Consider the following 72,089-nt stretch of genomic DNA (forward strand, 5'->3'; position numbering starts at 1 on the left):
GTGGGCAGGTGGAAGTGGGAGTCAATATTGGCGTAGTGAGTTGTGTTGGAGGCCGGGGTGTTTTTGAATGCTGGCTTCTAAAAGGTCAGACCAGAAACTGAAACAAAATTGAAACTGGATAAATTCTATTAACAGAAATTGGTAAAATTTCTATTCAGCAGAATGTAAATTGCTCTGATCACCACATTGGCAGGAAGTGCTTTGGGCCACATGATAATGTTTGTGTAGGTGTTTAGTTTCCATGTGCACTGTTTACCTGCTGCACAGCCAGTCAGACAGGATCAAGTTTTTCCATATTCTCACCTTCACGTATCAACTCATGCATTCAATATTCAAAGGAAACAGAAGCAAATGCTTTCTACGGACATGTACAATCGGTCACATGCGAGCTTTACTGAAGGTTAAAAGGCCACCACATTTGTTTAGAAATGTAAAAATTGCCACCCAATAAATGTTATGAAATGCGATAGCATCATTGCCTCTCTCTTCTTTCTGTTGTTGTGGTTTACAGTCTACTTTCATCATGAGAAAAAGTGCTTGCCAAACTCAAAACCAGAAAATGTTGCAAATGTACAGATCAGCTGGTTTGAAGGGTCCAACTCGATATATATTCAGATGCAGATGGACCTTCTGTGCATTCATAGGATTTTCAAATTCTGGGTAGGCCACATTTCTGTATACCTCTTCTTTCTCATCTGGGTTAACAAAGGCTCCAGTACGAACATACAGGGTTTTGAGCTGAAATATTGAACGCCAGAAAAGAGGCATTTTGATAATCGTAGAGGTTACCAGAAAAATATGTTGATGGTTGTGAGAAATAGTGACTGTAGGAAATTCTTTCTATTAGAGTCATAGAGCACAGAAAAAGCCCTTCGGCCCATTGAGTTTGCGCTGGTCAAAAACAATCATTTAACCATTCTAATTTTATTTCCCAGCACTTGACCCATAGCCTTAGACCATAAAACATAGGAACAGAATTAGGCCACTCAACCCATCGCATCTGCTCCGCCATTCAATCATGGCTGATATTTTTCTCATCCCCATTCTCCTGCCTTCTCCCCATAGCCCCTGATCCCCTTATTGATCAAGAACCTATCTATCTCTGCCTTAAAGACACTCAATGATTTGGCCTTGGCATCGCAAGTGCATATCTAACTACTTCTTAAATGATATGAACATTATGATCGGGCTCAACTTACAGGATAATTACAATTTTCAGGATAACGTAAAACCGTTACCTTTACAGTTAGGGTACCTATGGTTTGCACAACCTAGTACAGGGGAATGTGAGGACGGTACTCTCTGGATTAACCCCGATATAGGCTTCCCATTTGGGTGTAACAATCAAAGGGCAATATACAAAAGGCCCAACGGGACCACATCTGAATGCTACATCAGCACAACCGGAAAAGGGGATTGGCGGGAACTCATGAATGGAGGGTGTCCCAGAATTGGATGTTTAAGGAGAAGCCCAGGAAAAGGATTGGGAATTGGAAAAAATTGCCCCGGGACTAAGGGTAACTTGGCCTTGTACAAAATCAGGATAGGTCATAAGCCAACCCCATACACCATCACCCGACAAACCAAGACCACCAACAGTGAGGATACCACCCAACAACTGTTAGAGATCGAGACCAAAACCCCCACAAATTGGAAGCCCCTCTCCTACATAGTCGAGGCTCTCCTCCGGATTGCGGTAATATATATTGTCCTCCTCACATTCCAGCTCCGCAAATGGAAGGCAAAAGCCACCCACCCTCCGATATACACGGTCCTAGCTCCCCTTTTTAGAATTCAATAAGAAGGTACCCTGAGAATGTAGACCTCATGAACAAATGTAATCAACCGCTGCTAAAATGAGCTATTTGTACCTTTGCATTAATATGAAGGATAAGTGAACGGAATAGGATGCTGCTGGTTTAAAACTCTGTGTTGTAACTAAGTAAGTTCTTTAATGGATGAGAAAGCAGCATGAGAGTAGGTAAGCTTAGAAATTAACTGTCTTTAAAATGATTGTAATTTCAAAATGAAATGAATTCATTTTATAAACTATGTATGTAATATTTAAATTGTGCAATGCATTAAGGATAGAGTGGAGTAGGATATGAACTGACCGACAGGTGACTGAGGAAGGCAGGGCAGGTATTGGCTCGAGTCTGCAAAATGTGCTCCGACGCCATTTTTTCGCGTTTTTCGCGGATTTCAGGGATTTTTCTTTCCCACCAGGACTGGATTTCTAAAAGTTGTAAGTAATCTTCTCTTCCCGATCTGGACAGGGTTTCAGCATTTTGGCTTTGTGAGAAATTCTTGTTATTTCTTCTTTTTGATCTGTACTTTTCATTCGCGATTTCTTGTTCTTTTCGTGATTTTTTAAGTTTTGCATCACTCAGTCTCTGTGCAGTTTGGACTCTGAGCATGCCTTGCTGTTCAAATTTCTCACAGTACTCTTCAAATTTGTTTAGTAACGTTTGTAAGCTGTTTCTGTCTTCATCTTTTGAGTATTTAAATCCATTATACACTTTCCTATTTACAGGCCCTGCGGTGAGAATTGCTATTTTAATGTTGTCTGAGGCTTCTTGTACATCATTAGCTGTGAGATAAATATCAAACATTTGTTTAAACCTTTACCAGACATTTCTTACAACGCCAGTCTGGTCCAGCTGATCTGGGTATCCATACCACATCCTCGAATTAGCGATGTCTTCCCAAGTCAAATGTCCAGTAGGAGATTTCCATGCCATTTTGAGCTTTCTGTATCTGCCATTGAGTTGTCCTGTAGTAAGCGTCTGAAGCCACTCCTGGGTACCATGTGTTGTTTCTCGTGTCTTAATAAAGCTCGTAGTCTCAAATGTGGAGAAGATGCTTTATTGTGAGTTTGTTCTCTCTTCAGAGCTGTTACCTAAGGCTACCTTCAGTGCTCCTAGCTGGCGTGTGTGTCCTGCTCCAAGTTCTGCCCTCTGTGAAGTGTGTCCTCACTTCCTGTCCCCGTCTATTTATATGGCTCTCCCGTGCCCCCTCTAGTGTTTGCTCAGTTGTATTGCATCTAGTTAACTTGTGATCACCACACCACGCTTCGCATTCAGGATCAAGAGGATGGATATGTGGCCATCTAAAATGGCCACCCGGAAAGAATGATGGGAATTGTGGTCAGGTTTTGGACACAGACAAGCTGCAACTTGTACCTTTGCAAACGACAGCCCAGAAGTATGTAGGAATTCACACCTGCAAATGGGCCATTCAAGGCGATTAAAGTAATAGTGGGACCATCAGGTCCATCTCATCATCTTCCAGACTAGACAGTACCGAACTCCTGCTCGGAACCCTCCCAGGATTGGCCACTGAGTGTCCACCCCAAAAGTGATGTGGCAGCCCCTGATTGGACGTGACAAATCAGAGGGTGGAGCCCTGAGGAATTGATTGACAGTGACCCAAAAAATGCCCTCAAAAGGGGCGGGGAAAACTCAAGCCAATTAAAAGACAATGCAGCCATGATTTCTGTCTCTTTTGGGACTGACCTCTGCCCCACCAACTGCAGCACATCGACCAGCCAAGTTCAAGGACCCGCGATCGCTATCTGAAGGACGAGCCGCAGCCTAGACGTACCTGACAACTTCCAGCCGCCATACATGGGGATTCGGAAAAAGGCCTTATCTAACCTGCACAGAGCCGGTCACTTGAAAGTTAAGCAAAGGCCATTTCGGCTGTTAGGTATAGTTTAATGTGTAGCCGCATGTAGATTATTACGCATAGAACCATGCCTGTGTTTAATAATAAACAATAATTGAACTAATATACTGGTTGTGTGGTCATTTGTCCAATACATGGAACGTACTCGTGCCTTCTGGTTCTTATTAATAAAGATAAAAGAGCAACATAGTTATGCCCAGTAGTGCTCCTGGCATGCCCTCCTGCACTCTGTTGAACCCGGGATCATCCCCTGGCTTAGTGGTAATGATAGAGTGGAGGATATGTTGGACCATGACGTTACATCCTAAAATAAAACCCCAAACAATTGTTATTTTACCACTCCTGGTACACATGTTACATTACTCTTTGCTAATATCTCGTTACTCTTTGCTTTATATATCCAGTATGGTCTGATGGTGTGATTCTCAAGGGACTACCAATCTTCAGGATGGCCAGTTTTATAACCTTTCGTCCCAGGAGCACAGAGGAATTCAGTGCGGCACAGAAGTTCCAACCTTGTGAGGGCTGAGTTTCGGACAGCCTGTGTTGCCATAGCAACGGTGACCAACAGCCGTTGTGTTTTTAAGTGTAAATAGCATGTTGGAACAACCCAAAGGGGTTTGAAAAGAAAGGGTTGAAGAGGCAAAGGTTTAGAGTCTGGAGCACTGTGGCTTCATCACCCCAAGGCCACAGGTTCGATTCCCGCTTGGGTCACTGTCTGTGCGGAGTCTGCACATTCTCCCCGTGTCTGCGTGGGTTTCCTCCGGGTGCTCCGGTTTCCTCCCACAAGTCCCGAAAGATGTGCTTGTTAGGTGAATTGGACATTCTGAATTTTTTACTCTGTGAACCCAAACAAGCGCCTGAATATGGGCGATGAGAGGCTTTTCACAGTAAATTAATTGCAGTGTTAATGTAAGCTTACTTGTGACAATAAAGATAATAAAGAGAATAATAATAATTGCGCCCGGAGTGTCAACATAATTGGGCTACAACACAGGACTGCTTTTGTGCCAAACAGCATAGGGTGGCATGGTAGCACAGTGGTTAGCATTGTTGCTTCACAGCGCCGGGGACCCGGGTTCGATTCCCGGCTTGGGTCACTATCTATGCACGTTCTCTCTGTGTCTCCATGGGTTTCCTCGGTGCTCTGGTTTCTTCCTACAATCCAAAGATGTGCACGTTAGGTGGATTGGCCATGCTAAATTACCCTTAGTGTCTAAAAATGTTTAGGTGGGGTTACTGGCTGACGGGGTTAGGGTGGAGGTGTGGGGTTAAGTAGGGTGCTCTTTACATGGGTTGGTGCAGACTAGATAGGCTGAATGACCTCCTTTTGCACTGTAAATTCTATGATTTCATGATAATGTCTTGGTCAGACCACTTTCAGCTGCTCCATCAATGACCTTCCTTCCATTACAAAGTCAGAAGTGGGATTGTAGAGACATCAGTGAACAATGTTCAGCACCATTCGCAATTCCCCAGATACTGAAGCAGTCCATGTACAAATGCAGAAAGAATTGGACAAAATCAAGGCTTGGGCTGACAAGTAACCTTTGTGTGAACCAAGTGCCAGGGAATGACCAGCTCCAACAAGAGACAATCTAACCATCGCCCCTTGAGATTTACATAGAATTTACAGTGCAGGAGGAGGCCATTCGGCCCATCGAGTCTGCACCGGCTCCTGGAAAGAGCACCCTACCCAAGGTTAACACCTCCACCCTATCCCCATAACCCAGTAACCCCACCCAACGCTAAGGGCAATTTTGGACACTAAGGGCAATTTATCATGGCCAATCCACCTAACCTGCACATCTTTGGACTGTGGGAGGAAACCGGAGCACCCGGAGGAAACCCACGCAAACACGGGGAGGATGTGCAGACTCCGCACAGACAGTGACCCAAGCCGGAATCGAACCTGGGACCCTGGAGCTGTGAAGCGATTGTGCTATCCACAATGCTACCGTGCTGCCCACGGTATGTCCCACAGATTCAAGGACATTATCCCACTATCAGCATCCTGGATGATGCTATTGACCAGAAACTGAACTGGATTAGATATAAATATCCTGGCTACAAGAGCAGGTCAGATGCCATTGATAAGATGGACTGTGGGAAGTTATCAAGGTTCCTTCGAACCAAACCCATGACTGCTGTCGTCTAGAAGGACAAGTGCAGCGGATACATGGGAACACAACAACTTGGAGGTTTCCCTCCGAGTGACTTGGAAATATATCGCCGTTCCTTCACTGTCGCTGCGTCAAAATCCTGGATCTTCCTCCCTAACAGCACAGTGGATACACCTACACTTCATAATCTGCAACAGTTCAAAAAGGCAGCTCAACACCACCTTCTTAAGGGCAATAAATGCTGGCCTGGCCAATGAAGCCCACATCCTATGAATGAATTTAAATAAAAATGTTTGTCTCTCTCTGCTGCCTGGTAGAAGGGGTCAACAATGTTTTCAGATGGACTGAACCCTGAGCCTTCCCTGCGTAGGTCAGCAATGGGCAGCTGTTTTACTTGTGAAATATTTAACTCTCCGTTAACAGTCGAATATTTCACCCATCGGTGACAGACGGATATTTGACTCCCAAATCCACAATATGCTGTTTTGCTCTCCACCTCCTGTCTAACCATCCATATGAAAGAAACTTACAACCTGAAATGTCACAGAACATCAGGTGCACCTTCACAATAGCAGATAATTCCTGATACAATTAACAACAAACATTGCAATCTACATAATATCTTCCAATACCTAAACTGATGGATGAAAGCCTGTAAATGGCGGGTCCCTCGACATGACAGTGGCTGGGGGGTGGAGAGAGTGGGGGGCTCTGATTGAGCCTGTCCTGCCAACAACTTAGGTTTTAAGTTTAGCCGCTGCTTTTAAAGGTTGCCCTGATGTAAAAGAATGAAAATAGAAACCCCACCCCATGCAACCCTCCCCCCACCCCCACTCACCATGGAACCCACCACATGGGCACTCCCCCTATAGGACACAGGCCTGAACAACACCATGGAGATTCCTCACGCAAATGACCCACCCCCCCCCCCCCCATTTCACGGAACACCCCACCACAGAGTCTGGGCTGTGTCAGGGTATTGACCGGGCATGGCCCTGTCCCCTGCACCCTCTCCCCTGGGTGCTGTACTCAGCTGTGCACCTCTGGCAGGTTCTGCAGGTACTTGTCATGGGGAACGTGTTGAGTTTCACATCAGCATGACACTTTAACGTGGGGGGCTTTTTAAAAAAAATCTCTCATTGGATGTGGGCGTCGCTGGCTGGGCCAGCATTTACTGCCCCTCCCTGGGTACTTAAGAGTCAACCACATTGCTGTGGGTCTGGAGTCGCGTGTAGGCCAGACCAGGTAAGGACGGCAGATTTCCTTCTCTAAAGGACATTAGTGAACCAGATGAGTTTTTACGACAATCGACAATGGTTTAACGGTCACCTTTTCGACTTTTAACCAGATTTTTAGTGAATTCAAACTTCACTCTCTGCTATGGCGGGTCCCCTGACCATGACTCTGGGGGTCTCTGGATTACTAGTCCAGCAAAAACCCCACTACCCCACTGCCTCCCCTATCCGGTGTACAGGCCTGATAGTTACATCTAAACCTCTGCAAATGGGGATCCCAGTTTAAAGTTGGGATTCCCATTATGTCATTGGCGGGGGTTCGGGACAACCCATCAGGGAAATTACACCGGCGTAAAAGTCGGAAGCCATTTTGGGACTCCCGTGGGATTCTCCGCCCCCTCCGCTAATCCCACTCCAATCCCTCCAATCACTATTTGTCAATGTACTCTGTAGATTATTCTTCTGTCTACTATGTACATACTGTGTACGTTCCCTTGGCCGCAGAAAAATACTTTTCACTGTACTTCGGGACATGTGACAATAAATCAATCAATCGATCAATCCCCAAAATCAGGAGAGGGAAATTTCTTCGATCTCTGTCAATATGAGTCTGCATTGACTGACAGACTTCCATCAGTGTGGCCACCTTACAGGATCCCCCACTGCACATTATATAATTAAACAGGCCAGTTAGTCTCCTCTCAGAGAGCTGGGGCTGCAGATATTGTGAGCACAATGCTCCTTGCCATTATTGCATGCGCAGCAGAATGTTATTTGATCGACGTTGTGCTGTGCAATATATTAGCCACAAACAGAGTGATGCAGTGGTTACAAAATCTCTGTTTCCCTTTTATAGTGTTAAAAAAATTACATCCATGAACAATGTTATTAAAACATCAGGCAATGAATCTTTGTACAAACGTGTTCGCCTAAATGTCAGCAACATTGTAAGGATCAATTGTGACCAGAATGCATAAATCTGCTTTTGTTTTCTACCAGAGTTCAGAAAATTTTGCAATTGTGGAGAAGCGGATTTACTGATGTTGTAAGTTGCTGGCGTCAGCAAACATTTTAATGCATGAAACGCTGGTCTTGATACTAACTCCCCAGGAAGGACACATTTAGGCGAACACAGTTTGGGACACCTATCCCAAACCGGTGGGTCCTCTTTAAATATGCGGATCTGACTCTGATGATGTAATTGTAAGGGACTGGGTTTTGCGATTTTTAACCTGAAAGTGGGGAAAGATTGGTGATTTTCCCACCAGGTCAAACCTGCTGGGGGCACCAGTCAAACGTCAAAGGAGACCCAGCAAGATTGGTTATTTTAATTTCCTCATGCATCACTGACAGCACTGTGGGTGCACCTACAGCACATGGACTGCAGCAGGTTCAAGAAGGCAGCTCACCACCATCTTCTCGAGGGCAATTAGGGATGGGCAACAAATGCTGGCATCGTCAGCAAAGCCCACATCTCTTGAATGAATGAAAAAAGGAGAACAACTCCTTTGCGGAGCAGTGGGGGAGGGCCGACGCTGTCCATGTTACCGGATGGCTGATCGCTGGTCAAAGGCAGACTATCTCAAGGTAGGTCCGTCAAACCCGAGCATGACTCACTGGTACCATGATGTGTTGGGTAAGCTGGGTCTGCGAGGACTGCGTTTACTGCAGCAGTGAGAGAGACAGGCTTCCAACACTTGAAGAAATGCAACTCGATTTTTATTGAACTCTTAACACTCATACATACTTTAACTGTGGGTTGACACTATGCTGAGTTGACTGGAGACCTGAGGCTAACCTGACCAGACTATCTTACTGCCACATGGTGTATGTTCTAGTTGTTGCTCACGGGCTCTGACTGTCTCAGAGGCTGCATCCCGAGAGAGCGGGAAAACTAGTGCCCTCTGGCTTTATAGTGGCCGTGTCCTGTCTGGTGATTGGCTGCTGTGTTCTGTGTGTTCATTGGTCATCCTGTGTGTCAATCACTGCCTGTCAGTGCACCAACATATACTCGTGTGTATATTATGACAGCTTCTTTGCACGCCGCAATGATATTCAGGATGATATTAATTGGAGTTTAGGAGAGTAAGAGGGGATCTGACAGAAACCTATAAAAATCTAACGGGAATGTTATCACCATAATCTGTAGAGTACTGTGGCCTATGGCCAGGGAATGGTAATATGATATCCTTTCCATGTATTGTACTGGAACCCTGGTGGGCTCTGCCTCTGGCTCCCCCCCTCCCCACCCCGGACGGTATATAGACCGGCCGCCTGGGGGCAGCGCTCAGTTGTTACAGCGATCTCAGGCAGGCAAGTTCTTGTGTAATAAAGCCTATGTCCTCTCGCTCTCATCGTCTAGCAGTGAACTAATGGTACATCAACAGGGTAGATTCAGAAAGAATGTTCCAGATGGTGAGGGAGTCCAGAACTAGGTTTGAGGAGAAGGAGTAAATCTTTTAGGACTGAGGTGAGGAGATATATCTTCACCCGGAGACTCTGTGGGATTCACTACCACAGAAAGTAGTTGAGGCCATAACTTGTGTGATTTAAAGAAGAAATTATATATAGCTCTTGGGGTTAAAGGGATCAAGGGACTAAGGGGGCGGGAAGGAGGGATCAAGGTATTAATTTAATGGTAAGCCAGGGTCATAATGAATGGCGGAGCAGGCTCGAAAGGCCGAATGGCCTCCTCCTGCTTTTACTTTCCATGTATGAAACTGTGGACCCTATTCTGCGCTAGAATTCTGAGCAATCACCCACACCACCTCCCCCCTGCCCATCCCAACCCCAGTCTATCTACTGACCTTAATGCCAGAGGTCCCCTGGCCTCTGATAGGCCTAATATTAATGGCCAAGCAGCCATCTTGCTTGGGAGGTCAACAAGCGACATGTAAACAAGGCCCAGCCATTAAAACTGACCATTCCTGCTGGCTGGGCATCTCAAAAGTGCTCATTGCTTGTCTGTGTTTCTGGCCAGGAATTAAAACCAAAATCAGCAACATTAAATTTAAATAATTTAGTCACAAACATAATTGAATTTTCCTATTTCCATAGTCAGAATACATTATTGACAGTAAGTAATGTGCTATCTGACAGAGCATTGAGATTGCTCTGATTGATGATCGAATGTAACACTGCACAGCTTCCCACTCAGATGCACCCAAGGTACCGCAGCATTGCTAATGAATTATTTAAATGCGTATGCTGTTTTCTAAACAAAAGACGAACTTCTTTTGTGAAGGATGTTTCCAAAGGGGTTATTTTCTGGGGGTAGTTTCCAGGTAAAGTCACTTATGTGACGACATCAGAACAACAGCATCAGTCCAGAATGTCAGCGTGCAAAATGAGTGAAAATGTTCACACCGCTGGTGGAACTCACTTCCAGACAGTATGTGCCATCTCCTGATGGTGTGTAGAAGCCAGAGTACTTGGCTAACCATTACCTGCTGGATTATATAGAATTTACATAGAATTTACAGTGCAGAAGGAGGCCATTCGGCCCATCGAGTCTGCACCGGCTCTTGGAAAGAGCACCCTACCCAAGCCCATACCTCCACCCTCTCCCCATAACCCAGTAACCCCACCCAACACTAAGGGCAATTTGGACCCTGAGGGCAATTTAGCCTGGCCAATTCACCTAACCACATCTTTGGACTGTGGGAGGAAACCGGAGCACCCGGAGGAAACCCACGCACACACGGGGAGAATGTGCAGACTCCACACAGACAGTGACCCAAGCCGGGATTCGAACCTGGGACCCTGGAGCTGTGAAGCATTTGTGCTAACCGCTATGCTACCGTGCTGCCCAAAATTATGTATTTAAAAATTGTACGATTGAAGTTTTCGTCCAGACATTGTCAAGACTGAGCTCAAACTTTGTGGAACACCTGACCCTATCGCAAGTGCCCTTGTTTCCTTAACTCCAGCACACTGCTGCTCTGCCGCTGTCTGCAAGCATCTCAGAAGCACTACAAGCACTTCCAAATGAACACAAGGAACACAAATAAAGCAAACTGTCGAAGTTGATGCTCCAGAATGTCAAGCTACAACTGTCAGAGAAGATTGTGGAAGCAATGTACCCTGTCTGGTGTCCACCAATTATGTCAGGTTGATGATCAGTACCATGTCCCTGTCACTGTCTAAGCAATATAAAAAACCTTTTCTTTCTTTCCATCATCACCTTGGTTCAGTGAGGAGCCTGTGGGCCAGAAGGACAAGTATTCAAGCACCATGCCAGAACTTGAGTCCGTAATCTCGACTGGCACTGCAGTTCCTTGAGCAAGTTCCTTGAGCTCAAATGTTGATCTGCAGGGCACATCTACTTGTTCAAATGGATGTCAAGGGTCCCGTGGCACCACTGTCCTGGCAAATGTTTTTCTATCAACCCCTGCCACGGAAAGCAGATTAACCGGCCCATCTGAAGTTCCCAGTCTCATTCAAGGAGCGCCATCCCTAGAAAAACTGCAGCAGTTCAAAGGTTCACCAGCACCTTCCCGTGGCACTAGGGATGAGTAATAAATGTCAGCCTTGTCCATATTCTGAGAGAAAACCTTTTTAAAAATACTCCTTAGGTACTGGTGGATCTTATTGTTCAAAATGGTGCCCGTGGTTAACTACATAACAACTGTGTTTGCACTTGAGAGCAGTTTGCTGTACATGGAGTGCTTCAGAATGTCCTGAAAGACAAAATGAGGTTTAGATAGATACGCGTTCCTTCCTGACCGTAGACAGAGAAGTGCTCATGCCCCTACCTTTCCAGGAAAACCTTGTTAACTTGTGGCAATGTTTTATTCAATCCCTTCTAAGCTTGATAATTATTACCAATCGAGATCTTCCTGCATTGTGAAGGAACTCAAATATGTTACATTATGTGTCTGTGAAACATGTGAGAGCCAGTCAGGTTCCAGCTCATAAAATAAAGTCGCCATAGTCCCAGATGACCATTGGCTGCTTTCCCCTTTTGAGGGGGAGGGTTGACTGGTGGCAATTTAAAAAATATATACATTTTTATTCTCCTTTTTCACATTTTCTCCCAAATTTACACCTACCAACAATAGACAATAATCAATAACAAATATGTCAATCCCCATATCAATAACAACGATCCCATCCTCCCACCAAACCCCAATCATTAGCCCGCATGGTCACATAAACAAATGACAAAAAGGATTCAGGAATCACCCAGAGTTGCCATTAACACATACAGCCCCTCCCCCCCCTCCCCGCCCCCCCCCCCCCCCCCCCCCCCCCCCCCCCCCCCCCGTTGAGAAGGCGGGCCCTTCATGAAATATGCGTGGAAGGTGATCATTCGAAATTCTTGCCGTGACATCATTTCATTGGATTCGCAGATAAATAATATGACTACAAATCCTAAACATGTTCCTGTCTACAGCTAATAATGCATTTTTTCTATTGAGTAAATCATGTTAACTCTAAGTACCTTTTTGGCCTGGATTACACATTTCACGGGTTTTACAGTCTGAGTTTTATGTGTGAAGCTTGTTTGATTTTTTTTTACAGCGCCGATGAACCACATTAACCCAACAGTAATGAGGAGGCAAAACCACACCATCCTAATGGATGCGAAACCAGGCTGGGCTCCATTACATGTATGCAATCCTCTGCACCCAACTTTCCTTTGATAGAGCACTCAAGGCAACTCGTTGCTCCCAAACATAATAAGAAGAAAAATCTGTCTTATTGTCTTTGCCAGTGAAATAAATCCAACAAGTTCTACAAATCTCCAGGTGTAAAGTGCTCCAGGTCGCTGAATCAGTGATGGAGTCAAGCCATTTATGTGTTCAGAAGTACTGCATTAATATTTTAAAAAAATAACATTCTGATATTTTACCAGATTAAAATACTTGGAAGCATTTCACGCAATTAATTACCTTATTGAATTGAAATGATAATTGTGGAGGTGAAAGATCATCGTTCTAAACTAGCAAGATCCAGAGCTTTCATATTGAGGCTGAAGGAGGAACATTCCTCCAAACACCTTCCTCTTATTCATACAGTGCTGATTCAATCTCAAAACATACAAACAATGACAAACAGGGGACGGTTTTGGCCGATCCTGTCTGTCCACACACAACAGCGTTAATTTCAAGCATCACAATACCTACCCCATCCGAGGCTATGTGATCTCCCGGGAGAAGTGAAAAATCAGATAAAATGCCAGGTAAATTTTGAGGGAAGAAACATCCTGGGAAGTTTCTCTTGGGTCCACTTGGATGATTGAAATTAGCCCTGGAGATTTGCCCTGAGAGCTCTGTGCAGTTGCCTGGCTTGTGTCTGAGCTGACCTCTGCAGCAAGAAACAAGGCCAGCTCTCACCAGTGAATCAGTGTCCACTGGACGTGTTGGTCATCTGGTCTTGAAGCACTTAGCTGCATCAGAGAGCAGACAGACAACGGCCTTGAGGACCACTAAGGCACAGCTTTCCTGCTTTGTTTTCTGACCACCCATTTCCAAACACAATAAGAAGAAAATCTGCCTGTATTATAATTACGTTGAACTGTCATTTCCAAAGTATTAACAGTCAAAGGGAGTTAGCTCAGCATTTTGTCCTGTGATCACAACATGATCAGCTGCGGTTAGGAATTATCCATTAAGATAGGGGCAGTATCTCATTTCCAGATCATCATCTGGCTACCCTTTTGGGCTACGATGCACCATTCATTCCCCATCTCACCCATTTGCCAATGTTCCACAAGAAGGGTGTGGAGATGCTGCCGGCGTTGGGCTGGGGTGAGCACAGTAAGAAGTCTAACAACACTAGGTTAAAGTTCAACAGGTCTGTTTGGAATCAAACAGGACACCATGAAGGAGCTGCGCTCCGAAAGCTAGTGATTCCAAACAAACCTGTTGGACTTTAACCTGGTGGTGTCAGACTTCTTACTGTGCCCAGAAGAAGGAGCCGTGCCTGAAGAACAGTGAATGTCTGAAATTGTGATCCTGACAGTATTGGTTAAAAACGCATGTGTAAAATAATTGTCCCTTCTTTTTCACTGAGTACCCTATCATGGGGTCACAGTTCACAACTTAACCCGCATACTGAAAACAGCAAAATCCTGAGTAAAGTAACAGGTTTTGTTACACCCAAAATGTAGCAACGCAAAATATTACACCAGCAGCTTCAGATGAACTACAGACAATTACAAATGGAAAATATATCAGTGGCAAATTCAATTGGTAGCTTCATCAAATAAATTATTGATTTGTACATTCAATCTGTGTACTTTCCTCCATCTATAAACCTGGTAAAATGTAAGTGGTGTTAACTAGCTAATGCATATAACATAACATATAACAAAAATCAGCTTTAAACCAGCCAATAGTTTATTCAAGCAAGAGGATCATAGAATCATAGAATTTACAGTTCAGAAGGAGGCTATTCGGCCCATCGAGTCTGCACCGGCTCCTGGAAAGAGCACCCTACCCAAGGTTAACACCTCCACCCTATCTCCATAACCCAGTAACCCCACCCAACACTAAGGGCAATTTTGGACACTAAGGGCACTTTATCCTGGCCAATCCACCTAACCTGCACATCTTTGGACTGTGGGAGGAAACCGGAGCACCCGGAGGAAACCCACACACACACGGGGAGGATGTGCAGACTCCACACAGACAGTGACCCAATCCGGAATCGAACCTGGGACCCTGGAGCTGTGAAGCGATTGTGCTATCTACAATGCTACCGTGCTGCCACCGTGCTGGAATCACACAAATAAATACAAAATATGTTACAAAATCCATTATACTTTTGACGATGATTTTGTGATGTTTTGCACATTTGTCTTATTTCTTTGTCTGTTCAATCATTCCTGATTAAGTGACTGTAGTCTAGAAGCTGATGTAATATTTTGGTTGCTACATTTTGGGGATAGCAAAAGCTGTTACTTTACTGGGGATTTTGTTTCCCAGTTTGAGGGTTAAATTGTGAACTGTGATCCCGTGATGGGAGGGAACTCAGTGAAAAGGAAGGACCAATTGTTTCAAACATGCATGTTTGTAAGATAGAAAGCCAGCAGTGCTTTTCACAACCTCAGGATATCTCCTCACAGATAATTAATTACATTTGAAGTGCAGTCACTGCTGCAATGAGAGAAACATGACAGCCAATTTGAGCACAGAGTGATCCCATTGGGGCCGGGATTCTCCACTTGGGAGACTAAGGGCAGGATTCGCCTTTGCTCGACGGCGATATAGTAATCGGCGATCGGGCGCAGAATCCCTTCCAACGCCCAAAATGGGGGGCGGAGGCGGCTTGGTGCTGGTTTTTTATCCTCCGATCCTCTGAAATGGCGTAATCGCGTCGCACGGTGCACACCGGAGGTACGCCATTGGCGTGTTACCTGGCGGCCCTCCCCTGATGCTCCGCCCCCAATGGCTTGACTTCCCGACCGCGCGGTGGACATGTGGTCTCAACGGTCGGGAACCCGGCGTGGCGGCTCCGGATTGTGTGGGGAGTGGCCAGAGTGTGGCTAGGGGATGGCCAGGGGGCAATATTTGGCACGTTGGGTCCACGCATGTCCGCCGCCATGTTGTATGGCGCGACTGCTGCTGGTCGTCGCCGTGTGCATGCGCGGACACAAACCCGGACATTCTCCGGCTGTTTTTGATGTGGGTGCCGGAGTTTTACCCTGCACCGCTGCTGGCCCCTCACTGGTCCCGGAATCGATGAGGGTTCGGTGCTGATTTTGGAGTCGTAAAACGCCACAGTTCCCACGCCGGCGTCAGCACTTAGTCGCAAAATCGGAGAATCAAGCCCTATGTTCTTCCACTGAGGTGAATTGGAACTGATTTGCTCTCCCGCTGGGAACGCAAACGAGGAAGCAATTCAGCATCCCTCGCCATTCAAATTTATGCATGGCGAGGAATACGAGGGTTCCCAAGGGAATCCCACTATCGGACCGCCGGGATCCCACACGGCCAGCCACCTCCCTCCTAGCATTGCAAAGCAGCTCCTCACCTCCCCCCTGCTCACATTGCGATTCATTCCCCCCCACTCCTGGATTTTCTGGGTGACCCCCTTCCCCCAAGTAAGGGAGTGATCCGTGCCCATGTGATTCCTGGCTCGGAGGACAGGAGAATCGCAAGGATCCGGATACTCTGGTGCCGGCCCCGCTAAATGGATATAAGTGGGTCATGCATGGGCTCGAATCCCGCTCCCGCTGCTAGCGGAGATCCTGGAGCATAGCAGTCGGTTCGGCGCCCGGCGCGAACCTTTATTTTGGCAGGATGCCTGATTCTCCGCCCGATCACGATCCGCGTTGTCGGCGCCGTGGTGCGGAGAATCCAGCCCGAGACCACGATCAGATTATCTGTTGTTGCTCTTGTTGGTAAGGCGATAAATATTGAATAAGACGATGGGGAGAGAGCTGCTTTTCTCTTATCAGTGGTTAAACACCTGAAATGCCTTCCCCATACATACACCTGTACTCCTGTTCTTCTAGATGGCGGAGGTTGCAGGTTGGAAGAAGCCGTTGAAGCTTGGAGAGCCCCTGCTGTGCATCTTATAGATGGTACACACTGCAGTCAAGGGGAGCCAGTGATGGAGGGAGTGAAGGTCTAACATCGTAGATGAAGTGCCGATCATGTAGGCTGTTGAGCCCATGGCGTGTGACCCAGTGCTGGATTTAAAGGTGTTCTGGTTGTGATATTAGGTTAACAATCCACAGATCATGATTTGAATCAATTGAAATTTGTGGGTCAGCATTACAATAAAAACGCCAGATTATTACAAAAAGCCAACTGATTAACGAATGTGCTGCAGGGACCAGCAATGTCCAACCTTATTGTTTCTGAAATGCAAGACTGGATAATGACACATCTCCCCTTACAGCAATAAAATGGACAATTAGCATTGAGTTATTCAGGATGAATGGTAAATTCAGTTAATGGTTATATCAACCGTCAGGAAGCAATCATTTCTCAAAGCAGATGACTAAAGTGGACGAAACATGCAAGAGAGCAACTGAAATTTCATGCTGACAAGTACAGCACATTGGAAGGAAAAATGGATCGTCTAGTGCGGAAACCAGGGGCTGGTTTAGCACACTGGACTAAATCGCTGGCTTTTAAAGCGGACCAAGCAGGCCAGCAGCACGGCTCAATTCCCGTACCAGCCTCCCCGGACAGGTGCCGGAATGTGGCGTCTAGGGGCTTATCACAGTAACTCTATTGAAGCCTACTCCTGACAATAAGCGATTTTCATTTCATTTCATTTCATGGTGCTAAAAAACCTAAGGATGAAGTTTCGAAAAAAAAGACGATTAGCGTATCCAGTACTCTGCAGGTTCAGTTGTTGCACAGTGGCAATTAATAGTGACTATAGAATGTGCAATCCAGAACTCTCCCCTCCAAAACATGGCTGATGCTGGGGGGCAATTGGAACTTTCAAGACTGGGATTGATGATCTTTTGTCGTGTGAGTGTATGAAGGTAAATGGCGCGACGGCAGGGAGATGGAGTTCAGGTACAGATCAGCTTTGATCTAATAGATTAGCAGAGTGGACTCAAGGGGCTGAATGGTCTACTTTTATGTTTATGTTCCTATTGAACAAAATAGCCAAAATCATAGATTACAAGAAGGCATCCTAAACAAACTATCATTTACATTGGTCATAGGATGTTCTGAGTGCTGTGTCCATTTGTGGTCACCAGTGCTCAAGGGAGATAGTTATTCATGTGTTGGATGCAATGCAAAGAACTGCAAACTGTTCCTTCGGCTGGAATTTTCCATCCCCCCCCACGTCGAGTTTTCCCATGGTGAACGTATTGACCACCAGTGGCATCTTCTGGTCCCTCGAAAGTCTACAGACGTTTGTGTGGCCCACCCACTGTGCCAGCGGGGAACCCATCACAAGGGATTGACTTCGGTGGAACAGGAAAATCCTGTTGGTGGGGGAGGGCTCGGAAAATCTTACCCCTCGTTATTCGAAGGTCGGGTAACTTCTTACAGATTTGGCAGGAAAAACAATGGAGACATCTGAGAGGTGTGTGGAAAAAATAAATCCGAATGATTACTTCCAGTTAATTTCTAAAGATGCGCACCCTTCACACTCACTTTGCAGCCAGTGAAGTACTTTTGAAGCAGTCACTTGTCGGTAAGAAACCCAGCAATCAATGTGAGCACACCAGCCCCCATAACCAGCAATGTGGTAACAACCAGTTTAATGGATTTTAATGTTGCTGATTGAGGGATAAATATTGATCGAATATAAATATTCCCTACTTTCCTTCCAAATGCAGTCATGGGATGTTTACCATCCACATGAGGGGGTAGACAGGGTCCAATTTTAATATCTTATCCAAAAGACAACAACTTCAACAGTGCAGCGCTCACTCAGTACTGCATTGCAGGGTCAGAACAACAACTTCAACAGTGCAGCGCTCACTCAGTACTGCACTGCAGGGTCAGAACAACAACTTCAACAGTGCAGCGCTCACTCAGTACTGCACTGCAGGGTCAGAACAACAACTTCAACAGTGCAGCACTCACTCAGTACTGCACTGCAGGGTCAGAACAACAACTTCAACAGTGCAGCACTCACTCAATACTGCATTGCAGGGTCAGAACAACAACTTCAACAGTGCAGCACTCACTCAGTACTGCATTGCAGAGTCAGAACAACAACTTCAACAGTGCAGCGCTCACTCAGTACTGCACTGCAGTCAGAACAACAACTTCAACAGTGCAGCACTCACTCAGTACTGCACTGCAGGGTCAGAACAACAACTTCAACAGTGCAGCACTCACTCAGTACAGCATTGCAGAGTCAGAACAACAACTTCAACAGTGCAGCGCTCACTCAGTACTGCACTGCAGGGTCAGAACAACAACTTCAACAGTGCAGCGCTCACTCAGTACTGCATTGCAGGGTCAGAACAACAACTTCAACAGTGCAGCGCTCACTCAGTACTGCACTGTGCAGGGTCAGAACAACAACTTCAACAGTGCAGCGCTCACTCAGTACTGCATTGCAGAGTCAGAACACCAACTTCAACAGTGCAGCGCTCACTCAGTACTGCACTGTGCAGGGTCAGAACAACAACTTCAACAGTGCAGCGCTCACTCAGTACTGCACTGTGCAGGGTCAGAACAACAACTTCAACAGTGCAGCACTCACTCAGTACTGCATTGCAGAGTCAGAACAACAACTTCAACAGTGCAGCGCTCACTCAGTACTGCATTGCAGAGTCAGAACAACAACTTCAACAGTGCAGCGCTCACTCAGTACTGCATTGCAGTCAGAACAACAACTTCAACAGTGCAGCGCTCACTCAGTACTGCATTGCAGTCAGAACAACAACTTCAACAGTGCAGCGCTCACTCAGTACTGCACTGTGCAGGGTCAGAACAACAACTTCAACAGTGCAGCGCTCACTCAGTACTGCACTGCAGTAAGAACAACAACTTCAACAGTGCAGCACTCACTCAGTACTGCACTGCAGTCAGAACAACAACTTCAACAGTGCAGCGCTCACTCAGTACTGCACTGTGCAGGGTCAGAACAACAACTTCAACAGTGCAGCACTCACTCAGTACTGCACTGCAGGGTCAGCCTTGACTTCTGCACTCAGGTCTGGAAATCGGACTTGATTTCCGAATCTCTTGCTGTGTTGTTGACACATGGTGGATGCTGTTGAATTGCCAAATGTGTTTTTTTCTATCCACTAAATTATTCCATTGGTAAACGGCAGTATGAGGAGGATGGCTGAAATTAAATTTGTCACAAATCGCAGGTTGTTTGACCAATCTTGACCTGCTGTACTATTTCTGTGATTTGCTAATAATTGAAGACAATTCAAGGGGGGAACCACATGTTTTATTCACAATAATAACTCTGCTGTTTTTGTTTTTGTTTCACAATATGAAATATTCTATGGCAGGGAATTCACAGTTACCCACCACCTAATAACTTTCATTCGGCGGCAGCACGGTGGCACAGTGGTTAGCACAGCAGCCTCACAGCGTTAGGGACCCGGGACCGATAGTGGGTCACTATCTGTGAGGAGTTTGTAAATCCTCCTTGTGCCTGCGTGGGTTTCCTCTGGGTGCGCCGGTTTCCTCCCGCAGTCCAAAGATGTGCGGGTTAAGTGGATTGGCCGTGCTAAATTGCTCCTTAGTGTCCAAAGGTTTGGTAGGGTGTGTAATTGAAAATACAGAAAAATGTGTCATTTGAAACATGGAAGTCTGGCAATATCTGGTTTGAGAGGGTACAGGGAAAGATCCCACAAAAGGTTAATAGCAGCTGCAAAGAGCAGGATTATAAAATGCAGATTCTTTCTCACAAGCAGGCTTATCAAACACACAGGATCCTTGTGGTAAGCTAAAACAATGGCTCACACCTTCATTGAAAGTAACTATCTCAGGAAGCATCTGGAAAAGCATGGATGAGAGTTTCAATTGAATTAAGTGATGAATGTTTAAAGCAGGCAGGTCTTTCAAGTCATAACCAAGTTAAATTTTAGCACACAGCTAAAAGCAAAGTTTCACACCTTCATTGAAATAAACTCTCTTAGTAAACAGCTGGAAAGGATGGATGAAGCTCAGTCGAATTTGGTGTCAATTCTAAGGGTAAAATTCTACTAACATCAAGTCAATTAAAAGAAAATTGGAGACGACCTGTCTACAAGAAACATAATTTAAAGTCAAAATCAAAGGCAAAGTTATGAGCTGGGGTCAATTGGAAAATTAAACGATTCAAAATCACAGAAATAAAAGTAACACCTATTGAAACCAAAGCATTTTTTAATCAGATCTGAGAGGTGACGTTATGCCCAAAATGAATAATTAGTTGTATTCAAATGTTTACATCAAAGATACTTTTTAACAATCAAAGTGAAACAAGCTCATTTACAATAAAGTCGTTAAAACTTAATAACTCTTCGAAAGGGAATATAAACCCAAAGAAAGGGGACAGCCAGCAGAGCCAGAGCCAGCTCTCACAGCTCGGTACATGGGAAGGATAGGACACAGCAACCGAGTTCACCAGCGAATACATCTCAAGAAGACCAGATTTTAAAGAAGATCGATTGTCAAGGTGGGCCTGAAGGTCCCTTCAACCAACAGGAAGGATCCAGAAGCAAGATCTTTTTACCTTTCTGTAAAGAAAGTATTTGCAGCTTTTAAAAGAAAAAAATATAATAATAAAATAACTTACTTAACCTGAAAAAGTTTTTTTTCCTAAAGTCTACTTTACTTACTTAGCAACACAGGACCCAGGACATCGATGCTACTAAGGGGTAAGTAGGTAAAATTCTTCGGTGAAGGTATGGGTTATACCGGGGGATAACTTGAAAATATAGTTTGACCTGAATAGCACCCACCAAAGCCTGCATCGGAGTCAGGGAGTGAGAATCCCTGTTCACCATTTAGAATATCGGCCCTTTTTTGGTATAGTGGGAATTCTAAGAATAGTGGTGAGTTTTAACTTCAGGTGGTCGGGGAGTTGGGCATCGGTAGGGGCCTCTTTCAGAGGATCGGTGCAAACCCGATGGGCTGAATGGCCTCCTTCTGCACTGTAGGGATTCTATGGACTGAGTGAAAGGGAGAGACTGTTCCCATTGATGGAAGTGTGGAGAACCAAGGGACACCGATTTATGGTAAATGGTAAAAGATCCAATGGTGACATCAGGAAAACCTCCTTCCGAGTGGTTAGGGTCTGGAATGCAATGTCTGATTGTGGTAGAGGCAGGTTCCATCATGGTTTTCAAAAGAGACTTGAAGGGGAAAAACAAGTGGCAGGCGAGGGAGAAAGGCCAGTGTGTGGGAAAGTGTGAGTTGTCCCAACAGAGATATTCCCAATTTCCTCCTTCTGTGTTGAAACCATTCTTTGATCCTGTGATTGGTAATGGTAAATTAAACAGCATCTCCTCTTACCTTTATCCGTGCAAGCTTACTGGTAGCACACAATTTAAGGTGCTACTAAACCTGGACAATATTGAGAGTGGCACATCCAAAAATAATAAACAAAAAAGTTGGATGTGGGAACTCTGTACAGTGCTGGATAAGATGTGACATGTTTGTTCAGGGCTAATTTGCTGAACTTTCCTTCCACCAAGAAGTTATGTTAATCCACAAGTGGCAAAAATTGGGTGCATTGCAAGAGGGCATCTAATTATGTAGTGCAATGTATCATCCAGTATTTGAAAAGAAGCAGTTACCTTTACTGCAGTATTGCTTGCAGCAGAATCAATAATATTGAAATCGTGCCATTAATAACGATGTATTAATTTATATTTCCATGGAGATTGGTGAACCTGTAAAGGTTAATTTAGGGCTGATATCAACAAATGTTCATTCACGCAGTGAATGTTCAGTACTTGGAATTAACTTTCCAATAGGATTCTGGAGGACAAAATGAATGTTAGTGTGGGGGCAGCTTGGAGTGATTCTGGAAGGATGAAGTACAATGTGCCATTTTTATTATCTTATGGTGATGTGTGTTTAATATCTGCATTGGTGAATCGGAAAATAATGGGAGAGAAAACCTTTGCAGGGCTACGGAGGAAAGGTGAGGAGTGAGTCTATGTGATCTGCACTTTTAGAGCACTTCAGAAATAGCCTCCTGCCCATACCAGCACACAATAGAGCATCACAAGGAACAAGGGCGGGATTTTGGGGCAGTGGTTAGCACTGCTGCCTCACAGCGCCAGGGACCCGGGTTCGATTCCAGCCTTGGGTGGCTGTGCGGAACTTGCAAGTTCTCCCCATTGTCTGAGTGGGTTTCCTCCGGGTGCTCCGGTTTCCTCCCACAGTCCAAAGATGTGAACGTTAGGTGGGGTTACGGGGATCGGGCAGGGGATTGGACCTAGGTAGGGTGCTCTTTCAAATGGCTTTCTTCTGCAGTGTACAGATTCTATGGATTCTAAGAACAAAGAAATAGCAGCATGAGCGGGTCAATCAGCCCCTGCTCGGTCCTTCACTGAGATTGCTGATCTACCTCAATATCATTTTCCCACACTATCCCCACATCCCTTGATATCTTTAACATTCAGAAGTCTATGGATTTTGTCTTGAACTTACTCAATGACTGAACCCCCACAGCCCTCCGGGGCAGAGAATTGCAAAGATTCACCGCCCTCTGATTGAAGAGAATTTTCCTCATCTCTGTCCAAATTAGTCTTCCCTTTACTCTGAGACTATTTACAGTGATGCATATCACCACACTTGGTTCTGGACCTCCCTACCGCCAGGGAAAACATCTTTCCTTTATCTATGGTGTTGAACTCTGTAAGAAATGTGCACATTTCAATGAGATCGCTTCACACTCTTCTAAATTCTGGAGAATAAAGATCCACCCAGTCTCTATGAGCGGAGTTCTCTGACCCCCCGCTGGGTCGGCGAATCACTGGCGGGCCGCGCAAATTACGCCATGCCGCCCCGATTCCCGGACGCGATTTTCTGCAGAGCGGAGAATCTGTGCCACTGGGGCTGGCGTGGTAGGCGCGGCGCCGGTATGCGCCGACTCTCTGGCCCGGGCCGGCATGGGCTGGTGTGCTGACTCTACGGCCCAGATGGGGCAATTGCATGTGCCACTTGTATGCCAGCTTTCAGAGAACAAGGACATCCAGGTCCCTTTGAGCATCAATACTACCCAATCTCTCACCATTTAAAAAATACACTGGCCGGGATCTCCGAGCCTCCGTTCCGAAATTGCGCCTGTTCCGGGGACGGAGAATGGGGTGTCAGACCCGCGATCAGGTCCGATGCTGGGATGCGAACCTTCGGTGACCGGAGAATCGACGGCAGTCGCGCGGTTGACGCGGCGCCAGCCGTTGAAAGAGGCGGGACTTTCCGGCGATTCCCTGCGGTCGACCGGCTGAGTTCCTGCCGGCGTGGTTCACATATGGTTCCACTCAGCGGGAGATCGGCATCGTGGCTGCGGTGGGGGTGGGTGGGGGGGGGGGGGGGGGGGTGGTATCAGTCTCCTGGGAGGGCCTCCACGACGGCCAGTCCCGCAATCGGGGGGGCCACCGATCAGCAGGCGGGCGCGATCTGGGGCGCGCCTACCTTCTTCCGCACCGGCCCGCTGTGTTTCTCCACCCTGTTGTGTGGTGCCGGCACGGAAGCGGCCGCCGCGTGCGCGCACGGACCCATGGCCAGCAGTGCAGGGCCGCGAATGGCAGCTGGAGCATTGTGAAGCACTCCGCCGCCGTGCCGGCCCCCTATGGGTCACGGAATCGCCGGGCCAAGAGGCCCGTTAACGCCGCCGTGAAACACTCCGGTGTTTACGCCGGCGTCAACACTTAGCCGCGTTTCTGGAGAATCCCGGTCTCTGTATTTGCTTATTCTACCAAAGTGAATAACTTCATATTTTTTCACGTTATATTCCATTTGCCATGTTGTTGCCCACTCACCGCGCCTGAGTAAATCCCTGAGTAAAGAGAAACCTCTTTGCAACCTCCTCACAATTCACATTCCTACTTTGTTTGTGTCATCAGTTAGCTTAGAAATATTACATTTAGTCCCCAGATGCAAATCATTGATGAAGATCGTGAATAGCTGGGGTTCAAGAATGAATCCTTGCTGCACCCACTGATCACAGCCTGCAAACTGGAGAATGAACTGTTTATCCCTAAACTCTCATCAATCAATCGATCCATGCCACTAAATTAGCCCCAACGCCATGCGCTCTAATTTTAATTACTGCTTTTGTGTGGGACTTTATTGAAAACCTTCTCAAAATCCAAATACACAACTCCCACTGGTTCCCACTTATGTATCCTGCTAATTACATCCTCAAAAAACTCGAACAGTTTTGTCAAGCATGATTTCCCTTTCATAAATCCGTGTTGACTCTGCCAAATCCTGCAATTCTTTTCTTAATGGTCTGTTATCACACCCTTTATAATAAATTCTGTCAGTTTTCCTACGACTGAGTCAGGCTAACAGGTCTGTTGTATGTTGTGCCGCTCCCTCCTTTGTTAACAGTGAGGTTAGATTTGCCACCTTCTGATCTGCAAGAGCCATTCTAGAATTTATAGAATTTTGAAAGGTGATAATCGATGTTCCCATTATCTCCACAGCCACTTCCTTCAACACTCTAGGATGTAGATCATTGGGACCTATGAACTTTCAATCCCATTAATTTTTCCTGTGCTACTTTATTACAATATTAATTTATTTCAGTTCCTCATTCCTACTAGTCACTAGCTTTTTTTCTTGCGTTAGTTGAGAGCATGATTGGCAAGGCCAGAATTTGTTGCCTATCCTTCCCTTGAACTGAATAGTTTGCTCGGCCATTTAAGGGGAGAGGTTAAGAGCTAACAACATTGCTGTGGACTTGAGGTCACACACAGGGCAGACCGCATAAGGATGGCAGATTTCAATCCTTGAAGGACATTTGCGAACCAGATGTGTTTTTCACAATTGACGGTGGTTGTCATCATTTGTGAAACTAGTTTTATATACCAGAGTTATTAATTGAACAAAGAACAAAGAAAAGTACAGCACAGGAACAGGCCCTTCGGCCCTCCAAACCTGCATCGACCATGCTGCCCGTCTAAACGAAAACACTTCTGGCGGCCGTATCCCTCTATTCCCATCCTATTCATGTATTTGTCAAGATGTCTCTTAAATGTCACTATCGTCCCTGCTTCCACCACCTCCTCCGGCAGCGAGTTCCAGGCACCCACTACCCTCTGTGTAAAAAACGTTAACCTGTGATTATTCCTCTCTCGAGTCAAAAAACAAAGAAAAGTACAGTACAGGTATAGGCCCTTCGGCCCTCCAAGCCTGCGCCGACCATGCTGCCCGTCTAAACTAAAATCTTCCACACTTCCGGGATCCATATGTATTGATCCTTTATTAACAGCACCACCCCACCTTTTCCATTTGGCTTGTCCTTCCTAAATGTCAAAAACCAGTGAAAATGAGTTCCCAGCCTTGGTCACCCTGTAGCCACATGTCAATAATGGCAATTAGATCATGATCATTGTGAATGATGCATGAATTCAGATAGAGTGCCTTTAATTCTGTCTTTTTAAGAGTTTTCTGTTTTTTGGCCATTTTTGATGTTGGCATTTGTTTCCGCTGTCTCCTAATTCAGCTGACTGCGTTTCTTCCTACTGTTACCAGCTTTGTCTCCCGCCTGTCTAAATCCTCTCTTTGGTTCCCCATTCGCGCCCCCCCCCCCCCCCCCCCCACACCCCCCCCCCCCCCCCCCCCACCCACCCCCAACAAACTAGCTTTAAACCTCCCCAACAGCACGAATAAATCTCTCGGCAAGAATATTGGTCCCAATCCTGCGAAGATCCCACCTTCTCCGGAACTGGTCCCAATGGCTCAGAAATAAGTCCTCCTTCCTGCACCACCTCTCCAGCCATGGGTTAATGTCTTCCTATTTCTGTACTCATTAGCATTGGCATAATGAGTAATCCTGAGATTACCGCCATTGAAATCCTTTTAAATTTCTTTCCCAGCTCTCTAAAGTCTGCTTTCAGGACCTCATTCTGCCTATGTCATTGGTACTGATGTGGATCACAACCTCTGGCTGTTCACCCTCCTCCTAACTGTGTGCTGCAGCTGGTCAGTGACATCCTTGATGTTGGCACTGGGAAGGCAAATCCACGGCTCAGAAATATCTGTCTGTTGTGTGAACTATTGAATCCACGACCATTATGGCTCTTCCACTCTTCTTCTTCCCCTTCTGTTCAGTTGAGTCACCCATGGCGCCAAGGACTTAGCTCTGGCTGCATTCCTCTAAGGAAACATTGCTGTCACTAGTATTCTAAATGGAGAGCTGGTAAATGTGTGAGATGATCTCAGGGTACTCCGACTACCAGCCTGGGCCTGCTGGACTGTCTGGCAGTCACTCATTTCCTGTTGCTTATATTCCGTTTCCCTAAATATGCTAGCCGTATAGTCTGCACCGATCCACTCCGCCCTTTACCCTTAATCCCACAACCAAACTTACACATCCTTGGACACGAAGGGGCAATTTAGCATGGCCAATCCACCTAACCTGCACATCTTTGGACTGTGGAGAAATCGGAGCACCCGGAGAAAACCCACGCAGACTTGGAGATAATGTACAAACTCCGCACAGGCAGTTACCCAAGGCCGGCATTGAACCTGGGTCCCTGTCGCTGTGAGGTAGCAGTGCTAACCACTGTGCCACTGTGCCGCCCACAGGTCCACAGGTCGGATCGCCATACTATTTTAAACTGGACCACTACTTACCACACTCTTCTAAACTCCAAGTTAAGGTGAACAGCACCTCCTCCCTCACTTACCAAATTGCCAAGTTCGCTCTCTGTGACCAGCTGCACTCTGCCTTTCTGAGCAGCTTTTGTTCATTGAAACAAGAGGATGGGGAGTTATTTTGTTACATATCGATCTATTCTGTGGGTGGGGACTAGGAACACCCAGCATGCAATGCTGTATAGTCATAATAGACATCCTGATGAAGAAACTGTACATACTGTACATTGTAGATGATGGATATATTTTTCTTCCTCTACGTTCACCCGACAACAACTGGTCTTATCTCTTCTCTGTTTTTAGATGACCAATTTGACAGGTTGAAATTATTCAACAGTCCCAAGAGTAATCTTAAAGCAGCATTACCAATATGTTGGACATTACATTGTTGCTGGAGTCTGGTATAAGATTGAATGCCCCTGGCTATTAGCAGCATCGAATCCAAAGTAGAACACCAAAGAATTCATCCATCACACTATTGTACCATCTCTGAAGGTCATTCACAAAACACCACAGGGAGGCATGTGCCACAGAGAGACAAAGATGTTGCACACAGGAACTTTATATGAATCCATTATAATGCCTTAAACATTGCACATTATATCAGAAAGCATTAATGGCTGAGGGCCCTGTACTAATGTGATACTGCCGTTTCTAATTGTCTTTTATCAGATGGTGGTAACATAGTGCAGTGGACCTAAATTCTGCTGATCTAAGCTAATTATTTTGACAAGCCTGACCATCTTGCTGAACAAGGTAGAAAGACATAATTTACAACCTTAATGTGCAATCCAATCATAATCTGGAATCATCCCCATTACATGTCCGTTTCATGCCGACCAGACAATATCAAATTAAAAATGTTTTCACAGGTAATACAGAAAACCTGTGACAGCACAAACCAAGCATATGGTTTACAGTTGAATGTGAAAGACACATAATTCAGATTGTGTGTCTGTAACTACTGGGGGTGGGGGTGGGGGGTGGGAAGAGGATCTGAAATCTCTTTTCATCTTTGATAACACTGATAATATTGTCCCGAATAAACTGCAGAAATAGCCCTAATTTACTGATTCCAGTATTGGTAAACAGGCTATGATTCATGCAAACCTGAATTGAAAGAGGCAGTTCAAATTCGCACGGACCTGGCAGCCTCACCTTTATCTGCAGTGTGTAAATGAGACTTAGCCCTGTGCTGTGTATAAATTGCACCAACCTACTGCAGGTCCCACCTGTCCGGTACAGGGCTTGAGTCGGGGGAAATAAAAGTTGTAACTTTCTTCTCCTCGGTTTTTAATTTGTTTTTTGTCCGTCTACTTGCAGCTCACAGGATGAGCAGAGCTGATGCTGAGGAGTGGAGCTTTTTGCATTTTGGGCTGTCAGTGGCCCAGAACATGTCTAACATGTTCAAAGCTCTGCTCCTTTACTCTGTCAGAAGAGTAGCGCTCATTCTGGGAGGAAGCACAGAAATGCTTGACTCCCAATTGTGATTTTCCTTCTAAAGTTGGAATGTACTGTGGTGAATGTACCATGAGTAGTTGTGGGCACCACAGCTTAGGAAGGATATTTTGACCCTGGCGGGAATACAAAATCTGGACTTGTGCATTTAAATGACATTTAATATATTAAATAAATGTAAGGGAACTGCGTAAGGCAGGTCAACAACAATGGACAGAATTCCCGGCCGTTTACTGACAGGCTTGGTGCATGGGAGGTCAGGGAAATAAAGGGGAGCTGCATTGGGATGGTAGCCACTGTACTCATATTGCTGAAGAACTTTCCTGGGGTGCAGCTGGGAAGCTGATTAGTTGCCTGCTTAATAAACCCAAATTAGGGGTTATTTTGTGAGCTCTCTGCTACCTTGCCAGTAGCGGAGTAGATCCAGGCATGGGTGGAGCCTGCAGCTCAATGGAGTATTAGAGAAGAGTTGCTCTATCTACCCTATCTCGTCCCTCCAATATGTTCAAAAGTGTTGCCGGCTGTTAGGTATATTTTGCTCGATGTGAAAAAGTATCTTCACAGTGATGCGGAGGTGTACTGTATTGTAAACAATGTCCACTGTAGAGTATGTCACAAGTTATGTGGGACATCATCAGAGGCATTGGCGAGATTTTCCCTCTCTCCCATCTCAACTGTGAGTGAGCAACAACTCTACACCAAACTCTGACAACTGGTTAATTAACCTACGGTGTGGCAACCTGGTTATCATTTTCTATACTGTGGGTAAAAGTAAAACCCCCAAAAACAAAACAGTAGGTCAACTGTAAGTCTTCATTGACTCTGAACTATTTATTTGATTAATGGTTGGGCTCCAAGGGTTGGGCAACAAGAGATTTAATGAAATATTGTAATTAGCTGGAATTTAGCGCAGGCATTGTCAAACTCGGCGGCACGACCCGTGGGTGCGTGGTGGGCGGGTGTCGGGAGGGTCGCGGAGCCATCCGTCGCGACGCTCCCGATTGCGCAAATCCACGCACAACAGCTGCAGCAGCTGGCTTTTAATGATGCCGGCTGCGAGCGGCCTTCAAAATGGGCAGGAACAGATTTTTAAAAATGCGGCCTCACTGCGCATGCGCGTCGATCTTCAGTGCGCATGCGCTAAACTATGTGCATGCGCATCGATGATCGGGCACACAGGTGCAGTGCGGCTGAATTTTTAAAATATGGATGCAGTCTTTCTTTTTCAAGTTCGGGGGGCCAAAGGGCCAAAGGGACCCAAAACAATTTCCTCCATTTATGTCAGCAACAAACAAGGTAAGAGAAAATGGTGGGTCGCGCAGGTCAGCCGGCATGGGTCGCAAAGGTCGATTGGCGTGGGTCGCGAAGGTCGGCCGGCATGGGTCCCGAAGGTTGGCCGGTTGGTAAAAATAGGTCCCCGGAAAAAAAGTTTGAAAAACACAGATTTAGATGGTTGAGGGGTGATTTGATCAGTGCCTTTGTGGTACAACTGGCACATATAGGATTAACGTGGGACTGTGACAGTCCTCACAATGATGGTAGAGAGCACATGACCCACAGATAGGGTCAGTCTCGAGTTGGACAAAGCAGTGTGTACAAGCCAGCATGGAGACATCTCATAACTTGCACCCTTAACTGTATAGATGTAAATAGTTCAGAGTCAATAAAGACTGACAGTTGACCTACTGTTTTGTTTTTGGGGGTTTTACTTTTACTCACAGTATAGAAAATGATAACCAGGTTGCCACAACGTAGGTTAATTAACCAGTTGTCAGAGTTTGATATAGAGTTGTTGCTCACTCGCAGTTGAGATGGGAGAGAGGGAAAATCTCGCAAGTGCCAATGATGATGTCCCACATAACTTGTTACATACTCTACAGTAGACATTGTTTACAATACAGTACACCTCCGCATCACTGTGAAGATACTTTTTCAGATCGAGCAAAATATACCTAACACCCTACAATGCTTTTGAACATATTGGAGGGAAGAGATAGGGTAGATAGAGCAACTCTTCTCTAATACTCCATTGAGCTACAGGCTCCACCCATGGCTGGATCTACTCCACTACTGGCAAGGTAGCAGAGAGCTCACAGCCCCTAATTTGGGTTTATTAAGCAGGCAACTAATCAGCTTCCCAGCTGCACCCCAGGAAAGTTCTTCGGCAATATGAGTACAGTGGCAACCACCCCAATGCAGCTCCCCTTTATTTCCCTGACCTCCCATGCACCAAGCCTGTCAGTAAAGGGCCGGGAATTCTGTCCATTGTTGTTGACCTGCCTTACGCAGTTCCCTTTAATATATTAAATGTCATTTAAATACAAAGCCCAGATTTTGTAGACTTTTTTCAGTCTTCCTTATCTCTGGTTGGTTGGTATTTGAACATAACTAGGACAGCATGGGTCAATCAGGTCCAATCCATCCTATTCATTCTGGTCCTTGCTTTCCGCTGTACTCTTCATCTTTTTGAACCTTTGAATTTAACTTTGAAGATACTTGAGGATTATCACTAGCCAATCAGGCCATTGATCTGAGTGCAACCAACATAGTGAGTATATTGTGTTTTTAATATGAGTTTAAGATAGAATAGAATACGTTACCTATGCAGCAACAACATGTCAAGACAATTAGTGAGTCCAGACCAGGCAGGGCGGCTGGAATGTGCAAACAGCTCATTCTTTCCTTGTTCCCCTATTTCTCAGTGTCCCACCTCTTCTCAACTTCTCAAACCATTCAGGTGTGTTTGCCCACAGCCTTCCTTCAGAGACCTTCCCCCCGTATACTGCACTCAACTCCTTGAACGTCTCTACGCGTGATTCTCCATCGGTGGGAACCTCCGCTTCGCTGGCAGCGCACCCACATCCGCGGGTTTGCCCACGGCGTGGGGTGGCCACATTGGGAAACCCGGAAAACAGGGCTGATGGGACAGATAAACCCGCCCTCTTTCTTTGCAACATTTATTCAGGGGTGGTTACCTGGACCAGGCATTTTCGGCTCATAAAGATTTCAAACTACATGATGAGGCTTTGAGTTCTTTAACTAAACCCTGGATTGAAAATCCTGCCTTTAAGGTAATTTACCTCGATGAACTTTGCATGTACCTTCTGTCCTTGATCAATCATTCATAGCTCATCTTTTCCTTCTCAGGTTTAAAGTTCTCCTTGATCAGTTTTCATCTCTGTCCTAAAAATAACTCTCAAAAGTTTTGTTGTTTGTAACTATTCCACCCTCAGTTATTTATGTCTAACGCTATTGATAAGATCTGCCACCAAGCTCTTCATATTGGCAATTTAGCTGTTCTAATACCTTATGAAGCTGTTGAGCCTATTCTCTAAAATAAGTTATAGTCTGCCTCTGAACCTGGTACTCGTGGACTTTAGCAAGCATCTTAATTAAGCAAGGTGAAATGAAAAGTCTGCTTCAACTTTGTACTATGAATGTTTAAGTATCTTTGTTCTCCCACTCTTGCAAGAAGCCCTGTGTGTCATGGACTCCTTTTTAGCCAACATTACCTGAGACTAGTTATCCCACTAGCCTTGTTTCTTAGGAAATGAAACCTTAAGCATTTGCCAGTGAAACAAACTTGCAGCACAAACTACTCCTTTACCTATTTCAAGCTAATTTTATATTAAATTAGCTCATAGCTAATTTCCTGCATACTGCAGGCACAGCTCACTGGGGTTCCTGCACTGGCGACATAGTGGTTAGCACTGCTACCCCATAGTGCCAGGGACCTGGGTTCAGTTCTGGCCTTGGGTGACTGTCTGTGTGGAGTTTGCACTCTTTCCCTGTGCCGGTGTGGGTTTCCACTGGGCGCTCCGTTTAATAAGGACACGGAAAGTCCACACGCAATAAAGAACGAGATTTCTTTACAATATAGTATACACACTGCCCAATAGCTCCCCACCCAGTTCCTCGCTTTCTGCTCGGTCCCTTACTGCCTAACCTTTTACACAAAGGTCAATGGAGATCCCCTGCCCCTAGTGGGAGAGCTTGTACTCCGCAAGGACTATAGAGAAGATAACCATTCTGCCCCCTGTGGGATATGACATTCTGCTTTCCTCCCACAGTCCAAAGATAAGCAGGTTAAGTGAACTGGCCATGGTAAAATTGCCCCTTAGTGTGCAGGTTAGGTGGGGATGCGGGTAGAGGGTGGGGGAGTCGGTACAGTGCTCTTTCAGACCGTCGGCGCAGACTCGATGGGCCGAATGCCCTCCTTCTGCACTGCAGTGGGTCCATTCTACGGGTCCACTTACGTGAAAGATGGTACAGAGGAAAACAGAACATTCCAGGGAATCTGTACCTGTGCCACGGAGGCCTTTGCTCTTAATAGTGCCATTCATTCTTCCAAACATTTTCTTAGTGCTGCTCAGCAAATAATGCTGCAGCTAATAATTCACTACGTGACTATACAAACTGGGTCATAATGGCTCCCTCTTTAAATTTGTTTTCATTTCCACAATGATGGTATTTTAATGAAAGCACGTGTTAAAGATTAATCTTGGCATGCTCTGAAATAACAAGTGCCCGCAATGCAAGCGGAACATTTTAATTTGTAATTGTTTAGCGGCTAGTATACGCGAGCTGGGTGGATACAAGTCTTCTATCAGTCCTACTGCAGTGTTGCTGATAGGTAAACAGTGAGCCTTTGCAGGTCTAGTTAACAGAAAGAATGGTAAATTTAAAAGAGGATCTTTCTCTATGAACTGTGTTCTGTTTCCCTCTCTTATGGCCCAGGCATGCTGGTGTTTTTTTGAACCAAAGTGAAACCCTCTGAATTAATTCACCTTGATGCAAAATTAGAAATGTAACACGATGATCGAGTAACCAATCTGACTAAAATAAAAGCAAATTACTGCGGATGCTGGAATCTGAAACGAAAGGGAAAATGCTGGAAAATCTCAGCAAGTCTGGCAGCATCTGTAGGGAGAGAAAAGAGCTAACGTTTTGAGTCCGATGACTCTGTGTCAAAGCTTGTCAGAGCTTTGACAAAGAGTCATCGGACTCAAAATGTTAGCTCTTCTCTCCCTACAGATGCTGCCAGACTTGCTGAGATTTTCCAGCATTTTCCCTTTTGTAACCAATCTGACTCTCTGATGCTGAAAAGCCAAGAAGTTTGCAATGACATCTAGGACCAAGTTTTGCTCAAAAATCTTCAAGCTTCAGTAATTTGCAGACACTTAACAGTAGACTTTCCTCTTCAACATCAGTGCTTAGGAATTTGGTTAAATTGAGAATAAGCAGTACAAGAGTGGCCATATATTCTGGGATAGTTGGAGGAGACACTGGGACTGATTTTGATCCTGCCTACCCACAAGGAACACGGTGGCACAGTAGTTAGTACGACTGTCTCACAGAGCCAGGGACCCGAGTTCAATTCCTGCCTTGGGCCACTGTCTGTGTGGGGTTTGTACGTTCTCCTTGTGTCTGCGTGTGTTTCCTCCGGGTGCTCTGGTTTCCTTCCACAGTCCAAAGATGTGCAGGTTAGGTGGATTAGCCATGCTAAATTGCCCCTTCTAAAAGCAAATTACTGCGGATATTGGAATCTGAAACCAAAGAGAAAATGTTGGAAAATCTCAGCAGGTCTGGCAGCATCTGTAGGGAGAGAAAAGAGCTATTGTTTCGAGTCCAGATGTCCCTTTGTCAAAGTGTCACCTGGACTTGAAACATTAGCTCTTTTCTCTCTCTAAATTGCCCTTAGTGTTCAAAAAAGAGTAGGTGGTGCTATTGGATTATGGGGAGCGGGTGGGTCATGGGCCGAGGTAGGGTGTTCTTTAAGAGGGTCAATGGCCTCCTTCTGCACTGTAGTGATTCTATGGCAAGGAACAGGCTGGGGAGTGTTGGTTAACAGTGTGGGAGAAGTTGGATGTGTACAGCATGGCAAGTTTTCATCTCCGCTATCTGGTTCTGACTGTGATAGGAAGTAGTCACGTTTACTTTATAAATCCAGCATGATGTTCGGTTTATTTCCTCAGCAGTGTGCCTGTGTGAACTGGAATGGGATAGAGTTGAACATGGGAGAATGATCATTTATGGTAGCGTTTGGGAACTTGATCCTCGGGATGGTTTAACGAAAATCAACATGTCAGATTTGCTTGTTTTTTTAAGATTGTGAAGTGGCCATTCATTGTCAGGCCTCACTGATAAATACTAGCAATTTCATTGAAGTATCAAAATGCTTCATTTGAAACAGAACATTATTGTTCTGCTCATAGTACAGGCTGCAAACCTGCATAGCCGGATTATAAAAACCTTTACAACGCAGAGGTGGGCAGAAAAACTCGAAAGAGATTAATGAAGTTAAACTAATGATTTTCCACATCGCTTGTTAAAAATTAAAATGTTTCCCGCCCATTTGAAAGCTCAAATTAATTTTTATTATTAATTTTTCACTTGATGGAATTTTTGAAAGTTGAATAAAGTAAACATAGGGATCTTAAAAGACAAAGGGACTGTAAAGCTACAATTACTGAGCATCACCATTTCAATTACACTGCGCGTAAAATAAATGTTCAGATTGTAGTGTTGCATGTTGATGTTAATTATGCCATAATCTGCAATACCTCAAGAATAATAGCGGAAACCATTTCAAAATTAATTGTTTTCTTTAAACAATTCATTACTTTTCAAGTTACTAATGAGCTGATTTCCCAATTTGAATCTTTCTTGGATCACTTTTGCATTAAACTTGCTTGGTGATTTCCACTCGTTAGCTCAGATCTTCCAATCACCAGGTAGTCGGGGACCTTACGTATCCCCGGAAGGTGTGCTAGGGGACGCCCTCAGAAGTCCCAAAGCTCTGACACTGTGGGAATTGATTCCAATAGGTAATGCCAATGTCTCCTGGGAATCTCTGGAAAAGTCTCCTGCCCTGAATTCGAGTTGAAGACTTTGGACAGTTCTGATTTACGTACCTGGATGGTTACCCAAGGAATGTTCGACAGAAAAATGTTAATTTTAACTCCTGGCGAACTATACAACTGAACCCCTCACGCTCCCCATTAACTCCTCCCACAATTCTCCAACTCCCCCTGGCCTTACCAGACTTGCCGACGCCACCCAGTTCCCGTCGCCCCCCTGCGCCCCCCCATCCAACTTCCTGACTCCCCCTGACCTGACATGATCTCACTGTCTGAATGGAGAAGCTTTATTCGAAAAGGAACTGGGTACATCAAGAGACTTCCTTCTGAACACACAGAGACGAAGTTGAGGCATCGGAGGAGGCACGCAAACCTTCAATGTCCTCACCTACCTAACCCTTCAAGTACCTGATGCTCCGCATGTACAGATCACACATTGGGCTCATCAGAATCCATCGAGCCGGAGTGGACGTAAGTCACCCTTGACCCTGATGAACTGCCTAAGGAGCATATATTCCATTTTTAAGCTACTCAGTTTGTGTGCGATAGTTTAGATTTTCACTCGGCTTTGCAGGAATTTTCAAATCCCCACAACAGGATGGGATGAAATGTTTCCCTCCCTAGCTGCTCATTCCATTTTAGGAAGAATTTATTTGAGAGTTCAGATTAATTGTACTGAACGGTATGTTTTATTCCCTGCTGATTTTGGTTCACTTCATACAGGATTCCAATGTATTATGTTCCATAAATGATTCAAATGTGTTATACTAATAAAGGATAATTAGAAATGGGGAACAAATGCCGACATTGCCAGCAACTCTCACATCCCATGAACAAATATTTAAAAAAGGACTATATAATAATTTATTCTATTTCTAACAGGATTACAATAGACTGTATTGCACACATCTTTCCACACATACCCAAAGGCTGAAAAGTGAAGTGATAACTAATCTTTTCTTTTCAAATTTCATGTTTCATCTGTTGAATATATCATCGTATATATTGAAGAAACACTAAGGAACATGATCTGTGAAAATCAGTCTCGAGGTGTGAGCATTCCATTCAATACTTCATATATCAAATGTCTGTGGCACGACCTGAACTTAAACTTGATTATCTTACCATTATCGAAGAGTTATTCCTGGGTTCAGAGTGTTAACTCTCATTTAATGCTCCGGAGGATAAGAGCTGATCTTGTTGAAATATGTAAAAATCTCCGTGGGTTCGAAATGATGGATATTGAGAGGTTGTTTACACTGACAGGAGAGTCCAAATCAAGGGGATATAGGCTAGGATGTTGGCCATTCAGGACAGAGGTGTTAAGAGGTTTCTTCACTTCGAAGAGTTGCACATTTTAGGAATTGTACACCCCAATGCACCGTGGATCTTGTTGAAATGAAAATCGCTTATTGTCACGAGTAGACTTCAAATGAAGTTACTGTGAAAAGCTCCTAGTCGCCACATTCCGGCGCCTGTTCGGGGAGGCTGTTACGGGAATCGAACCGTGCTGCTGGCCTGATTGGTCTGCTTTCAAAGCCAGCGATTTAGCCCTGTGCTAAACAGCCCTCGATAGAGACCAGTAACATTTTCTAAATAGAAGAAATTCAAAATTCCAATTCTTTACTAAATGAGTGAAGACACAAGAATTCCAGGGCTTGAAACAGGAGACTTTTTTTCTGTACAAGAGTCAACAAAACAAGCACTAAACACTATCCATCCTATGTGCTAACATCCAGAATTAACACGAGTTTAACATGAATTAACAGGGAAATTGTGGTCAGATATAAACTATAGATTGCACATTAAATGGCAGACAGGACTAAGACAGATCTTATTTATTGGCTCAGCAGTCCACACAGATTTTGGTGACCACACTGAGTTACAAGGTCCTTCAAACTTGGTCCTCCGCATGAAGAATTTCAGCTTCTCTCTTCCTTGGAGCTAATCTGATGCCCAGTCAGCAGCAGCACACAACCAACCTGAGTTCCACAGGCATGGTCTTTAACGCACGTGGCTCACATCCCCAGAAACTGTTCAGCTTGGTCTGGATGAGGAAGACCCACCAATGCAATCTGCCCATAACGGAAACGGCTGCAGCAACTTATTCTCAGCTTCTGGACCTGCCCTGGGCACTGGCCCTGCACTGCGCCAGTGGGCTCATTAACTGGTACTGCCCAGCTTGAACTGATCTGTGTCCTTTTTCTTTCAAACAGATTTGCTTTGCCAGAAGTTTCTGGTTTCCAAAGCTCAAGTTTGTTCGTCTTTCTTTAGAAACTGGGAACATCGGTTTCCAGCCCCTGGTTACCTGTTCTGTCTCACTTTTCAGTTCAATTTCTACTTTTGTGAGTGCCTGCCTCACAAACATACAAATTAAATTTGAAGACACAGATTCGCTCACAATCTTCAGTTGTTGAATATGCTCAAGAATGAGACCAATAGAAATCAAGGAAGTTGGGGAACTGGCAGGAGATTGGATATTAGTCGTGATCTTATTGAATGATGGAACAGGTTTGAGGGGCCAAGTGGCCTATCCCTTGCTCCTATTTCTTGCGCTCTTTTTCTCTTAAAAGAATAACTTGCCATATTATCTCTTCGCTTGAGAACCTCACAGAGCTCTTCACACACAGTGAATGAATACAAAGCTTTAAGAAGGCTATTGCCTATTCTGTTGATTACCCATGTTTTACACATGCTGACTTTTTAATGCAAAGGGAACTTTACACCAAATTATTCGCTGCCATACAACCCGGCCTGTCAATCCCACTCAGAACATGAGTGCTATCATCTTTTACACTGCAATAAACCCCGGCAAACAATGGGATTTCAGTCGGCAGTGTGGAGCATCCCTCACATTGTCATTCACCAGCGTGAGAGGCATTTTACAGCAGTACAGACATAGGGAAGGCCTATTAACAGGTCATCCTTATCTGTAGGAAAAAATTATATATAATTAACTGTAATTACCATAGCTAATTAATACACTGGCCCTAATGGAATGATGAGTGTAGCATCAAAGTTTATTTTGAAAATAGGTTTGACAGGTTTTGAATTATTGGAAAGTTTTCAAACACCAACTAATTTGTATATGTAAATTCCCCAATTAACACAACTAATAGCTAAAAAAAACTCTCCAGATTTCATGAACAAATGCATTCGAAACAGAGGATAGACTATTTTGTAATTACGCTCATCTGTGTATGCAAATTAAATACCATCAACATTAATGTAAGATGTGTGTTTTTAATACAATTAATGCTCCTTCCAAATTTCGTCAGCTTGTGTTTTAAGAGGTTTCTTAAGTGACAGGGGAAAGATTATTTTCCAAGTTAATTTTCACAGCGCTAATAGACTCAGGGAGACATCTTATATCCTGGAGGCTAAACATTCTGTTTCAGCTCATGCAACCCAGAAGAACATCTGGGATTTTTGAAAAGAGTTCGAGACAGATAAGGCCTAGTACGTACTGGTAGGAACCTGTAAAATGTTGTCTGGGCCCACCCTGAAATTTAACATCGAACCATATATGGTGCTAAAGACAGAAAATGGTAGAAATACTCAGCAGGTCTTGTACCATCTGTGGACAGAGATAATTCAGTTTATTTGAATTGTCCGGAGTCCTCTGTATTTTGCTTTTCTGATCATATATTGTGCCCCCACTTCATCGCTATTTGGTTTTGCAGCAGCCAAACAGGTTGCACGCTGTAAGACATGCATTCTAGCAAAGAAAACACAAAACATAATGAACAACTTCATGAGGTAGCCATGCTCGAAATACTTATATCAGGCAGAATTGCTGTTGGTTATATTAGCAGAAGGACATTTAACACAGTTTCATGACATTCCGCCATCGCATTTTTATACAAACATTAATTTGTTTATTTTGAATAGGCAACACGGAGAAAGGAATGTCCTGTTAAAACATTAACCATTTGTCGTGTAATATGGCTAAAAGTAATTTATAGGCTATTGGCCCAGATTTTGCTGCCCTATTAGAGGGAGGCCATCAGCATTCGCAGATATGGTTAAATTGACAGAGACATCTGGCTTTCATAAACAGTTACATATGGAAATTTGGATGTTCCTTTTAATAATACTCTGATCGTCCACAGGCTGTGCTGAAACAGCATTTGCCAAGAGTCGGCACAGAAATCACTGTAATGCCTTGAACAGAATAATTAACCCTAGTCTCGCATTAAACATAGATGAAAGAATAAGGCGAATGCAGTCATAGGTATCTGAGTTTTAACAGTGTATTAAGTGGTAAACACTGCTTAATTAACTTCCAAGGTCCTAATTTTGTTCACAAGTATGGAGTCTCATTCCTTCAGGATAAAATGAATGGATTGATTGATTTTTTGAAAAATAAAAATAAAATTAAGCCACATTTTTTTTTAGTTTTTCTTTTTTTAAGTTTTACATCGCTCCCTTAATCAGATGTGAAAATACCAACATTTGTTTTGTTTCTTATACAATGACTTTAGTGCCATTTCTATTTCCTGTATTTTGCCTCCTCCTTTGAAATATGTATGTCTCGGTGAAAATTCTTCGATATGACGGGGTGAAGAGCCTCCTTGCTTCTTGCAACTCCTTGCTGGGCAACTGCGCATGAGGTGAACAGAAAAAGCCATTCTTTTACCAATTGCAGCAAAATCAATGCCTGATAAGCTAATTGCCCCAGAAGTTCACATAGACACAGACTGATTAGTTTGTTGAGGCTCGGCTAAGTGTCTTGAATTATTTTCACAACTAAAGCAAGTAATCATGAAGCCACAAGTTTCCATTGGGTTCGTTGCTGTATGCCATTGCTTTAGGTTGGTTAGAAACTGTTTCTCTACTTATCAGCAAATAAAATGGCTTTTCCTGTGGCATGTAAAACTGCTGGGTTAGCAACTATTCCGTTGTCATTGACCTCTTTGAATGCAAAGTTAATTTTCAGGTCAGTGGTTTCCTGTTGGCTTCCACCTGATACTGTCAGATTAGTAACTATTTATAGAACCTCGCATCCTCTGAGAGATCTTCTCCCCATCTTATATTGCTACTGTTATATTAATTAGTGGGTTCTGCAGAGGCTGAGCTGCTGCTTTCAATCCACCAAACAAGTGACTCGTCCGACACAGCGAGAGCTGCAAGCAGAGTGTATGAAGCAACCATAGTGACCGCAAAGTAACAAAATGCATATTTGACAATAGCCACCCTTCAACTCCCCTATCTGGGTTAACACCAGCGAAGGCAGACACAGGACTGCGCGTGAGTCTTTCTACCGAGATTAGAACATTTAAGGATTGCGAAACTTGTAATTATGTTACAGGTCAGCAGTGTAAAACATTTTAACTGGAATAATTATTCCAGCATAAGAGGAAGGAAATCAATTTTCGATGAAGGCATTAAATGTCCAAATGCTAATGTCCCACTGTGTAATTTGAAGATCTTAAATTTTTAATGTGTTTCGCACATCAAAAAGAGGCCAACAATTTCTCGATGCAGGATTTCCACTTAAACACTAGCGTTCTCCTTCTTTCGCTTGACCTTTTTTTTTTAAGATGCCCGACATATTTCTGCCACAGGACTGGTTGAAGAATGGTGAGTTAAGTGTCTAGATTTTACTTTGTCCCCCTGAGGACACAATTGGCGACTGGTTGGTGCTTTCACCAATGCCACAACTATGATCCAGCACCTCCATAAAGACCCTATAGTTCTGTCCTCCAGACTGGTGAACTCACTCCGAAATGATGGTTATTGTCTCCCTTATTTCATTCTGAAGTTCATTCGACAGTTTGTGTTAAAAAGGAAACTCCTCGCATTCATCCCAAATGTGCCTTTTGTTGAACCCATTGTTCCTTTGTGCTGTTATCACTATTCAATTACAAAGCGGCTCAAATTGATCTTTCTGTCCCTCTTTCTTTCATTTGTCCATTTGGCAGCACGGTAGCATTGTGGATAGCACAATTGCTTCACAGCTCCAGGGTTCCAGGTTCGATTCTGGCTTGGGTCACTGTCTGTGCGGAGTCTGCACATCCTCCCCGTGTGTGCGTGGGTTTCCTCTGAGTGCTCCGGTTTCCTCCCACAGTCCAAAGATGCGCAGGTTAGGTGGATTGGCCATGATAAAATTGCCCTTAGTGTCCAAAATTGCCCTTAGTATTGGGTGGGGTTACTGGGTTATAGGGATAGGGTGGAGGTGTTGACCTTGGGTAGGGTGCTCTTTCCAAGAGCCAGTGCAGACTCGATGGGCCGAATAGCCTCCTTCTCACTGTAAATTCTATGATAAATCCTCTCTTCGTTACTTTACTTCCAGATGATAAAGTCCAAGTTGCCCCAGTCTTTCTTCATTAATGTAGTCTGCTGATATATTTTTTTTATCTCTTGGATCTTCTCTGTCATGTCTCCAGGGGTCGCGGTGCTGATGGCTCTGGTTCAATGCCCAGCACTAATGCTTCAGGGTCTGGAGGTTGTGGGTGCAGTTCCACTCCAGAGACCTGGGCACACAAACCAAGGCCAGCACTCCAATGCAGTACTGGCAGCATGTTGCACCGTGAGAGATCTGGTGTTCAACTGAAGCCCCATCAAGTTTCTAAAGTGGATGTTAAAGATCCAGTGACACTATTTTCATGACGAGCATGAGGGTTATCACCGGTATCTTGGCCAGTACCCCTCAGTCAATATTACAAAAACAGATTATCTAATCATTTTCGCATTGCTTATGGTAGAAAAAATTTGCAGATTACAGGGTCAACGGCAGGGTTCTGAGGAATGTGGAGGAACAGAGAGATCTTGGGGTTCATGTCCACAGATCTCTGAAGGTTGCCATTCAAGTGGATAGAGCCGTGAAGAAGGCTTATAGTGTGTTAGCGTTTATTAACAGGGGGCTTGAGTTTAAGAACCACGGGGTTATGCTGCAACGATATATGACCCTGGTGAGACCACATTTGGAGTATTGTGTGCAGTTCTGGTCACCTTATTATAGGAAGGATGTGGAAGCATTGGAAAGGGTGCAAAGGAGATTTACCAGGATTCTGCCTGGTTTGCAGGATAGGTCTTATGAGGAAAGGTTGAGGGAGCTAGGGCTTTTCTCTTTGGAGAGGAGGAGGATGAGAGGCGACTTAATAGAGGTTTATAAGATGATGAGGGGGATAGGTAGAGTGGACGTTCAGAGACTATTTCCTCAGGTGGATGTCGCTGTTACAAGGGGGCATAACGATAAGATTCAGGGTGAGCGATATAGGTCCGAGGTAGGTTCTTTACTCAGAGAGTGGTTAGGGTGTGGAATGGACTGCCTGCTGTGATAGTGGAGTCGGACACTTTGGGAACTTTCAAGCGGTTATTGGATAGGCACATGGAGCACACCAGCATGACAGGGAGTGGGATAGCTTGATCGTGGTTTTGGAAAATGCTCGGCACAACATTGAGGGCCGAAGGGCCTGTTCTGTGCTGTACTGTTCTATGTCTACGTTCTATTGCTGTCTGTGGGAGCTTTTTCTGCCTTGTTTCCTACAATAGAAGAGTGACTACATTTCAAAAGTACTTCACTGGTCATAAAATACTTTGGAATGTCCTAAAATCATCACAAGCGCTATAAAAATGCAAGTATTCCTTTTCTTTCTGATCTTGAGCTTCTCTCAGTGGTCAAAACTGGGTGCAGTGTTCAAGATATGTCTGACTGGAATATCTTTCAGTAGTGCCACAATGTAATCCGCTGTGCATTTTGCTGTTGCTTATTTCTCTAATAGTGACTGGAAATTTGGAGTACTGAGTCCCCTAAAATCCCACATCTATTTCAACTTCACCCCAGCCCATTGAATATTATTCTTGAATGAGCGTATTGTTGTAATATGTCTTTAAAGAATATCAATGGGACATCATTAGAAGGGAAATGAGGCCTGTGATCCGGTCTCAGTTTCACTTTTGTTCTGAGCAGAGCAAACCCACACAGCTCTGATACCTTCAAGTCATATATCAATGTATATCTGTTCTCATATTTCCAGTCTTAATAAATTAATCCAGAACATGTTTACTGCAGCCACTGTGAGCCATTGGTGCCTATTATATCATTTTTAAAAAATATACATTTAGAGTACCCAATTCATTTTTTCCAAATAAGGGACAATTTAGCGTGGCCAATCCACCTACCCTGCACATCTTTGGGTTGTGGGGGTGAAACCCATGCAAACACGGGGAGAATGTGCAAACTCCACCCGGACAGTGACCCAGAGCCGTGATCGAACCTGGGACCTTGATGCCGTGAGGCAACAGGGCTAACCCACTGCGCCACCGTGCTGCCCCTTTAATATCATTATAATAACACAGCACATATCACATTTTTTTCTTCCCATGCACAATACTTTGCATTTATGCAGCATGTGTTTCATCTGCTACTGAGCCACGCACTTGCACATTTCCAAATCATTTTCTCATAAAGTAGTCATTGAGTTTCAGGTCATCCTGGAGTAACAAGAAAAACAGCAATTTCTTTAAATTAGTGATCTTCTAACCCATTGTTTGAATCAATTCTGAAGTGTGTTCAAGACAGAGACCGATAGACCCATGGGGATATGGTGATTGGTTTGGAAAATGGAGTTGAGGTCAAAGATCAACCATGATCCTATTGACTAATGGGATGGAGCTGGTTCAAGGGACCTCCGTGTCCTGTTTCTTATGTTCTTAAGTTGCAGCTTACAGAAAGTAACAGGAGCGTGAAGAAATGATTTTCCTACCTGGATTGTACCATTGTTTATGTCTATCCACGAGCTACAGTGAAACAATTCTCAGATTTTGCTCTTGTTGCCAAATCCAGCCTCTCATTCTTTCAATTGGCTCTTTGAACAATTGATAATGAGTTACCCTGTCCAAGTGTGATTGGACTGCCAGCACAGCCAATTAGATGAATGGTCAAGCTCGACTGTGCCAAGCCTGGCTTTAAAACACGTTAAAATGTTGAACTGGTCACATCTACAGCACAACATGATGTTTCTTACAATTAACTGGAAGCCAATTTGGCATCTAAATGTGTTGTAGGGAGAGGCTGGACCTATGACAATATTCAAGATTGGAAAAATAGATGTAGGGCGATGAGTTGAATGTTCAAGGCAACAGGTAAATGAGATTCAAATCAGTTGCCTATTGAAGGGTGAATCTCAACATGAACTGATCAGCCCAACGGGCACATTTTCCATGTTGTAACCTGTCCTGAAAATTGAAATAAAAGACATCTGTTATTGTGTTAATATTACAGTAATAAAGACATAGGAACAGAGAAAATAGGAGCAGGAGGAGGCCATTCGGCCCTTCCAGGCCGCTCTGCCATTCATTATGATCATGGCTAATCATTAAACTCAATAGCCTAATTCTGCTTATCCCCATATCCTTCGATTCCCTTTGCCATAAATGCAAAATCTAACTGCTACTTGAAAACACAATGTTTTGGCCTCAACTACTTGCTGTGATAACGAGTTCTACAGGCCGACCACTCTCTGGGTGAAGAAATTTCTACTCATCTCTGTCACAAATCATCTACCCCATATCTTCAGACTGAGACCCCTGGTTCTGGACACACCCACCATTCATTTGCCCACTAACTCAATTTGTCCAAATCACACTGAGGTTTCTCTGCATCCTCCTCGCAGCTCATCCTCCCACTGGGCGCTCCGGTTTCCTCCCACAGTCCAAGGATGTGCAGGTTAGGTGGAATGGCCATGTTAAAGCATCCCTGAGTGTCCAAAGGTTCGCTCGGATTACAGGGATAGGGTGGGGGAACCATAGAATATACAGTGCAGAAGGAGGTCATTCGGCTCATCGAGTCTGCATCAGCCCTTCGAAAGAGCGCCCCACTTAAACTCAAACCTCCACCCTATCCCCATAACTCATTGTGCGTGTTCTCAGTGACCCAACTTAACCATTTTGGACATTAAGGGCAATTTAACAGGGCCAATCCACCTAACCTGCAAATCTTTGGACTGTGGGAGTAAATCGGAGCACCCGGAGGAACCCCACGCAGACACGGGGAGAACGTGCAGACTCCGCACAGACAGTGATCCAAGCTGGGGATTGAACCGGTGACCCTGGAGCTGTGAAGCAACAGTGCTAACCACTGTGCTACTGTGCCGCCCCTAGGTAGGCAGCTCCTTCAGAGGGTCGGTGCTGACCTGATGGACCGAATGGCCTCCGTCTGCACTGTAGGGATTCTATGTGACCATCAGGCTGTTATGTATTGAATCAATAAATTGGACATGTTTGTTAATCTCTCCTATAACTTGTATTTATTAGTACGAGACATCAAATAAAATAATTGTTTGCCAATCCTATGGGTGTGATTGGTGAGTTTGTGGGGAGCAAGCAATTGATACATCACTTGTCAGTTGGGAAATGTCACATGCTGTGGAAACAACCGGCCCGCATCTATCCTATCTATTCCCTTCATAATTTCATGGGCGTGGTTCTCCGCAAATGCGGAGAGTCGTAAAGGCTGCCGTGAAACTGGCCGTATTTCACGGCAGCCGTCACGCCCGTTCCCGGGACCCGATTCTCCCCCCCCATCGGGACTAGGAGTGGGACCCCGGGAATCATGGCCAAGATGACGCGCGACCGGCGCCAACCCGCGCAATCGCAGGTGACGTCATCACGCCATTGACGGAACCCGCGCATGCGCGGTTCCGCATTTCTCCACCGCCGCCCGACGAGATGTGGCAGCTTGATCTTGTCAGGCGGCGGAGGGGAAATAGTGCGTCCCTTTTGGACGCAGGTCCGACGATCGGTGGGCACCGATCGTGGGCCTGTCCCCTCCCGAGCACAACGGTGGTGCTCCCGCCCCAAACGGGCATCCAGCGCCCATTTGTACGATGGCAGCAAGCAGGTGTGTTTGCTGCCGTGAAAAAACGGGTGTAAAGGCCCGGCCGCTCGGACCATTGGCTGCGGAGAATTGCCGCTCGCCGTAAAAAACGGCAAGCGGCGATTCGTGACGTGAGTCGGGCGAAGGGGGGGAGAATAGCGGGAGGACGTGAAAAATGTCAGGAGGCCCTCCCGCTATTCTCCCAAACGGCGTGGGGGGCGGAGAATTGCACCCTATATGTTTCTATAAGATCCCCCCATATCCTTCTAAATTCCAACGAGTACAGTCCCAGTCTACTCAAACTCTCCTCGAAATCCAACCCCTTCAGGTCTGGGATTAACCTCGTGAATCTCCTCTGCACACCCTCCAGTGCCAGTACGTCCTTTCTCAGGTAAGGAGACCAAAACTGAACACAATACTCCAGGTGTGGCCTCACTAACACCTTATACTATTGCAGCATAACCTCCCTAGTCTTAAACTCCATTGCTCTAGCAATGAAGGACAAAATTCCATTTGCCTTCTTAATCACCTGTTGCACCTGTAAACCAGCTTTTTGCGACTCATGCACTAGCACACCCAGGTCTCTCTGCACAGCAGCATGTTTTAATATTTTGCCATCTAAATAATAATCCCTTTTGCTGTTGTTCCTACCAAAATGGATAACCTCACATTTGTCAACATTGTATTCCATCTGCCAGACCCTAGCCCATTCACTTAACCTATCCAAATCCCTCTGCAGACTTCCAGTATCCTCTGCACTTTTTGCTTTACCACTCATCTTAGGACACATTGCACTTGGTCCCCAACTCCAAATCATCTATGTAAATTGTGAACAATTGTGGGCCCAACAAGGATCCCTGAGGGACACCACTAGCTACTGATTGCCAACCAGAGAAACACCCACTAATCCCCACTCTTTGCTTTCTATTAATTAACCAATCCTCTATCCATGCTATTTACTTTACCCTTAATGCCATGCATCTTTATCTTATGCAGCAACCTTTTGTGTGGCACCTTGTCAAAGTCTTTCTGGAAATCGAGATATACCACATCCATTGGCTCCCCGTTATCTACTGCACTGGTAATGTCCTCAAAAAATTCCACTAAATTAGTTAGGCATGACCTGCCCTTTATGAACCCATGCTGCGCCTGCCCAATGGGACAATCCAGATGCCTCGCTATTTCTTCCTTGATGATAGATTCCAGCATCTTCCCTACTACCGAAGTTAAGCTCACTGGCCTATAATTACCCGCTCTCTGCCTACCTCCTTTTTTAAACAGTGGTGTCATGTTTGCTAATTTCCAATCCACCAGGACCACCCCAGAGTCTAGTGAATTTTGGTAAATTATCACTAGTGCATTTGCAATTTCCCTAGCCATCTCTTTCAGCACTCTGGGATGCATTCCATCAGGGCCAGGAGACTTGTCTACCTTTCGCCCCATTAGCTTGCCCATCACTACCTCCTTAGTGATAAGAATCCTCTCAAGGTCCTCACCTGTGATAGCCTAATTTCTATCAGTTACTGGCATGTTATTTGTGTCTTCCACTGTGAAGACCGACCCAAAAAACCTGTTCAGTTCCTCAGCCATTTCCTCATCTCTCATTATTAAAACTCCCTTCTCATCCTCTAAAGGACCAATATTTACCTTAGCCACTCTTTTTAGTTTTATAAATTTGTAAAAACTTTTACTGTCTTTTTTTATATTCTGAGCAAGTTTACTCTCATAATCTATCTTACTCTTCTTTATAGCTTTTTTAGTAGCTTTCTGTTGCCCCCTAAAGATTTCCCAGTCCTCTAGTCTCCCACCAATCTTTGCCACTTTGTATACTTTTTCCTTCAATTTGATACTCTCCCTTATTTCCTTAGATATCCACGGTCGATTTTCCCTCTTTCTACCATCCTTCTTTTTTTTGGTATAAACCTTTGCTGAGCACTGTGAAAAATCGCTTGGAAAGTTCTCCACTGTTCCCCAACTATTCCACCATAAAGTCTTTGCTCCCAGTCTACCTTAGCTCGTTCTTCTCTCATCCCATTGTAATCTCCTTTGTTTAAGCACAAAATACTAGTATTTGATTTTATCTTCTCACCCTCCATCTGTATTTTAAATTCCACCATATTGTGATCGCTCCTTCCGAGAGGATCCCTAACTATGAAATATTACTGGGACACCTATAGGGACATGCTTGTTGAGTGTCCATCAAATCCCGACTGTGCAGAAGGAGGCCATTCGGCCCATCGTGTCTGCATCGACCCTCTGAAAGAGCACCTTACCCAAGCCCTACCTACGTAACCCCACCTAACCTGCACATCCCTGGACATTAAGGGACAATTTAGCATGGCCAGTCCAACTAACCTGCACAACTTTGGATTGTAGGAGGAAACCGGAGCACCCGGAGGAAACCCACACAGACACGGGGAGAATGTACAGACTCCCGCACAGTCACCCAAGCCTGGGAATCAAACCTGGGTCCCTGGCGCTGTGAGGCAGCGGTGCCATCACAGCAGGTTCAGATTTGCTAGATGTATTCAAAACCATGAGGGACCTGGACAGAGTAAATAGGGAGAAACATTACCCACTCGTGAAAGGATCGAGATCAGGAACGCGATGCGCAGTTTTAAAGCAGATTCAAATTGGCAAAAGAAGCAAAAACGATGTGGGGAAAAAAAAATTCTCACCGCGAGTGATAACGTTTCGGAATGCACTGCCTGAGAGTGTAGTTGAGGCTGGTTCAATTGAAGCATTCAAAAGGCAATTAGACTTATCTGAAAAGGAAGAATGCGCAGAGTTACGGGGAGAAGGTGGGGAATTGGCACAAAGGGAATTACTTATTCAGAGTGCCGGTGTTAATACGATGGGCCAAATGGCCCCTTTCTTATTCTAACAATTCTGTGATTCTGTGTTTCTATGGCTTGCGAAACAGCCATCCCAGTTTGCAGTTTCCTGGCCCAAGGTGAAATGAATGAAATGGTCAATTACCATTTCCTAAGGTTCCACAAAGTGTTTAAAAATCCAAGAGTCGAACTGCAATTGGAACCCAGGGCACGGCGAGCAGCATTGAGTTTACAATGCAGAAGGAGGCCATTCGGCCCCTCGAGTTTGCACCAGCCCTTGGAAAGAGGACCCTAGTTAAGCCCACACCTCCACCCTATCCCCACATCACCGTAACCCAGTAACCCCACCTAACCTTTTGGACGTTAAGGGGCAATTTAGCTTGGCCAATCCACCTAACCGGGACATTTTTTGAATGTGGGAAAAAAATGGAGCACCCGGAGGAAACCCACGCAGACATGGGGAGAAGGTGCAGACTCCGCACAGACAGTGACCCAAGGCCGAAATTGAACTCAGGGCCCTGGAGCTGTGAGGCAGCAGTGCTAACCACTGTGCCAGCATCCCGCCGCAGTTTATTGGAAAGATATCAGAAGGCTATGGGATTTAATGAATATAGTCAGGAAGAGGCTTCTGTGGAACATTGACCAGCTGTGCTGAAATTCTACGTAAAAGATTTCTGTGACACCAGGACCAACTGAGAACCCCCTGCCCAACCGGACCCATGGGTATTGACACTTTAATTCTGAATATTGGTTTATTTCCAGCGAACTGCTCTTCACTCTTCAATGCAACAGATTGAAGTTGGAGGAACACTCCTGCACTGGCATGGCGTTTTGAAGTTATCTAGCAACCACCTTTAATTGCAAAGGGAAATTCAAAGCTTTTGGGAGCGCGCACGCCATTGTAAAGTCTGACTGTGTTATTGCATGATTTGAATTTACGACGCTATAAATTAGTTCAGTGCTGTGGTAGTGTTTTGAAGGTTATGACTGTTTTAAGATGGAACGGAAAGGCCAGAGCATAAATGCCAAAAGAACTTGATGGTCTTTAAGATGAGAAATTCGACAATTCTCAACATTACAGTCCTAGTAATGACATTTAAATTGTAGCTTTGGGGCCAATGCCACCAAGAAAAATATGTAAAGTAATCACACTTACTATGCAAATCTGGCCTTTAGATCTTAGTTGGACTGAGATAATTTGCTTACAGCTGATCAAGCTTGCGGATGATTCAGTATCGGAGACAAAATCACCCACATCCAACTACAATTTCCACCGTTGACTGTTAAATATATCCTGTGGAGGTTTTTGGAAGCACAATATTACTCACCTGTGGACAGCTAAATTTTGATGCTAGAGTCTGAACATAGGCTCAGCTCATTGGATAATTAAAATCTAAATATCCAATAGAATGCCCATAACCACAATAACAAAAATCCAGCTGTGTAATTGGCATTCTTGTTTCACGATGCTGCAGGACTTCGTCAATATTTGATTCTCACTTGTTTTGCGCCATTTCCTGGATTTTGAAAGGAATTGGATTTGTTTATAGTCACCTGCACTGAGGTACAGTGAAAAGTATTTTTCTACAGATCATTAGCACATGAAAATAAATAAAATAAAAAGAAAATACATACATAATGGGGCAACACAAGGTACACAATGTAAATGCATAGACGCCGGCATCAGGTGAAGCATACAGGGTGGAGTGATAATCAGGTCAGTCCATAAGAAGGTCGTTTAGGAGTCTGGTAACAGTGGGGAAGATGTTTCTTTTGGATCTGTTTGTGCGTGTCCTCAGACTTTTGTAACTCCTACCCGATGGAAGAAGTTGGAAGAGTGAGTAAGCCGGGTGCGGGGGGGTGTTTGATAATGCTGCCCGCTTTCCCAAGACAGCGGGAGGTGTAAATAGAGTCAATGGCCAGATTCTCCAACACCTCGCTGTGTCGGAGAATCCCCGGGGGGGAGGCGTGAATCCCGCCCCGCCGCCCCGATGCTGGCTGCCCTATTCTCCGGCGCTGTTTTTCGGGGGACGGCAGGATTCCCGCCACGCCGGTCGGGGCCGTTGACAGTGCTCCCCCCGGCAATTCTCCGGACCCCGATGGGCCTAGTGGCCATCCAGTTTTGGCCAGTCCCGCCGGTGTGAATTACTCACCTCACACACGGCAGGTAAGTGTGCGGAGGCGGTCCTGGGGGGGGCGCAGGGGGATCCGACTGCGGCTGGGCCCCCCACGGTGGCCTGGCCCACGATCGGGGCCTACCGTTCATGTGGGTGGGCTTTTTCCGAGGGGGCCTTCTTTCCTCCCACCGGGCCCCTGTAGGGTTCCGCCATATTACCCGTGGGCCGGCGTGGAGAAGCGAACCCCCGCACATGCGCGGAAATATGCCGGCCGGTCCACGCATGCGCGAGATCACGCTGGCCGTTCTGCGCATGCATGAACTCGCGCCAGCCCTTGGGCGCCAGCTGGAGCGGCGCCATCCACTCCGGCGTCAACCTAGCCCCCGAAAATGTGGAGAATTCCTCACTTTCGGGGGCTGTTGACGACGGGGTGTTTGGCGCCGGTTTTCCCACCAGAGTGGGGACTGAGTCCCCAGAAGGGAGAATCCTGCCCAATAGATGGGAGGCAGGTTTGTGTGATGAACTGGGCGGTGTTCACGACTCTCTGAAGTTTCTTGCGGTCTTGGGCCAAGCAGTTGTTATACCAGGCTGTGATGCAGCCAGTTAGGATCCTTTCCATGGTTTATCTGTAAAAGTTGGCAAGAGTCAGTGTGGGCATGCCGAATTTCCTTAGTTTCCTGAGGAAGTATAGGCGCTTCTAGACTGTGTTTTCTAAAATGAACCTATTTTTTAATGGTTAATGGCTTAGGTTAAGTTTACACCTGTGAACCTTGTATGGCGCCAGTGAACGACTTGCTGCCAAGAAATACATGGCTGGGAGAACGGCGAATCCCGCCCAATATTTTCCTGGTTTTCCCAATACTAATGAAAAGTAGTTGCGAGTACAAAACAGGGAAAAATTATAATCACATCCTCTGAAGCTAACGGACCATCTCAAGATATTGCTGGAGGTGAGTTAGAGAGCATGGTGGAAGTTGTCAGAAACAGCCAAGTAAGCGATTAGTGAAAATGTAATTTCTTGATCAGTTTCTGGAAACTCTGAGCTGACCTGAAACATAAGCTGAATTTGTGGAGCTAAGAACACAGTTGAAATGGATTGGATTGGATTGGATTTGTTTATTGTCACGTGTACCAAGGTACAGTGAAAAGTATTTTTCTGCAAGCAGCTCAACAGATCATTAAGTACATGGGAAGAAAAGGGAATAAAAGAAAATACATAATAGGGCAACACAAGGTCCACAATGTAACTCCAGAAGCACTGGCATCGGATGAAGCATACAGGGTGTAGTGTTAATGAGGTCAGTCCATAAGAGGGTCATTTAGGAGTCTGCTGACAGTGGGGAGGAAGCTGTTTTTGAGTCTGTTCGTGCGTGTTCTCAGACTTCTGTATCTCCTGCCCGATCGAAGAAGTTGGAAGAGTGAATAAGCAGGGTGGGAGGGATCTTTGATTATGCTGCCCACTTTCCCCAGGCAGCGGGAGGTGTAGATGGAATCAATGGATGGGAGGCAGGTTCGTGTGATGGACTGGGCGGTGTTCATGACTCTCTGAAGTTTCTTGCGGTCCTGGGCCGAGCAGTTGCCATACCAGGCTGTGATGCAGCCCGATAGGATGCTCTCTATGGTGCATCTGTAAAAGTTGGGAAGGGTTAATACGGACATGCCAAATTTCCCTAGTTTCCTGAGGAAGTACAGGTGCTGTTGTGCTCTCTTGGTGGTAGCGTCATTGTGAGTGGACCAGGACAGATTTTTGGAGATGTGCACCCCTAGGAATTTGATATTGCTAACCGTTTCCACCTCGGCCCCGTTGATGCTGACAGGGGTGTGTACAGTACTTTGTTTCCTGAAGTCAATGACCAGCTCTTTAGTTTTGCTGGCATTGAGTGAGAGATTGTTGTCGCGACACCACTCCACCAGGTTCTCTATCTCCCTCCTGTACTCTGACTCATCGTTATTCAAGATCCGGCCCACTATGGACGTATCGTCAGCAAACTTGTAGATGGAGTTGGAACCAAGTTTTGCCATGCAGTCGTGTGTGTACAGGGAGTAGAGTAGGGGGCTAAGTACGCAGCCTTGCGGGGCACCGGTATTGAGGACTATTGTGGAGGAGGTGTTGGTGTTCATTCTTACTGATTGTGGTATCCTGTATCCTGAGACTGACTTATATACATGTAACGTGTGTGTGTGTGTGTGTGTGTGCAGCCATAAAAAAAGAAACAATATCAATGCCAACATTCACAATAAGTTAAAGTTTCCCCTGTAATGTTTTTCTTTAATACCATTAACAGTGGTTAGTCAAAGAGTTTCATTCTTTCGTAGGTTTGTATACACCAGTGTTTATTTTGATCCTTCCTGTTACCCGAGTGCTACAGTGAGTGAGCCACATTAAATATATATAGCTACAACTTCTCATTCACAATGGCCTAATTACCCTGGAGGAACTGATACAGTGACTGAAACACAATCTGAAAGCACAAAGGAGTCTAAAGCAGTTTCTCACACATGATCTGAACCATGCCACTGTGCTGGCTGGTGTACATAACCTTCCTATCGATCAATCATGCTATTTGAATCTTGTCCATGCAAATTAGATATCCCTGGTTCTTCAGACTTGCTTTAGATTGCCGCCAATGGGTTGATATGTGTTATGACGAACCCGTTACTACAGGAGGGAAATAAGTCAAAGAGCTTAAAACTTTGATTCGGGCACTAATTTACTACTGCCTAATTCACATGAAATTCCTTCTTTCCCAATTAATGCGTAACGCTTTCAGCGTAAAAATAATTCTCAGTGACAGCCTCTCAGCATCTCCTGCCCACAAAGTGAAGAATTAAAAATGTGGAGCCTCATTCCTTCAGGTTGTGAATTGTTTTAGGAAATTTCAAAAATGCCAATTTTTTTTTAAAGAACTCTTTTTACTTTCAGGTAATAGACAAGAATAAAAGGAGCAGGAATGGACCATATGACCTGTCGGGCCTCCTCCACCTGTCATGTGAGAGTGCCTTTAAGAATTGGATGTTTACGAAAAATGTACCTTTAAGAAATGAAGCTGATCCTATTACTGAAGTGATATCACAGCGGGGGGGAGCTGAGTTCACTTCTGCTTTTTGGGAGTTTTAGTTTCAGTTTGAAGAAAGCTTGGGTGTGGCTGTGAGCTGCATTGCTGGTGATCTCTGCCATGAAGGACTATCACTTAATCCTTTGGTGAAATCGGAATTGTAAAAAGGTCTCAGTATTGAATTTAAATCTAATGTGCTTCTGTTTGAAGGATTTGTTAAGTCTTTTGGATGTGTAAAGGAACAGTTTGCAGGATTGGGTAGTGTTGTATTATTTTCGGGGTTATCTTTGAAGTAAGGGGTGTTAAGAGATCCAATGTTTATTTAAAAGGTAAATTTGAGTTCATGGAATAAATATTGTTTTGTTTTAAAAACCGCGTGTCCATAATTGTAATACTACACCTGGGGAACAAGCCGTGTGCATCAAAAGCAACAATCCATTAAAGGTGAGGGTTGGTTGAACTCCATGATACATTTTGGGGTTCTGAAAACACCTCTCCCATAACACACCATTCAACATGATCTTGGGCCTCAACTACACTTTCTCATCTACTTCCCATATCCCTTGATAGACCAGACGTCTGTCTCCCCAGCCTTAAATATCGTCAATGGTGGACCATCCGTAACCCTCTGCTTTTTCTCTCATCCAATCTCTGCTTCCCTCTTTCAATTTCTCTTTCCGTATCTGATTTAACACTGAATTGTCCCCTCTCTTGACAGCCTTCATTTTCATTGCTTCTGCTGTTTATCACTCAATCCTTAAATCTGATTGGTTATGCAGGTATACTATTTGTCTAATTGTTCACCAAGATGGCCTTGGACCTGCCCTGCGCAGTCATCAGCTCACACTTCAAGTTACAATTTCTCCTTTGCAATGGCCAAAATACCTTGCAACTAAATCTTTGTGGGCAAACATTGCTAAAGCCAATTCATGCACAAATTCATCTAACAGAATGTTCAAGGAAATGCCCAGAGACCCGCTGATATCATTTTTGTAATCATTTTATTCTCTGGGAATGTATTTTCCCACATTTTGTAGAGTAGCACGTTGTGTACAAAGTTAACAATTTTGCGTTGCGCAATATCTTGTACGGCTTGGCTGTATTTGGCGAAAGGATGCCATCACATAATGAGAAGTCTTACAACACCAGGTTAAAGTCCAACAGGTTTGTTTCAAACACGAGCTTTCGGAGCACGGCTCCTTCTTCAGGTGAATGGAAAGGCTTGTTCCAGAAATGTTTATATAGACACAGTCAGAGATGCCCCGGAATGCGAGCACCTGCAGGCAATCAAATCATCAAAGATGCAGAGAGAGAGGTAACTCCAGGTTAAAGAGGTGTGAATTGTCCCAAGCCAGTTCAGTCGGTAGGCCTCTGCAAGTCCAGGCTTGTTGGTGGGGGCCGAATGTAATGCGACATGAATCCCAGATCCCGGTTGAGTCCGCATTCATGCGTGCGGAACTTAGCTATAAGTTTTTGCTCAGCAATTTTGCGTTGTCGCGTCTCCTGAAGGCCTCCTTGTAGAATGCTGACCCGGAGATCAGAGGCTGAATGTCCTTGACTGCTGAAGTGTTCCCCAACTGGAAGGGAACAGTCCTGCCTGTTGATAGTCGCACGATGTCCGTTTATTCGTTGTCGCAGTGTCTGCATGGTCTCGCCAATGTACCATGCAGACACTGCGACAACGAATAAACGGGCATCGTGCGACTATCAACAGGCAGGACTGTTCCCTTCCAGTTGGGGAACACTTCAGCAGTCAAGGACATTCAGCCTCTGATCTCCGGGTCAGCATTCTACAAGGAGGCCTTCAGGAGACGCGACAACGCAAAATTGCTGAGCAAAAACTTATAGCTAAGTTCCGCACGCATGAATGCGGACTCAACCGGGATCTGGGATTCATGTCGCATTACATTCGGCCCCCACCAACAAGCCTGGACTTGCAGAGGCCTACCGACTGAACTGGCTTGGGACAATTCACACCTCTTTAACCTGGAGTTACCTCTCTCTCTGCATCTTTGATGATTTGATTGCCTGCAGGTGCTCGCATTCCGGGGCATCTCTGACTGTGTCTATATAAACATTTCTGGAACAAGCCTTTCCATTCACCTGAAGAAGGAGCCGTGCTCCGAAAGCTCGTGTTTGAAACAAACCTGTTGGACTTTAACCTGGTGTTGTAAGACTTCTTACTGTGCTCACCCCAGTCCAACGCCGGCATCTCCACATCACATAATGAGAAAGACGTGCTGAAGGGTCACATCCGTAGTGTGAGAAGTAGAATGTCACTATGAGGCAGGTGTTTGTACTTGTATGCAGGGTGACCTGTGATTGGTATATACAATTGCTGGGTTTCCCACAGTCTCATGTAGTGTAAAACCAATTCATTTTGGAGCAAATATATTTTGTGTTATATTTGTAATTGAGTCCTGCAACGTGGATTTTACTTGTAATGTTATTTGCCAGCTAGGCAGGAGGAACGCTTGCTATACTTGTTACAATTTAAAAGTGGGTATCATTAGTTTTGACAAGGCTCCTATTTTAAAGGTGAATGCAAGTGCTGACGTTAATGGTCTTTTTGTATTTTACTTCATGCTATTTCTAAAGCCTTCATACCCCAACGCTCCGTTATATGCTTGCTGACTAAGACGTTAGGAGATATTGGGCGCAATTCTCCGATTGCGGGACAGAGTGTCTGCGCCGTCGTGAACGCCGTCGCGTTTCACGACGGCACGAAATGGGCGCGGGCACTAGTGATTCTGGCCCCCACATGGGGCCAGCACGGCGCTGGAGCGGTTCACGTGCCAACCCGCGCATGCGCGGTGGCTTTACGGAATGCGCCAGCCCCATGGCGCCGGGGTTCTGGGGTCGGACGTGCAACAAAGTAGGCCCGGGGTGGCGGGAGAGGCCGACCCGCGGAATCGTGGGCCCCGCTCGCGGGCCAGACCCAATCGGAGCCCCCCCCCCAGGGATATGGAGCCCCCCTCCCCCCCCCAAACAAGCCGTCCCCCGGCAACCAGGTGTGGACGGCACCGGCGGGACTCTGCCGTATCCATGCGACCGCCGGGGCGGAGAATCGGCTGCCTGGCCTCGTGCAGTGGCCCGCAACTGGCGCCGCACCAAACGCGCCGGCGCAAATGCCGCCGATTCTCCGCACCTCGGAGAATCGCACGCCGGCGTCGGGGCGGCGTGGCGTGGTTGCGGTGATTCTCCGGCCCTGCGCGGGGTATTTGACGTGATTTTAACAATCCCCTTTTGGGGCATATTTTCCCCTTTTTAACTACCAACTGCAGAAGTAAGAACATTTACGATCTGAGGCTTCTACTTTCAGTTTGGTTCTGTCTGGTTCATGGGGAGCCAACAAAGATAATTACACAATCCTGCACGTGAAATTGTGTGTGAAATAAGTACACACAATATAATAATCTTTATTCGTGTCACAAGTAGGCTTACGTTAACACTGCAGTGAAGTTACTGTGAAAAGCCCCTAGTCGCCACATTCTGGGCGCCTGTCCAGGTACACTGAGGGAGAATTCAGAATGTCCAATTCACCAATCAGCAAGTCTTTTGGGACTTGTGGGAGGAAACCGGAGCTCCCGGAGGAAACCCACGCAGACGTGTGGAGAACGTGCAGACTCCGCACAGACTGTGACCCGAACCTGGAATCGGAAGAAAAGGAGCAGGAATGGACCATATGACACCTCGAGCCTGCTCCACCATTCAACACGATCTTGGGCTTCAACTACACTGGTGCTGTGAAGCAGTAGTGCTAACTACTGTGCTAGCGTGCCGCCTTAATTTATTTAATTTACTTACTAATGCTGTGCTTGCATGCTGGTGATTGTTTGCTGGTGCCTGTGAATTGATGATTGTGAATTTGTTGATTGTATTGTGATTGTGTGTTGCCGATTTCTTATTTGTGACTGCTGTGATTGTACATTGCTAATTCGGTGTTGTTGATTCCAATTTGACTGGATATTACTGATTGTATCTTGACGATTGTGCAGTGATTAGGCACTAATGACCTTTCTGACTGTTTAATGATGATTGTGAGGAGGTTTTGTGGTACAGTGGGTAAAGGACGTGATCTTCCAACTTTTCACACTGGTGGGATATTCCTGTCCTGCCGATGGGGCACCCTTGCCCCGGGATTCCCGGCGACGTGGGGTGGATACAAAGGGAAATTCCATCGACAGCTGTGGGACCAGGAGATGGCCTCCCGCCCCTGAGAAACACACCGCGAGGAGGCCAGAGAATGTCGCCCAGTCTTTGAGCCAGGAGTTCTGGGTTTGACTCCTGCCCCAGGACCTGATGGCCAAGGAAGGCCCATTCATAACACGGCCAAACAGGTTGAGCATCAACTTGTAAATCCTGCCACATATGTTGATGGCAGGTGGTAAGAGTGGGAGAGTTTCATGGCCAGCCGTGAGAAGGAATATGTTGGTGCCTTCACCGCAGCTCCAGACTGTGGTGGTCTTTGTGTTGCTTAATTCAGGATGGAGGCCTCGTGTTCACAAAGGCCACAAAATAGCTTGAACTTAAAAAAACTATAAATTTATTAACACTACTACTTTGGGTTCGACACGTACTCCTAAAGAATACACAGTTGATTATTAACATTTAAACTACACTCATCTACAGCTAATCTTTATGCTGATATAAACAACGATCTGCTCACACTCACACTATTTGTATTTCTGACTCTCTCTAGTTAACTCCTGCACACAGTCCCCCACAAGGCTCAGCATCACTGCCTCATATACTTGTAACTGTAGCGCCCCCTACTCTAGACACTTAATTAGCCCTTGCAGTTCTCACAGTTATAATACCACACAGACCACAATGTGCATGTTACCACAGCAACTCAGATTTGCTGAGCGATTTGTAACGCCACGGTTGATAATTGTACTGTAATTTGTATTTATGATTATGCATTAGTGACTGCGTTACAATTCCTTATCCGCAATTGCGTCTTGATAACTACATACGAGTGACTGTTCTGATGATGGTCCTCCAAAACCTCTCCACTGTCATCCAGCTGAATAAGAATGCATTTGCTATCTATCTAATTGCAGACATAATATCATTTGCAATGTCTTTTCTTCCTGCTTCTGCCCTTGTGCTTCCCAAGAATCTATCCTTGGCCCCCCTCCTATTTCTCATGCGCATGCTGCCTCTTGGTGCCATCATCTAAAAGCAGAACATTAGCTTTCACATGTATGCTGACAATATTATCCCTACCTCACCACCATCATTCTTACCTCCGCCTCTGTCACAAAATCCTCAGACCTATGAAATTGGGTGTTGGATGAACAGAGGCCTCCTCCAATTAAACGTTGGGAAGGCTGAAGCTATTGTTGATGGTCCCAACAGCAAACTCGGTTCCCTAGTTATCAACGCCACCACTCTCCCTGGCAATTGCCTGAGACCCAGCCAGACAGCTCACTGTTATATATGAACAGTGGCACTGTCATATATGAACGGGGCAGCACGCTAGCACAGTGGTTAGCACAGCTGCTTCACTAGGGTCCCAGGTTCGATTCCTAGCTTGGCTGTGCGGAGTCTGCATGTTCTCCCTGTGCCTGCGTGGGTTTCATCCGGGTGCTCCAAGTTTCCTCCCACAATCGAAAGATGTGCAGGGGTAGGTGGATTGACTATGCTAAATTGCCCTTAGTGTCCAACAAAGGTTCGGTGGGGTTACGGGGACAGGGTGGAGGTGTGGGCTTAGGTAGGGTGCTCGTTCCAAGGGCCGGTACAGACTCGATGGGCCGAATGGCCTCCTTCTGCACTGTATAGTCTACGATTCTATGAACATATCTGTGCATGTTATTCTGAGGGCAGCATTTGAAAAATAAACTGCGTACAAAAAATCCTTTGTAATACAGCAAGTAAATTCAGTTGAGATATTTGACACATTATTAAGCCAAAGAGTTCTCTAACTTTGTTTTTCAGAGAAGGATCCTTTTTATTCATTAACCTTCATCCTCCAGTATTGATTTTTATTTCTTTAAAAATCTGGATTGATTTTCTTTCCCTCGGACTTTAAGAAACTGATTTCTTGTAAAGACAAACAAGATCTTATTTAACTGAAACATCACGTAGCTAATGTCTCGACAACAACTATGAAAGGGCAAATCAAATGAACACTCATCTAAGCTTCAAACTCGATATGTTCTCTCATCAAAAACAACAAAATAAAGCAAGTTGCTTGACTTTTGAAGAAAGGTAGGTCAACGTGGCATCAAGGAAACCATTCAGGGTTAGCACATGGAAGGACATTAATCACCAGAGTGTCACAACCCACTGGGCTAGTGTGCAGTCAACTCCAACCCCACTTGACCCCTTGGTCACAAAACAGGTCAAATTAAATTTTAATTAAAAGACCATAAACCTATGATAGAACAGTACAGCACAGAACAGGCCCTTCGGCCCTCAATGATGTGCCAAGCCATGATCACCCTACTCAAACCCACGTATCCACCCTATACCCGTAACCCAACAACCCTCCCCTTAACCTTACTTTTATTAGGACACTACGGGCAATTTAGCATGGCCAATCCACCTAACCCGCACATCTTTGGACTGTGGGAGGAAACCGGAGCACCCGGAGGAAACACACGCACACAGGGGGAGGACGTGCAGACTCCACACAGACAGTTACCCAGCCGGGAATCGAACCCGGGACCCTGGAGCTGTGAAGCATTTATGCTAACCACCATGCTACCCTGCTGCCCATATCTATGGTCTACCCAAGGTCCTTGGTTGAGCCCAATAAGCTGAAGTCACCAATTTGTAACTTTAACGTAAGTAACCTTTTATTATGTATAGTATTATAATTAAATGATCAGGAAATGTAACTTACGATCTAATACCATTTCTCAGTCCCCCCTTTCTAACTCTCCCCCCACTGTCTACACACACACACAGACAAACAACACAGAAGTGAAAGGGTGCTGGAAGGGAAAGAAAATATTAATAAAAATAAAAGAAGCTTTGATGCACTGGGATGATTTCTGGTTAGTGTCTTTCTGAGGTTCAGCTTTCGTTTTGAAACTTCTTCCTTCTAAGCTTGGGACAGTTTTCTCATGTAAGGTTGTCTGTCTTCTCTGCAGACTCAGCATTGTTCCAAGTTCACAGCAAAGGATGTCTCGGGGGCACTGCCAGGCTGCCGGGGCACTGCCAGGGTGCCAGTGCTTTGGTGCCCTGATACAAGGTGGCACTGCCAAAGGCGGGGCCTGAGGGGGGGGGGCTATATCCATGAAAGGGGGAATGAGGGGAATATGAAGAGCGGAGGGGTGAAGGGCAGGTATGAAGGAGCCTCATAAAGGTTGGGGGTGTGAACGGTGTAGGTCCTGAAAAGGGGACCTGATAGGGGGGTGGGTAGGTCTGAATGGGGAGCCATCAGCAATGGGGAGCCATCAATGGGGAGCCATCAGCAATCCCAGAGCCAGGTCTCCTCACTTGAGGGGGGTGGGAAGGGGGGGGGGGGGGGGGGGGGGGGAGGGGGTTGGGTTAATGCCCATGTGTGCGGGGGGGGGGGGGGGTGACATTGTCTGTGGGTGGGAGCTGTGTGGGACCCTCAAGCTCACTTAGAGATCAGGAAACCCTTTCTAAATGCCGGCCTGTTCTCTGAGGAGGCGGTCTTGCCGGCGAGTTCAGCGCCCCGCTGCTGGAAAAAGTGTGGGCTAGACCGGGGAGAAACTCCCCAAGGCTCCCAAAAAAAACCCTGGGCGGGATTCTCCGCTTGCTGACGCTGAAATTGTATTCGCCGATCGGGCAGAGAATCCCTTTTGACGCCACAATCGGGCGTGTTTTTGGATGCCCTGCACCCTGGCACCATCCCTGGCCATGTTCCTGGAAGTGCCAAGCTGGCTGTGCCAGGGCACTGTCCAGCCATGTCCCTCACCACCCTGGGCTGTACTCACCTCCCAGTCTCTGGCGTGGTCATTCTTGGCAGTGATTGCCGTCAGTATGGCGTCACGCCAGCAGGGGAGGAACAGACAGTGAACCGCAAAGCTGTGTTTGTATATTTAAATACATTAAAATTCATAGTAATCAGGTTCACACCGTCGCTGGGCATGAACCTGATAAGGTCAGCGGGATGGGCCTGGGAACATTGCATTCTGGCTTCTCGCCCGTGCAAATCCCGTTATGGCCTTTTCGGCAGTTAGCGGCTGTTACAAGATTTGTGTCCACAATGAATGGGGCCGGAAATCAGCCACAGATCTTGAGCCACTCTTGACATCTTGACACTCTAGATCTTGACACAATGGTCAGTCTAGTGAGCCGGTGTCTGATGGAACCGTCAAAACTGGCACCACAGAGATTGGGGTGCCATCTTTCAAGGAAGCCCCAATCAGAACTAATCCCCCCCAACCTATCCCCCACCACAAAGATATCAGGGGTTCTCTCCCCACCACACAATTATCTGGGGCTCTCCCACCCTCCATAACCATCATGGTAGTATCGTCTTCACTGCCTCCCCCCCCCCTCAATGCAAGCTCCCCCCACTTCAATGCAAGTTCCATCCCCTCAATGCCAGCTTCCCCCTTCACTGTTTGCTCCCCCGTCGCTGCCATGTTCCCCCCATCAAAGGCCACAAGCGCTGTCTCCCCCCCCGCCCCCCCACTCCACCCACCCACCCCAAATGGACTCCCCAAAGGCCCCTGGCACTTCCCCTGATACTGGCTGGCACAGGTTGGCACAGGTTGGCCCTGCCAAATATAGCAGTGCTAACCTGTGCCAGGAGACTCTGCCAGGGGAAAGTGCCCAGGTACATCCCCTCCTGATGGGTCAATGCGTACCTTGGGGCCCCCAACGGGATTCCCTCGCCTGCCTCACATTTTTAAATTGCTGTTGTGAACCTCGCTGATATCACGTTATGAATATATAGTGGGGTGGGGGTGGGATGGGGGGACATCTGGCTAGGGTGCGTTTTAATCATATTTAAATTTAGTGAAATTTATTAAAAAGGCCAGAACCTCATTACATCATCACCAGTGAGAATCGCGTTTCCCACCGTTCTCGCGAGTCGTGCTTGTCGGTGAGGAGTTGCAGCTCCTTAGCTTTCTCAGTCCATCGTTGGTTCTTGAATTCCCAAGTTCTTCTTTGCACCTCTGCCTTGGCTTATTGAGGAGCTCTCCTCTTGGCCTCACTAGTTCCCTCATTTTGCCAGGCGCGCAGAGCTTTTCTCTTCATTGTCGGTGACTTCCTGGATGGTGTGGTCAATCACATCGAACCAGTCTTGGTGTTTCCTGGATGGTGTGGTCAATCACATCGAACCAGTCTTGGTGTTTCCTGGATGGTGTGGTCAATCACATCGAACCAGTCTTGGTGTTTCCTGGATGGTGTGGTCAATCACATCAAACCAGTCTTGGTGTTTCCTGGATGGTGTGGTCAATCACATCGAACCAGTCTTGGTGTTTCCTGGATGGTGTGGTCAATCACATCGAACCAGTCTTGGTGTTTCCTGGATGGTGTGGTCAATCACATCGAACCAGTCTTGGTGTTTCCTGGATGGTGTGGTCAATCACATCAAACCAGTCTTGGTGTTTCCTGGATGGTGTGGTCAATCACATCGAACCAGTCTTGGTGTTTCCTGGATGGTGTGGTCAATCACATCGAACCAGTCTTGGTGTTTCCTGGTGTTTGCAGCTGATGGTTTCTTCACAGCTTCAGCTGATGGCTGCCTTTGGCTCTTTCCATTTTTCCTCCACTCCAATAGAATGGACACTTTGGAGATTTTGGAGAAGTTCACTAGCATGCTTGGTTTTTGAAGCCACTCAACGTCAATCTTTTTTCTGAGCTGTTTCTACATCTTCCGCTGCTCCTGGTAGAGTTTGATAGACATAGAGGAGTGGATGAGCCAATGGTGTGCCCAGCACTCATCTGCACTGGTCATCGCTTTGGTGATGAGGGCATCATTTTGGTCTCAGGATCGGACGATGGTGAAGTCCATCATGGTGAAGTCCATCATGTGCTATTTCTCTGGTCGTGGATGTCTCCAGGGAGTCTTGGTGGAACAGTGTGTTAGTGATGATCAGCTGGTGTTCCATGCATTTGGTGAGAAGGAGAACTCCATTGGAGTTGTAATTCCCAACTCCATCCTTTCTGATTGTTTCTTTCCAGAGTTGGGAGTCCTTTCCAACCCTGGCGTTGAAGCCCCCGGGAAGGATGATATTATCTTCCTTAGGACTGGTGGAGAGTATGGTGTCCAGGGTGGAGTAGACGCCTTCTTTGGACTCATCATTGGCAGCAAGGGCTGCGGCGAAGGCGTCACGACCGTGGCCTGCTGCTTCTCGGCAAGTTGTAGATGGAGGGTCGTGAGGATCATTGTCTTTAGTTGAGGAGAAGAGGAAAGTATTGTGAGATGGAAAGTCAGAAACCCAACCTCTGCTCCTTCAGCCGCAGGACTTGTTCTCTTACTGCTGCGGCCTTCGGTGAAGTTCCCACATTGGGAGCCACAAATTCATCCAAACAGCAAGCAAAATAACACATATGGAAATCTGACCAAACTTGGATTAATCAAATTGTAAGTTGAAATGAATTGACCAGAATGCATAGACTTCCACACTGATCCTGCGCCTAAAGTGGCATCCAACAATTCCAGTATCACTGACTCTGGGTCTATAAGGAATTGATTGCTTATGTGCTTTACAGCTTGTGTTATGTTTGAGAAGCTGCCTTATAATGCTGTTAAATGGAGTACCTAATAGTTACAGTGGTCTGCATTCAAATGACAATCACACCGTAAGAGGCCAGCAGATATATTTTCTGTCTGCCCCTTTAATTGTTGTTACTAATTTTCTCTCTTTCCCTCAGATGTTGCTTCCTGATAACAGAGTGGTGATTGTCCTCTAGCTTGTCCCAGGAGTGATCTCTGGATTCCATTGTACAACACAGCTTTCCATGGCTGGTGAAGATCGCAGGGTTCAGAGTGTCTAACTGGAACAAACAACATTATTTATTTAATTGCTGGGCTATGGGGAAGGGACCTGGCACTGGAACTAAACAAATTGTTCTTTCAGGAGACCAGCATATACACGATGGACCAAATGGCCTCTTTCTGTGCGCTCTCTTCTGTGATTCTATTATTTTGGATTATCGTTTCTTTAATTAATTAGATGTTATGTGCCGATGCACAGGAAGTGAAGTGGGGATGATATTGGGGCTCAGTAGTACGCAGGGAATCCGCCTGCTGTCGAGTTTTAACTTCATAGTTTTCATCTTTCCGCGCGAAGACTATAAGACATAGGAGCAGAATTAGGCCACTCGGCCCATCGAGACTGCTCCGCCATTCAATCATGGCTGATATTTTCTCATCCCCATTCTCCTGCCTCCTCCCCATAACCCCTGATCCCCTTATTGATCAAAAACCTATCTATCTCTGTCTTAAAGTCATTCAGTGATTTGGCCTCCACAGCCTTCTGCGGCAATGAGTTCCACAGATTCACCACCCTCTGGCTGAAGAAATTCCTCCTCATCGCTGTTTTAAAGGATCATCCCTTTAGTCTGAGATCGTGACAGGTTCCTGCCTGGAAGTTAGGCCGGGAAAACTGGAGGACGTCATACAACCAGGTAAGCCTGATCCAATCCATGGGCTATAGAGGTCTGACTTGGAATGGTTGGGAGGGACCTGGCGCGCCAAGTTAAAGTTTTCCCAGTATGTAAACGATATTAGTGATGTTTGCTTAAGCTGGAGAGGTTGGGCAGGGCAGAGATTGTGGATTGTGGAGCTGTCTTTCCATTTGTAACATTAGCACAGCTTTTGCAAGTTCCGTATCTTAATTGGTTAGTTCAAAATAGGCTTGCAGGGAGAGGGCACAGAGTGGGCCTGGGTAGGGCGCACTTTCAGAGGGTCGGTGCAGACCCGATGGACCGAATAACCTCCTTCTGCACTCCAGGGATTCTATAGGATTCGGCTGGTAAACGTGGGATCTTTTTGCTTTTCATGTCTGCCGAGTTCACTACCAGGACCTCAGTTGTGATGTGACATGTGATACACATTGCAGACTCATAATAAAAGTGCCTTCGGGTTTCTGAGGGACAACTGAAGAATGGGGAGCTCCGGAGGATCAAAAGACACACTAAGTTGTGCCTGCAATCCGCAATAGCACAGGTTTACGTGGGACCTCAAGACCACTGCAGATCGGACATCGGCAGCAGCCGCTGTGCCAACTGAGATGTAAAATGATCAGTGGAAGTGAACCTAATTTGACAGGATTAGTCAGTTGAACCAGACCGTGCATTTCCTTGCTCCTGCGTTTTATTATTAACAAATTAAAGCAAGCAGCAGAGAATGAAAACATTAACATTTTGCAAGATTTCACATTGTAATCCTGCAGAAAACTGAAAAAGAAAGCTCATTAATATTTCACTGCAGTTACCCCCAGATAAATGAATGAATGAATTATTAAGGCAAAATGATTATTGATTTAACAAGGATAGCCTTGGCCTTGTCCTGAGTATTTATTGAGTATTTATTGATGCTCTATTTCTGTGCTGGCTGTTACTGTTGTTATTTGCGAGTGCACGCAGGAAGTTGCTGTGCGAGTTTATTCAGAACAAGTGTACAAATATCTTGTGACAGTGACAAAAAGGTACTGGTGGGCTCTTATTACACAATACTTTCCCTGAATTAATAGATTTGTTGTTTAATGTATTTCCACACACCTTGGGAGCTTTTATGTGCGTTTATCACTGCTGTATTGATCACCGTAAGTTCCTTTGTTACAAGCCCTATCATTGTCATCTTTCTCTGCACTCCATCAGTCGCAGTGAATGGACAAAAAGATAGTCCCACTGCTTTTAGTGGATCGTTTCAGGACTGAGATAATTACAATGCAAGTGTTCTGATGGCTTGGGGAACGGTCTATTGTGTTCCGTACTCTCTCTTTTCGATCAAGGCCCAGCACTTTCCAGGCTGCTGTTAATGGATGGCAAATGGAGTGCCTGTGAATGAGATGTGGTGACCTCCCATACCCAGATTCCCAGTGGCTGTGCTCATCCTGCAAGCCAAACCGTAGCATTTATTTACACCGTGTCCGTTTAATCTCATTTTAAGTGCACTGCTTTATTTAAACAACAGCATTCATTTGGTACCACATCTGCTACTTCTATTACCAAACTATATTGATATTTATCTCCTACTTCGTTCTTCCGAAAACCTTGCTCTCCTCATGCAGTTTGATATCATCAAGTTCAAACTCTTTTTTTTGTTAGGTTAGGAGGGATTATTGAGTTACGGGGATAGGGTAAAGTGAGGGCTGAAGTGGGTTGGTTCAGACTCGATGGGCCGAATGGCCTCTTTCGGCACAGTATGTTCTATGTTCATGTTCAAGGCTGCACGGTAGCACAAGTGGATAGCACTGTGGCTTCACTGCGCCAGGGTCCCAGGTTTGATTCCCCGCTGGGTCACTGTCTGTGCAGAGTCTGCACGTTCTCCCCGTGTCTGCGTGGGTTTCCTCCGGGTGCTCTGGTTTCCTCCCTGTGATGAACGGTATTAATAACTGCTGTAAACGGTACCTGACCTTTAATACCTTGCCCTTTAAGATGCTTGGAACCCTGGGGGTCTCCGCCTCTGGCTACACCCCCAGGAAACGGTATATAGGATAAGGCTCCATGTGGTGAGCACACTTCTCTCGGATGCTGTTCAGTTCTCTGTAGATTAAAGCCTTTTGATTACCGACCTCGCTCTCGCGTCGTAATTGAGGGTGCCTCACTCCCACAGTCCAAAGACGTGCAGCTTATTGGGAGGGGTTATTGGGTTACGGGGATAGGGTAGAAGTGAGGGCTTAAGTGGGTCAGTGCAGACTCGATGGGCTGCATTGCCTCCTTCTGCACTGTATGTTCTATGTTCATATTTTATTTGTGTGTGTGTGACCTTTTGCTCTGAGTGTGGAGTCTTGCCATGCGGGAGTGGGCTTCACAGGATTGGTCCAATAGGTCTTTGGTCCCACCTGTGCTCCTGTCCAGTGAGCGTAGCCTCACAGAATTGCCACTAAAATGTTCACCTACATTATTAGAAAACACTGTGAGCAAGAGACATCCGAGTAAACCGGGCTCTTCGCGACTGACAGTGTTAAAAAAAACTATTACTGTTCACTACTGCCATTTCTTTCTTGTTGCTTATCCAATTTAGCATTAAATTTCCGACTTTCTCCGAGTCTTCCCTCAGCTGTAAGTTATTCTGTGAGATGACTGCAGTTCATGGTGTACAAAATCCACCACATAGCAATTATTTGCCGAGAGTCTGTTACACCCTGATAGAGTTGTGAGCCATATTCTTGCCTTGTCAGCTGCAAATTATTGCCACTGCTCCAATTCAATCCAACTAAATTCCTCCTTTGACTCCCTATACTTTCCATGTTTGCCATTTGCCATTAAAGGGGACACATTGGCATTGATGTGAAACAGTGCAGCTTCCCGGAGAGAGTAATTTTGCTAAAACAGGGGCTATGATTTGCAGGGCACTGTGACACCAAAACAAAAATGATGGGCTGGATTCTCCGATTTTGTGCCTAAGTGCAGAGGATCTGTGGCATTTAATGTGAAAAAAAATTGGCGGCGCCCCCTCAGGGAACGGAGAATCCCGCCCAATATCTATCTCAGTAAAATGTACTGTTAACAGCGTTCCGTATTTGCGCTCAGCAATGAGGCACGGCACATAATCTGTTATAGGATTCAAAGGGCGCGATTCTCCGCTCCCCACGCCGGGTGGAAGAATCACGGGAGACTCATTTCATGCCCCCCCCGGCGCCCCCCTGTGATTCTCCCACCCCCCACTCGGAAGAATCGCCGCTCGCCGTTTTTCACGGCGACCGGCGATTCTCCGACCCGGATAGGACGAGCGGCCTGCCGTTCGCGACCGTTTCACGACGGCGGCAACCACACCTGGTCGCTGCCATCGTGAACATGTGCGCCAAAGGCCCGTTTGAAGCTTGTGGGGGACGGAGAGGGGAGTGAGCATCCCGGCCGTGTTCGGGAGGGGACTGGCCCACGATCGGTGCCCACCGATCGTCGGGCCGGCGTCTCAAAGCGACGCACTCTTTCCCCTCCGTCGCCCCGCAAGATCAAGCCGCCACGTCTTGTGGGGCAGTGGAGGGAAAGACGGCCACCGTGCATGCGCGGGTTTGAGCCGTCAGCCGTCGTGACGTCAGCCGCCCATGCGCTGGTTGGAGCCAGCCAACCTGCGCATGTGCGGCTGATGTCACATAGGCGCCGCTGTCGCGTCATTCTCTATGCGCCACCTTGACGCAAGCGTCAAGGCCCGGCGGCTGAGAATAACGGAGTGCCGCTCCTAGCCCCCCGGGTGGGGGTGAATATGGTGAGAGGAGCGGCCTCCGAGGCCGTCGCGAAACTCGGCCGAGTTCACGACGGCCTTCCCGATTTTTCCCGGGAGCGGAAAATTCCGCCTAAACTCTATGGAAATTTTTTTGTCACTTTTCAAAAGTGACTTCCTTTCAAATAGACTATTGAAATTCTTGACTCATTAGCTACTTGAATGGAATTCATTAAAAAAAATTTAGGAGCAGCCCTCCATGGGAAGATGCGAATGCAACACAGGACCATGGACAATCACTACGTGTCTTCAGCTGTCTTTCAGGTATATTACTTCCTCCAGACGAAGCTTCCACTTAACAAATGTCGTGTGTTGTGCGAGAGTCATTAATCACTGCAGCGACTGAAGCCACTGTGACGGCTTGAATCCAGCTGAGTCAGACAGTCGCCAGTTCCCTTACAGCTATCCAGCTACTCCAGGAAGAGTGTGAGGGTTTTACACTGTATCAATGAAGAGCCATATTTTGGTAAACTCTATTGCCCTAAAAACCCAGCAGATTTATTTCCGGGCCACAGTTCATGCTGTCAATGTAATGATGCATCATAAAATGTGTCCTTATTTTCCACCACAGCTCTTCTCTCCTGTGTTTGTCTTTAGGATTGTGCTGCTGTAGCGAAGTCACAATTCGTGTCCTTGCCATTTCATATGCTGCAGGCATACAATGCAGGATGCACCGCCAAACACTGCAGGGTTTCTGGACCTCCGCATCGTGAAGGAGGCAATGCCACCATTTCTGGGGGAAGCACGGGGCAGCCGGATCAAGATGCTGTTGTGATACCTGCAAGCAGGGGCTGCCAATGGCCTAAATGCACTTCTGTCGCCCCTGGTTTCCCCAGCGATCTTTAGCTATAAATCCTGCAGATTTGCTGTGGCCATTTCATGTCTGTGCAGAAAAAAAACCCTCTTGAAAGCTTCCTGAATTATAGTATGAGCCAATAAACTTCTTGGCGCCCTGGAATGATCCTGATATAAAAGTCAATTCTGGAAGAATACTGGGAGCAGAAATTGATCGTACATTTTCAAAATGCACATTTGCATTGACAAATTGGATACAAATTTCCAGTTGTCGCATGCATGGAATTGCACATGACAGAATGGAGTCTTAATTTATCTTGCATTGTTTGAATAATTTCAAATGCAAAATATATAGCATTCTAATGATAAAAATGGTAATAAAGTGGGCTGTGGGTTTGAGTGCAGCAATTATGGAGCAGGCCAGATAGTCTATTCTCCATTTGAGATCTCTTCAAATAGCTCTGCAACATAGCAGGAGCAATGCTCAATTGTAATAATGCAGAGCACTAAATCTTGAGGAACATAAAATTATGGGCAGGATTTTCTAGTCCCCACATCCTGGCCCAATAGAACACAAGAAATAGGAGCTGGAGTACATCATGCGATCCCTCACACCCACTCCCCCATTCAATAACAACATGGCTGATCTTTGATCTCCAGACCACTTTCTCCCACAATCCTTACATTCCTTGATGAAAATGAAAATTGCTTATTGTCACGAGTAGGCTTCAATTAAGTTACTGTGAAAAGCCTCTTATCGCCACATTCCGGCACCTGTCCGGGGAGGCTGATACGGGATTATTCGACAATCTAAAAATCTATTGCTTTCTGTCTTGAATATACTCAGCATTGAGCATTGATAACTCTCGAGGTTTCTCGGCCTTTTGGCTAAGATGAGCGTGAGGCCAGGTGTAATGCCTGGATCTGGTATGTTTCTCTTGTGGGAACCATGAATTGGATTCAATTTGAATTGGTTTTTGGTGCAGGCAAGGGGCTGGATTAGGGGTTTGCTCCTGTCCACATTCTGAGCTCTGGCTTTGTAACTCTGAGAAAGTAATAAAACAAAAAAAAAGGTAGAGAATTCCAAAAATGAATCTCTCTCGGACTGAAGTAATTCCTCTTCATCTGAGTCTTAAATTGTTGACCCCTTATCCAGGGACTATACTCGTGATTTCTAGATTCCTCAGTCAGGGGAACCAACCTGTTAGCATTGACCATGTCAACCCCTTGGATTCGATGAGTTCATCAATAAGATTCAGTTTGTAAGGGAGAACAGTGGGTCTCAGACTAGTATTTTAAACTTAAATAAGGGCAAGCAAGTGGACATGAAAGCTGAGCTTGCTGAAGTGAACTGAGATGCCAGGCTAGGTGATAGATCAATAGAGATGCAGTGACAGACAATTAAGGGGATAGTTCAGAATATTCAGGATAACTATATTCTGAGGACCTTAACTAAGATGTTACGAAAAGCATCAAACTTAAGGAAAAAGCATGTAGCTGTGCAAGGATGAGTGACAGGTCAGTTGGATGGTCACAATATAAGGGGCGGCAT

Source organism: Scyliorhinus canicula, chromosome 11 (genome assembly GCF_902713615.1).
Source record: "Scyliorhinus canicula chromosome 11, sScyCan1.1, whole genome shotgun sequence".
Classification (NCBI taxonomy): Eukaryota; Metazoa; Chordata; class Chondrichthyes; order Carcharhiniformes; family Scyliorhinidae; genus Scyliorhinus; species Scyliorhinus canicula.